This window comes from Gouania willdenowi, chromosome 16 (assembly GCF_900634775.1).
Source record: "Gouania willdenowi chromosome 16, fGouWil2.1, whole genome shotgun sequence".
In the NCBI taxonomy this organism is placed as follows: Eukaryota; Metazoa; Chordata; class Actinopteri; order Blenniiformes; family Gobiesocidae; genus Gouania; species Gouania willdenowi.
Window position 1 is genome coordinate 14,076,514 of NC_041059.1, and position 72,089 is coordinate 14,148,602.

Consider the following 72,089-nt stretch of genomic DNA (forward strand, 5'->3'; position numbering starts at 1 on the left):
ATCAATTGAAATAAAATACTGGAGATTTTTATTGTATATTGCCATTTTGAGAAAAAATTGGTCCATATCGCCCAGACCGAGGCTGTACACTGTGTGTGTATATATATAAATATATATGCTTCTGCATGCTCACAGCAAGAAAAGACTTACTCATGGTCTTATTTTATGTTAACCCTTGCATTGAACACAAAATAAATTAAAAATAAATAATATGTCAAATCAAATTGTAGCTGTTGACTTGCATCCCATGCTGTCCATGCTGAGCTGCACCTTTTCACAGACTCAATACTTTGAAAAGCAGAATAAATAATAAACTCAAAGTCTGAATCTTGTTTTCTTATCAGTTTTCACGGTAAATCCTGTGCCTTCCTCTCACACCAGTGGGCGCACCTCTCCAAGGTTTGAACCTTGCGCACGAGCCTCCTACATAACCACACCCTTGTGTCCTGATTGGTGTAAAGTTTCCTAGGCCCCGCCCCCAGCCCGGTGTGTCCACCCTGACAGCGCCCTGCAGCCTGGAGCTGCCAAACCAGGACTGACACTTTAAATAAATGACTTATCTGCGCCTTCAATAGTCTGTAGCTTAAAGAACATGAAATCATTATTTTGGACGCTTTACATTGAGAAGAATTAAAGCCAACATGTGGAATAAAGACAAACTATCAGGAACTTTTCACCTTCAACTTTGCAGTCAGTGACTGGGAGTCTGGTGTTGTTGGTGTCCTTTGGTGCATTATGCAAAGCTGCAGCAGTGGATGACACCAGGGTCTGTTGTATTCATCATCATCATCATCTGGTGACTCTTGCTCAGCTGTCCCAGCCGGTGCAGGATGGGCTCCCTGAGGTGGATCCATGGAGCTCTGCCTGCATGGGAAGCCACGATCTTCCTCTTCAGTGTGATTTCAGCCATGGAAGCCAAAAGACACGCAGTTTACTGGAACTCCACCAACACAAGGTGAGGGGCCACACTCACTCCATCATCATGTGTCTCTGCAGGGCCACAGCAGAACAAATGCTGATGGTCAATGGAAAGGCCCAGGTTCATGTTAAAGGTCGAACAGAAACTAATAATTATTCCTCAGTGAGTCAGGCTTTAGTTAGTTGGAAGAATTTCAGCTATGCAGCAGATCTAGTCCTTGGGTGTTTAATGGGTGAAGGGTGCAGAGCAGGTATGTCCTCCTACAGTGTCAGGCCTTTGTTTATTCGTTTAGGAGCCAGACTTGAAAGATCCTATCATGATCACCAGATAACTAGTTTATTAAATGCACACATCCTGGAAATGCTTTACTTAGACTTCAGCCATGCAAATTGGTATATAATAATAAAAGTTCTGTTTTACTCCTTTTTGCAATGTTCTTTGACCCTAATGATCAAAAACATTTATTTTTCCAACATAAACCACTTTAACATTTTCAGAATTACTTGACCAAAAGATGTCAAATACTTTGTTTTTAATGCATATGTTTAAAAGTAGGCCTGAAACTAGAGCTGGTCAAAATGGACCAAAACTCATCTCAGTATTTTTTCCCAAAATGGTGCTGTACAATATCAGTCTTGATAATATTAATCTTACCAGAAAGGCAATTCTGGGTTACATTTGCTGATGCAAAATGCCACACAGGCACATTTATTTATTAATAAACAGCTGCACAATATGTGCCACTTTTGGCTTTTTTTTGTGTGTGTGTGGCTCCTCTAGGGGACAGCACGTGTGAGTGAATTCTGTAGTGTGGTCTGGGTTAGGACGCGCTCAACAATGCATTTAACTGAGCTTTTCCTGCTGTTCTGAGAAGTAGAGAAAGCAGCGACTCCTAAAACGAGTGTTTTGATACAAAATAAGATGTAAATAAAATCGGCCATATTTTAGTTTTCTATATTGCCAAAATAGAAAACATGATATAGCTTGAATCTTGACATATTGCCCAGCTCTACCTGAAAGACATTTGTGAAGTGACATATCTTTGTCCTTTAATGGGTTTTTATGTGGTTAGTTAAATCCTTAAAATGCTGTATCAGCATCCCTAATACCAGGTTAGTGTTTAATATGAATTACACCTGCCCGTTGGTACATTACACTCCCCAAAAGTTGAAGAATGGAGTGTGAATATGGTCAATTTTGTGCCATTGAACCAGACGCTCAGTAATTTCAGGCATTATTGGAAAATGAAAAAGTGTGTTTAAATGCAGCTCTTTCATTAAAACATATTCTATAGATTTTTAGACCGTGAGATCATGAAGTTGTTTAGAATAATATTATTATAATGTGGGATAGAGTTTTCTAAGGCCTTTTCCTATTGGTCAAACCAGGTTTAAATTCAGTTGCTCACCCACACCATGAAGCTCCTTGATGTTCTTTGTGTTTCCTATTGTTCTTGAGCTCATGTGATAATATTAGTAGGTCTCTATAGCTTTTGACTTCAGGCTACCACATTGTGGCAGATCTGTTGTTTTTGCTGCTCCGGAATAAGCTTATTAACACTGAAACACAATGTGTGACTCACCTGATGTCACTTCCCTCTTTTAACAAGCTGCTTTTATCCTAATGGCCACCTTATAAACCTGGCTTTCACACGTCTGCCTCATTTTGGAGTTAGCGATTATGTCTCTGTGTAGAGCCAGAGGTAAGTGTTCCTTCCAGCCAAATGTGCTACTCTCATGACACAGGTGATATTACGGTCTAAACGGCTGCAGTACACTACTGTGCGTGCACGTGTGTGTGTAATGGTTAGATGGCTGCCATTAGCAGAGCACAGTGTAGCTCACCTGCTGATCCAGGTGTTCCAGTGCAGGCTAATTAAAGGGTTGAGGTGGGAGAGCTGCAGGCTGCAGCTCAAACAACACAGCAGCCATTCTCTCATGCTTATTTACACACTCTTTACCGTCCTAAAGGTCGGGTTCCCAAAACACTCGTTCAGGCAAATTGCCTTTCTTGCTAAATAGATAGTGACCACAGAGGTCACTCTGTCAGTCACCGTTTAGTTTCTTATTATTGTGGACGCACAATGTTACGTGGTGCAACACACCCATAGTAGAGCTGGGCGATATATCCAGATTCAAGATATATTGAGTTTTCTATTTTGGCGATACAGTAGTCCCTCGTTTATTCGCGGGGGTTACGTTCTAAAAATAACCCGCAATAGGCAAAAACCGCGCTGACTGCTTCGCGATCATAAATATAAACCTGTTTTCAAACATACAGCACTTCAGAGTCACACTGCTAGCGATCAGACATTGATGCCGAACGCATTCAGAGTCTTTGTTGACGATGACATCACGTCAACACGGACACCGGTCTGTTCACCCATTCAACCATGGAGTAGAAGCTGTGTGTGACCACCTGGAGCTGTATGACATGGACTTTATAACCGGGGCCGGACTAGGAAGAATTAGGCGTGGAGGAGAATCAGCGAGGAGGTGGTAGTAGCAGGTAAAAGTCCTCTCTGTAGCACTGAGCGAGGTTAGCATTAGCCGCTAATCACACCAGCTTTTTTCACTGGTGGTTTATGTTTGTGAGAGGAGAAAAAGGAGCGCAGCTCCTCGCTTCAGCAGGCAGTGAAACTCACCCAGTTGGATGTGTCGCTGGTGGGTGAACGCAGCATTAGCCAATCAGGATGCAGGACACAATGTGCGTTCATACGCTGTAAAAAAAAATGCATCCAAAATTGCACTGTTAAAAAAATCAGCAAAACACAGAGGCCGCGAAAGGTGAATCGCGTTATAGCGAGGGACTACTGTATTGAAAATTACATATAGATATACTGTACAAATTATAGGTTATTTTGTATCAAAATACTTGTTTTAGGAGTCGCTGCATTCACTACTTCTCATAACAGCATAAAAAGCACAGTTAGATGGATTGTTGAGTGCATCTTAATCCAGACACAGGGTCCCCACGGTCATGAAATTCCTGGTAAAGTTATGGAATTTGGAAAAACCGATTTTATTGTAATGTTTAAAGTATATGAAACCCTAAAGATGTTAAGCGTTATCTGAAAGTGAAAGTGCTGCATACCGGCAGCATCAATAGCTGGGTTCCATCATCCTTGGAAATGAGCAAAATCTAAAAAACTGGTGATGGAAAAAAACAACTCAAATATCAAAAAGTTTTGACGCTTTCATGAGGAGGTATTTTCAATATTGAAATGTATCGCAACAGCGCTATGGAAACACTTTTTCCGCAAATACACGTCACAGACCGTGATGTACCTGTTCACTAGACCACTGCTCTTCGAGAGAACATGACGCGGTACTTGTAGACGGAAGAGGAGACCGGAACATTTCTTAGCATTATATTTTTGAATTATTACTGCCACATTAGACGTGAAACAGTAAAGGAAAATAGAGTTTTATAAGGAGGTTTTGAGCGTCCATCTTCTTGCAGTGAAGTCTCGCGGGATGAGATTTCACGGGCGTTACGAGGCTCCTGCTCAATGAAAACACGTTTATAGCGCAATTGTACTTTCTCAACATTTAGAAATATCGCTTTTATTTTTGCAAAAATGAAAACCCAGCTATTGTGTGGGAATCACGAGATCTCACAAGTTCACGCGAATTCCCTCTCCAGGTAAGTTAGTTACCTCTGTTGCACTAGAGCACTGGAAAGGTCCGCTCATTTTTGAACTCTAATGGTCTTGAATAAATCTTAGCGGTTCAGAACTAAGTCATGGAAATTTGGTAAAATATTTTGAGAAAATGTTGGAAAGGTTTTAAACAATCATTGTGTGGGAACCTTGCAGACATTTCACTAAACAAGCCACACAAGAACTCACTCACACATGCTGTCCTTTAGAGGAGAAAAAGCCAAAAGTGGCACACATTGTGCAGCTGTTTGTTAATAAATGTGCTTGTGTGGCATTTTACATCAGCAAATTTAACCCTGAATTGTCTTTCTGGTCAGACTTCATTTGATTTAAAATTATCAAAATGTATGTCGTATATCGCCATTTTGAGAAAAAATATAAATTTGAGTTTTGGTCCATATCGCCCAGTCATAACCCACAGTTAAGACCAGCGGGTAAAGCCACGCTCAGTGTTTTGGAGCACTGTGAGGATTAGGAAGCACCTTTTTTGTTCCCCAGAGATTCATGTGGATGAATGTTGAGCGTGGCTGTGGCCGGACCACACAGTCTGCTGCAAAAACCCACAATCACACTGCCATCAACATCAGGGATGGAGGGCGACCCACTGTGGGAGAGAATCACTCTCATCAGCAGCACCACCCAATCTCAAATCTATCAGTGGAGCTGTGTGACACTAAACCCAGTGCTAAATCCCGTGGGTTTTACTCTCCTCATCATTCTTCATTACCTCACTTGTTACATCCTGCTCTCCTTTTTCATTTTTTGGTCTGCACTCGTCCCCCGTCTCCTCCTTTGTCCCTTTTATCTCTCACAGCTCCCTCCTGGCCGTTGATAGATATTGGCAGTGTGATTAGTTGAGCTTCACTCATTTTCCCATACCATATTTTCTATTAGCTTCCAGCCAGCCGGTCAGGTTGTCCTGAGGCTTGTAAACGTGGCAAGTAGAGGAGCTCCGGCACAGGATGGCTGGGCTGTTGTTGGCTCATGGCTGCACTGCAGGGTGAGAGGCACAATCCCAAGCTTCTTCCATAAACATAAATCTATCAAACTTTTGTGAAAATGCTAACCAAATATTAGGAATACAATTATTTTACAATAACAATTTCACCTTGGTAAAGGCCCAAGTATACTTTCTTTGTCAGGGTAAAATAAAGCATGTCATTCATGACACAAAGGTCCAGTGTTGCAGTTCTCTGCAGGCTTTTGGTTTTGTTTTTATGATCTTTTACCTCCTTGTTTTGGCCGCACAACCTGTTTTGTTTGTCAAAAAGCCCTAAAAAAAGCCTTCTGTATGCCATCTGACCATCATAAATCATCAGAAGGACAAAGTTAATGACAAAGGGTAGACCTAGCAGCTAAAAAGTCTTATTTCCCCCAAGAGTTGATGAAGATTGAAAAAAAAAGGGCAAATATCGACTTGGAAGAGAGTAAGTTTTGAATTTAAATTCAACACAAATGCAAAACCTGTGCTTGTTTTGAATGCTAATCATGTTGTGTATAGGCTGCCTATAAAAAGTTTACAAATTGCATGAATTGACAATATTTAGGTTATATGTTTGAGATGAAATTGTTATTTTTTTATATCAAATTTATTTTTCTTTTTTTTTTGCATTATGCATCTTTGTTGCCAGTTTGGTTAAAACACTTTATTTTTAGTTGGTTAAGTTTATTATTTTATAGCAATTATATAAAACCTGGTAATACATGAACTAAGTGTAACCCGGTGAAAAAACAGGACCTTTAATTATGAACAAAATGCAATGATTTCTGGATGACATCTTTACCACCACTTGTAAGATTTATGGTTTTAATGAAGCAAAGCCAGTAAAGTGAAAACAATGGGGCCTGGTTGTTCATTTGTGCTCAGGGAAACACTATAACTGGCACACATTTAGCACCCTCCAGATTAAAAAAAAAAAAAAAATGAAGCTCTCCAATGGAGGTGATAGACACGGTGCAGGAGGGTCAGTGTTGAACGTTGCTGAATCAGACAGCCTGCGCTCTTATTTTGTAGGGCTCAAGTGGTTCAATTGCCCTATTTTATGATTTTATGAACAGAGTTTACGATGGCTCTCAAGTTTATAACTGCGTATTTCTCAGAGCAATACTTCCTTATTACAAAATAAAAAAACTGTACTTACTGGAGCTGTTAAAGGTTAGTAAAATATTAAAACGTTTGACTGTGATCATAACTTACCTGAGTCATCCTCTGTATGTCATGGTTTCTGTTTCACCTGTGTGACGCCCACAGGTTAAACCAGATATGGGCCACTGGCGGCCCAGGGTAAAAACGTACAAAATGACAGAAAAATACACCAAACAAAAGCATAAAAAAGTACAAAGATTTACAACATTGCAGTACAATACAGTAAAAACACAGAAAATACTCCCAAAAGACACAAAACCACAACAGTAATACACAAAATTACTCCAAATAACACAAAATTACTCCAAATAACACAAAATGACAAGGTAAATACACAGAATAACTCAAAACAATATACAACATTTCAGAAAATGAGAACAAAAGTACACAAAAAACAAGAAAAACACAAAAAATTGCTCCGCAAACCCACAATATTAACAGACAAGCCAAACGACAACAGAATTACACAATGACTCCAAAAAAGCACAAATTTGACAGGAAAAACACACAAAAGGACAACAGAAATGCGCAAAATTCAATCACAACAACAAACATACAAAGAATGACAGAAAAACTCACAAAACTACAATTATTTGTTATTTCCTGTGTTAATGCTCAGATTAGTCATTATTCTAAACGCTGACATGATATGTTGATAATGTGGCCCTTTGATCAAACACTTTTTTTGGCCCCGCTGTCATAGAAGTTGCCTACCTCTGGGTTAAACTGTAGTTTGTACTGTACATGTATTTGAGGATCGTGCTTCATTAAACCAGGGCTGTCAGGATGGTTTTTAACTACACACACTATTGCTCAAAAGTGTTAGAACACCACAGTCTTGGTCTGGTACCACAGTGTGTTCTGCTTTAATGCAGACAGAGGGGGTTGGAAGAAACCAAGAACACCTGTAGGAATTAGTAGCACCAGCTTTCAAGGCTGATTCAACCTTCTTTGAGTTTTAAATTGTTAACCCTCTTCATGTTCCCTGAAAAAGGCCTATTTCTATAATTCTGAAATGTACATTATTTTTCAGTTTTGGGTAACTAAATCTTTTTTTAACCTCTGGCTGTTCACAACTTAACTTTGTACCATTTCAAGCTATTCATTGTACTTGAATTGCAATAATCACACTTTAAGTTTCAGATTCAGCAAAGGGCATTGTTGTAGGCTTTGTCTTACCTGCTCCTCTACCTGTTCACACTGGACATTGCTCTCTCACCCTCTCCTCCTCTCTCCTTCGGCCTATCTCTGTGTCTCTCTTTGCCTCCTCCAACAAAGACAGACGGTGCACTCGGCGCCAATGAAGCATGTTTACAGTATATGAGTGTAAGGAGATGGATATGTGTATTAGTTGTCTGCATCTTTATTGAAAGCGGCCCTCATGAGACTTCCGTGTAATCTCTTCTCTGTTTATGCATCGTTTCCCTCACGGATAATGGAGCTTAAATACCAAATAAATCATATTTTGCATAGCACACCTTCACGCACGCACACAAATAGCTTTGATCTGAGGAGGGATTGTGGAAGCCGATGTGTGCAAGGATACAGTTATAAGTGAAAGCAGGCGTTTTTGTCATTTTGACTTTACGGTGGGGAAGATGCTCGCACTTTGAGAGTAATTTGTTTGTTTGAGGTTTTAATTTTCTGTATGCGTGTGTGTGTGTGTGTGTGTGTGTGTGTGTGTGTGTGTGTGTGTGTGTGTGTGTGTGTGTGTGTGTGTGTGTGTGTGTGTGTGTGTGTGTGTGTGTGTGTGTGTGTGTGTGTGTGTGTGTGTGTGTGTGTGTGTGTGTGTCGGCTCCTCGTCTGCAATAAGTGCCTGCTTGTAAAAAATGGTTTCCGACATTGTCAGGTATCTCTCTCCTCGCTGTGTCTGTATCAGCACTAATCTCTGTCTTCCTCTTGTAAATGATTAACATGGAGAACCTGGCGGAGCTGTAATCAACAAACCCACAGTGATACCACTTTATTTCCTCTCCTCAAAGCGATTTGTTTCTCTCTCTCAACCCTCTCTCTCTCTCTCTCTCTCTCTCTCGTGCGCACGCTCTTCATCTGTCATTTTAGTCTGACACTGTCTCTCCATTTTCTCTCCATGTCACGGCTGATTCTCTCCCCTGCTTCTGTACTGTGTGTGTGTGTGTGTGTGTGTGTGTGTACGTCTGGTGTTTGCGACTGCTTGTACATGTGCTTTGTCTGTTTGTTTAGGGTATTAGAGGTTTTTATTTGGAGGTAAACTGCAGAGCTGTTACGTTGTGTATACTCAGGTGTATTCACCTCTATCAAATAGCAATAGTAGGGAGTGATTTTAGCGGTTTGCATTCCCAAGAGTTGCTATTAGGTGCCATTGTTGTTGAAGTTGGTTGTGATTCTATCAGTGTGTGTGTGTGTGTGTGTGTGTGACAGGCTTTTAGGTGTGACCCGCTGCTTTGTTTCCTGAAAGAGTGTGAATATTTGACATGAGGAAAAAGAAAACCTGTAATGTAACAGGATGCTTAGCTCCATACTTGAACACTCATGGTTTTGATTTAGTTTTTGATCTTCGATTATTTTTCCGGGTTTTCCGCTCACAGCGAGTAGTCAAAGTGGCCACGACTGGGAAAATCTACTGTTTTTGTTAGCGGCGTGATGCTGTGGGAACATTTACCAACCACTGTGCTGGCCTCTTATTTGAATAGGTCATTGTTTTTCTTCTTCTTGCTACTTGTACTTGATTTCAAGTGTGACTAAAGAGTTTAAACTGAAAGGTGTAGTTTGGACTTTGGATGCTTTAAAAAAAAAATATTTAAAAAAACAATATATATATATATATATATGTATATATTTTTTTTTTTTTAATTTTGGTAACACTTTTTGTGTGTGTGTGGAACATGTGGATAATGTGTTAATGCTACAAAAAAGGCAATAATTATCATTAAAAGACCTCTTGCAACCAATGGGCTCTTTCGCTTTCTCAGTTTCCAAAGTTTCTTGGTACCTATTTGATCGCTGTACAATTAAATTTCACTATTTTGTTTAAAATTTGAAATGGCTTTTTTTTTTTTTTTTTAAATGTCATTTTGTTGTCAACATTACCAGTGACACGGTACAAAACCAAAAATTACAAATTGCTACTGTTGTTTTGTTGTTGCTGTTGACCTTTTTAGTGCAGTCTGTTAAAAACTGAGAAATAAAAACAAACAATTCGATTGGTAATGGGATCCCAAAGGAGAAAATGGTCAAAACTATTGCCATGGAGACTTAAATGTGTCCTGTATTATTCAAGTGTCTTCTGACATCAGTTGGTTTTCCCATTTAAAAGGTGAAAGATGTGCAGCCATTGCCGACCTCCTTGGTTTGGACGTTAGAGCATAAAAATTGATGATAAAATGAAAAGACGCAGACGAAAAATAGTTACCAAACAGGCCAGAACTTTTTCTAAATAGATGCATGATGGATGCTAATTTTAGGTGTCAAAAATCTAAATGTCTTGCACCAACGAGTCAATGTCAGCTAGTATTACTATTATTCTTTTTTTTATTATTAAGTTATTAATTTAAATTTTTGAATTTTGTGGTGGAATACCAACAAGTATGCCACATTTGATACAATACAATAGACATGAATTGGCAAACGATAATGATGGGATATTTTTCTGAAAGGACAAAAAGTTAAAAAAAAAAAAAAAAAAAAAATGCAATTTGACATGCACATTCCTCAGTATGGCCTTTTCAAGTTAATTTGAATATTTAAAAAATAAAACAAGCCATAACAATCTGGTGTATAGTATATTGTGTAGATTTTCTTTTTTAACTGACCTCTTGAGGATACATCTAGTGATGGTTTAATATTATGACATGTTGTCGGATGATATGTCGTCACAGCATTTGGTATATAAGTCTAGCAAAAGTTAAGAAAAATGTTTTGGGATATCCATCAACACGAACTGTTTAAATTCAAGTCAACTTTATTTATATATCGCTAATTACAACAAAGCATCCCATGAATACAGTAATAAAGTTATGTTATAATGGGGAGAAAAACTATTTTCACTGAAGCAAGCATCTCTGTAATGGGTTTAGTGTACAATAAAAGGTAATTTGCTTTTAGTAAAAGCTTATTTCTGTAATGTCTCCTAAATAGAACTGCTCTCTTCTGCATCAAAAGACTTCTTAACAGCATAAGTGAGAGAAAAGTTCCAGCTCACTGCGTTTAAAATGAGGTTTGGGTAAAAGTCTGGGAGTGAGCATGTAAAAAAAAAAAAAAAAAAAAAAAAACAGTTCAGTCACAGTTGCACCTTGGAGCTGTTGAAGCAGACATCGTATATACAGCCATGAAAGGAGGCTTAATGTCTCTGCTTGGTCTAAATATTCAGTCAATCGATACCAATTTACCACTGAGATATTATCACTAGACTGTTTACGGAGCCGTCTCTTTCCCAATTTCTCACCTTGCACTATCCTGGTTTTAATGTGCACACATACATCTACGTTAGTTTGCATTAAACGGTAATAAGTGTTGTAGAGGTGGATGTGCTGTGCAATGGAATGAGTTTTCAGGATGTCTGCTGCTCAGTTGGTACAACAGAGCCTAGATTTGGCTCCAAATGGTTACTGTGCCATATGTGTGTGTGAAGAGGCTGGTTAGGCTGCTTAAGGGCTGTTGGCGTGCACTGACCAACGACAGTATCTATTGATTCTTACACACAATGAGCCAGGTTTGTTGTAGGGATGAGGCCAACTGTATTTGCCCTTCACATTCACAACACCAATTAAACGGACCAATAGGAATTCGCGAACTGTGGGAAAACACCGTCTAAAACAAAACGGCTTGTTTGTTGTTCACCCAATGTGTAGATTTCAGAGTTTTTACACATTTCTATTCAGGCAGAAACAGGCCGCCACACATTCCTATGTACCAATAACCTCACACAATGCTTCTTTGCTCAGCTTAGAAATCCTGCTAAGAGGCAACCAGGGAATTCCCGGAGACTGAAATTGAATTAGTATTGACCCAAGCGGTGCAAAAAAAGCTGGAGCAGGAACCACGATATTGTACTGGACAAGGTTTTGCGCTGCCAGGAGGAGATGCAGTGCGTTTGGTACCAAACCAAACCTGTGCTATAAATGTGCTCGGGAGAAATTCTAATAATGTAAATTCAGATATATCATTTATCAGGTTTTTTTTTTTCCTCTCCGTATTCACAAACGGGAATAAAAAAATGAATTGACAAGCTATTGATCTGCTACACATCACTCACCCTGGCTTTGTTAATACATTATTTGGTGCATGTTTTAATTCTATTCATTTATTTAAGAAAAAAAAACTGTTTTCACACAAAACGCAGTAGAAAAGCTATTTTTATGTCATCATTAAAGATAAATACCATGACGGTGCTATAGATTTTCCCACAATTTAAAATGTACGGTATGTTAAATGCACCTTTATAATAACAATAATGATGAGAAAAATGCTTCTACAATGGAAAAGTGTAGTTATAGGTACACAAACTGCTTTATTAAACTGCCAACAGTAATTAATATTACTGATCAGAAGAGGTTTTGTGTTGACAGCTTTCTCCACATCTTGGTAAACGTTAAGGACTTAAAAACCTATTGGAAAATACAACTCTTCTAATCATCAGTTAGACAACAAAGAAACACTTTAAATAAAAACTATGGTTAGGACCGTTTGTGTGTGTGTGAATTAAGGTTTAAACTCTCGAAAGCTGCACCTTAAGGCGGCTTTTCTATTATCCTCTGAAGTTCAATGAAAAAAGCTCCATGATGATTAATAATACAGTTCTTTTTGATGCTGAAACACTGATTTCTTTTCTTTTCTTTACTTTAAATTTTCCAAAGAAGACAGACAATACATTTTGCGCGGCATATAGATTTTCATTATTGTCGTGTTTAGGAGTAACTAACATTATACTGCCGTAGCCTCCCAGAAGTTATTGGTAATACAGCCTGCTTTCCAGACCACAATGATGAGAAACACATACAGTGTGCCTCTGTTTCTTTGTGCAGTGACGCACACACACACACACACATACACAGTATTCACACACTGCACAAATGAATACACACAGAACCTCGCTGCTTCATCTTTTTTTTCACCGGGCCCCAGAGAAAGTAGAAAACATTAGACCTGCATTGGAGGGAGTGAAAGGTGAAGAATTCGCTAAGGAGACGATGGATGGGAGGAAGTCAACAGATTTCAACTCCCAAAACAGCCCAGGAAGGCCCCGAGGGATGGAGTGATGAGGAGGGAGAGAGCGGAGAGGAAGAAAGGGTGTCAGCAGGTATTACTATCACTGTCAGAGAGAGAGAGAGAGGCGGGAGGAGCTCACCCTACTGTACCACCACCACCACTGGTCCAACACTCACACAACAGGGCTCAGTGTGACATACAAACACACACTGTGATACAACCTGTGTACAGGTGTCATAAAAACACCACAGCACCATGACCGTGACTGTTTACACTGTCACACATGGCTGCTCGGACTCTGAGGGAAAGGAAAAGCCTGGCTATGAAGTAGAGCTGGGCGATGTATCGAGATTCAAGATATATCAAGTTTTCTATTTTGGGGATATAGAAAAATACAATATCGCCTAAATAAGATCAGTAAGTAAGTTAGTACATTTTATTTCTACAGTGCTTTTCACAGATAAAAAGTGCTGTACGGGCAAAAATGAAATTAAAACGACAGCAGCAACATCACAAAAGGTTAATAAAACACAAGATCATTTAAAACAACAGTAGGAACATCATAAAAGGTTGATAAGAATTCAAAGCAATTTAACAAAAAACCTTTTTGAAAAGCCACACAGACAAGATCACGGAGGGACTGGTGTAGACTATTCAGGAGTCTTGGCGCGACCGCCTGGAACGCCAGGTCACCCCAGGTTTTAAAATGCACTTTTGGGGTCATGAGGAGACCCTGGCCTGATGACCGAAGGGTGCGCCCTGAAGTGTAGGGGCACAACAAGTCAGTAATGTATTGAGGGGCCTGACCATGCAGCGCACGGACAGTAAGGACTAGGTACTCAATACGAAAATTAACTGGAAGGCAATGAAGACCAGAAAGAATGGGGGTAATGTGGGCTGTTCTGGGAGCACTGGTCAGAAGTCTGGCAGCAGCATTCTGTACAGTCTGAAGTCTCTTTAGAGTCCACTTGTTAAAACTGGAGAAAACCGAATTACACTAATCAATGTGTGATGAAATGAACGCGTGTATGATTATTTTGAGATCTGGTTTGGACAGCAGATTCCTCACTTTGGAGATATTTCTCAGACGATAAAAACAGTTTTTAGTCAGTTGACGACAGTGACCCCCCCAAAGACATTGATTTATCAATGTATATATATTTTTATATAGCTTATTTTGTTTTAAAATACTTGTTTTAAGATAGAAAAAGTAGTAAAAAGGGTTCAAAGTGTCAATATTGGAACAATTAGTTTAAACTGGTAAATAATGGCCATGACAAATCGTGAATGTGGTTAAATTGGCAAAAAGAAGCATGAAATATGGTGAAAAGAGTGACAAAAAAGGTTCAACATATGTGACATTAGGTGGTAAAAGTGGTGGAAAGGGTTTATAAGTGACGAAAATGTCTCGAAAGTGGAAAAAATGTGCAGAAAAGGCATTGAAATTTGATTGAAATCGGAGCAATATAGCAAAAATTTATTAAAAGGAGCAAAAAAATGGAAAGAAAAAGTGATGAATGGGTTCAAATCTGGAAAGTTTGGTGTAGTTGCAGAAAAAGCGTAAAAAATACGCAAAAATGGGCTCAAATTGTTCAAAAAATGTTCTTAGGTTCTTGAAGGCATCTGGTGACCCGCTCCCAATGTCTCACGACCCAAAGGTTGAGAACCACTGTACTAAACAATCCACACTACAGAACTCACTCACACATGGAACATATTAATTAGCTATTTGTTATTAAATGAGCCTGTGTGACATTTTGCATCAGCAAATTTAACCCAGAATTGTTTTTCTGGTCTGATATCGAGATTTATATCGTATGTCGCCATTTTGAGAAAAAAAAATACCAACATATGAATTTTGGTCCATATCGTCCAGCTCTACTATGAAGAATCATCATAATCGATCTATGACTAAAACGGATTCCTGGTTCCTCCTACAATGAGGTGTTGTTTTTTAAGTTTGGGGGAAAAAGAGGGAAAAAGAACAAAACTTGGAAGATATCATACTTTGAACGTGTGTGATTCTTTGACGCTTACACAGAGATGAAATACATTTTGGATTCATGTGTATAGTATACGTGTGCGCTGTCATACTTGGATGTCATCATCTTGTTGCAATACAAAGTATCACTTGATTTTTGGGTGTTCAGAAACACACTGCTGCTTGATCTGTCTTCTGCTGCCGTGACGGTCTTTATCTCTCTTTTTTCTCTCCCTCTTTGCTCTCTTACTCTTTCTGTTCTTTGCTAACACATTATTCCTGTCAGAGCTCTTATTTAGATGTTTAAAAATGGAAACTTTTCACAGAATTAGTTCTTTGATCAACAACTGCTGCTGCCTAACCTCTGCCACAACTCCTATCATTAAACATGCATTCATGCCAGCTATAGTCGATGTTGGGATATTTCAAGCAGCTTATACTGGCTGTGGGATTTATACGTAATTAAAAAGAGTCGGGCTCTCTGGGAAACATAACACAGCTTTTAAATGTTTTTTCTATTTATCTAACAGTAATTTGTACTCATAATCGGGAAGCATTACAGCCCTAGATCTAAGGTGGATAAATTCAAACCCTGTGCATATTTTACAACCCTATAAATCTGCTGTAGTCTTAAAACACAACCTAAATGACCAAGTTTGTTTTAATTACATAAGTGTTTTACCTCATAAGAGCTGTCGCGTGTTAGATTAATCGGTCCCTATCACTGTCCCACAGAGTTGGTAATTAAATCCATCACAAACGATCAGATTTACACTGGAATGGCAGCTCGAGCACCACTTTTATTTTGTGCTGAATTTAAGAAGGAGAAATAGCCTTGTCCCAAATCAACCTAGCTGTGGCCTTCGAGCAGGAGAACTCATGAATCTCATTGCTCTCCCTATTCAGCTGGAAATGGAGTTCGTGGACGCAGTGCGCCTCTCAAAACACGGGGAGCAGATGCTCATTGTTTATGATTGTAAGATAAATCTGTGTGCTCTCGTGAAGCACACTTGGTGACAAATGCCCCGTCGTTGAAACTCACCAAAATTCCTTACCCTTGACTTTATTTTTCAAAGGAAAAAAAAATGTCCCGATGGATTTCATTAGAGAAGAGAAAATGGCTTTGAGCGCTATGTGGTTGATTACGTCCTGTGTGTATTTATTTATTACACTGAGCAGGTGGTTATTTGGACTTGATTTGAGTTCCAATACCAGTGGACCATGTGTTGTTATGATAAACTAAGCAGTCACTCCGTGTCCCACACAAAGCACCTGCTGTGTGTTAATCTTGTCATTTTGTTTTATTACTTTAAGCAGTGACCAGTCGTCTTTAATCCCAAATTAATCAGATAATCCCAGTACTGTGTCAGGCTGTGGTTAGCGCTATGTGCTACTGGTGTCTGCTGCTCTCCTTTGACCCTCGCCACTTCCTTCTTTCCTTCCTTCCTTCCTTTTTAAATACCCCCCCCCACCACCACCCACCCCTTCATCCCTCTCCGGCCTTATTGTGTGTGAACCTTTCATCCGTGTTGTGAAACTTCAATCCTAAAGATATATAAGAGCACCCAACTTTAAGGCAAGCAAGTCCAAAAGTCCTAATGTGTTCAATTTCATGAAAGTTTCGTACTCATTTCAGTTTTGTCAAAAATAAACTTCATTTGTGTGTTTTTTTTGGTAATATAGCGTTAGACGTCCCCGTGCTCCACTACCTCTGGAGGGAAGCTGTGTGTATAAAGGGGGGAGTGGGGGGGGGGCTGGTGGCTGTTGCGTGACTAGAACAGGACAACAAAGCCGGACGCCTCGAGAGGGAATAAAGGGGACCTTCCATACCCTCAACGCATAGAGCGATATGAATCTTAACCGTTGTGACGGAGAAAGATGGAGATGGAGAGAGAGTGAGGGGGGGGCATGGATCGGCTGTGCGTGAGGGCGGGAGAGCTAAGGGGCCAGTTTAGACTCCTGGGATTCCAAAGCAGTGACCGTGAAAGTTCTTAGATAAACAGAGAGAAAAGACGAAGATGCGGCAAAGGGAGGGCAAAGTATGGGCAAAATGATGGAGGGAGGAGAGGATGAGAAGGTACAGACAACACGAACTAGGGGAATAGAACGTGACCTTTAGAATACGAGGTGAAAGTCTGCAAATAGGAGCAAAACCAAGTATTGGAAGTTTGTTTTTTGTTTTTTTAAATAAATTCGGCAGCAGCCAGGAAACACGCCTCCCTGATATTTTCCTCTACGCCTCCTGCTAACATTTGTCTAAATATCACAGGTCAGTTGGCTGTAGTGTGGAAAGTTTCTGGACACAATGAACCATTTCTCACTACTTGTTCAGCTCATCAAACACTCAGTGGAGTGAAGCAAGCAGAGCTGCTCACCTGAGGTAAATAACTGATGTTGTCTATCCAGGCCTGACCTTTACCATGGCAAAAAAAACCCAAAACAAAACAAAAAAAAACAATCAGCATTGTGCAAAGAACGAGTATGTACAGCATCAGAAGTGTGACCTACTTAGTAAATGATAGATTCCTTAAGCCAAGCCTGATTTATTGGCTGTGTATATTTGCTTTGTGGGCGCCCTTTTCACCGTAGTTAGCAGTGTGTCCAAGTGTATGTGCTTTTTCAGTGGTTTGCTTTTACCTTCCCACTCACCCACCTACACACGTGAGTGGAAAGACCAGGGGCACAGTAAAGTGCAGATAAGTATAATTATTAGAAATTAAGTGGAGACTCTGAATTAAATAATAAGACATGAGGAGCAAAAATATAAGAAATGTTGTCCAAAATGGACATTTTTGCAAAATAATAATAGTAATGAAACACTAGAGACGTTAAACATCTCCATTCACATCCTACTGATTTGCTAATTAATTATTTTAAGTAAAGTGGAATTAATTCTATCACACCTAAACAAGTCATATTGTTTTTTGTTCTAATCCTTTAGATTCTTGTTATGCCGTGTTAAGAGGGAAAAAATATATGGTGTAACATTGTTGTCTTTACAAAAATAATACGGGAATAACAGAAATAATCATTCTGTCCAGCATAAAATACTAAATAAAAAAAAAAAATTACAATAAATATTGTGATATTTGTATGAATAATAACTTTTAAAATAATATATGAAATAATTATTAGTATATGTATTTAGGATTTTCTAGTTAAAAAAAATCAGTTACATTTTTTTTAAAGCCATAATATTTTTTATTTGTTTAATTTCATTTCATAATTTGGTGTTGGTGTGCTATCAGAGATAATTTACCCACTGTCTTCCATCATAAATGTATTTATCCTTTCTGGAGGTCTATAAATCCTATAGTTTCAAACAGCAGCAGCTGCGCATAAACATAAAAAAATGACATTCACATTGCTCTCGTTTCAGACCAGTTCACTTTGATTGGCAATAAAAAAAACAAAAGTTAAATCAAGAGTTTCTATAATTACTCATTGTAGGTGTCACTCGTGCATTGCTAGCTCTCTCTTGTTTGTCAAACTGAACATTGAGGCCCTGCTGACGTATATTCCTAAGTTTATGTACGTGAGCAATGGACGTGAACAAATCAGCCCTGTATTTACACTGCAGCTCAAATTAGCCTGTTGAAGGAGCACTCCATACTCTGAGGTTTAGGCTCTCCGACAAAGGGATGCAGGAAAAAGATGGATTGAATGGAGGATAGATGGATAGGTGGAGCTTTGGCTTGGCCAAAATCCCAGTTCAAGCTTCATTGTTGTCTTGGAAACGGCACATCTGACCTTAAATACCCCCTTTTTGCAAACCACTTACCGAATGTGCACGCCACACTTGCCCGTGTGCATTTCTTTTGCCCCACATTCTGGTTAATTCCTTCTGCACTATAGTCAAATTTCTTGATCTTTAACTTTTTTATTTCCTCACATTATCTATAATTATGTCAACAAAGGTAAGAGTTGCTGCAATGCTGGTGGGCATACGTGAGGCAACATTTTGACAACCCCAGTTTTGGTCAAACCAGTCACAGACTGCCAGACAGGACTTTTGTCCATTTCTGCTGTGGATAGTAATTTCATAGCTCCCGGAAAAGTCACTGGAAAGCTTATTTTAGGATCAGACTCGACCACACATGGAGAGCGGTGCCTATGCATGAGAGAGCTCCGCCACAGAGGGAGATGATGGTTTCTGCAGACCTGCAGCCATATCAAAATTGCTCCAATGAATTGGTTTCCATACTGATGGGTCCTGTGGACTTGAATTGCGCAATTCTCTTCAGCTCTGCTGGTCATAGGTTTAGATCCTCTTTTGCTGCCGAGTCCAAAAGAAAGGACACGAATACTGACGACTACCTGCTTCATAACAGGCAGAAAATAGCTTTGTCTTTGTGTGTGGATAAGAATCGTATTGGAGTGAAGCTGTGTGTGCGTCTGTGTGTATTCTTTGTGCCTTCGGGTTATTTAATGGAGCCTTCAGGGCAAGAAAGTGCAATCACCTGATTTTATATACACAGACGGCCAACAGAGCCTTAGTGACCATTGCTTCTGCAGCAGATTCCCATTCTTACATGTAATGCAGTGTATTGTGTAATCATCCAGTATTTAACAGGGAAAAGATGTTTGGTATCAATGATGGTACAGATGTTCCCTGAGGAAATTTGTTAGCCGAGGTGGTGAGCCTTCCAGATCCTAATGCATATTGATGAAAGTGAGTGCATGTAAAGAAAAGACTGGAAAAGACTGCAGGAAATTCCTCATGCATTCCTCATTTGGTCATTAGGAGTCATAGAAAAGGAAGTAAAAGGTCTCATGTAGATGAAAGATGCTTTTCTGTCTGACCTTGAGAGGGATACATGCAGACACGCACACACACACACACGTCTCTGCTCATGGACGGGCATACCAAACAGGAAGACGTAGATAAGCACAACCGCATGTTCCTCTTATGGCCGTTGTTGATTGTCGTCTTTATTTAGAGTTCGATGACGTTGAAACTCTCTAATGACAGTGTCTGAGAGGGTATCAAGCTGCTGCGGGAGCTTTGGTGTAAGATATTTCAGCCAGCTGGGCTGTCCGGGTGGTGGGGGGGACCCAGATGGTCAGAAGTAGGGGGTAACATCCTTATTTGTGCACGTTGTGGGAAGTAAGCACCAGGTTAGACACAACACTGATGTTTTGGCTGTGGACATAGCGCGGCTTAATGTGGGTGTGGAGTGGGGCACAGCGAGGTTGTCCTAAATCTCTTCTCTTCTATTCTATAAGTATGCAGAGATACTGTAGATGGTAAGACGAAAAAAAATGCACGAGGACCTGAGCCTTGGAAAGTTAAAGGACATGAAATGATGTTCTTGTGGTTCTGTTCTCTAACTCTCAAATCACAATGGCACTACAGGGGGTACTTGAGAGAGAGAAATTGGAAGCATTAAAAAATATGGGGTTTTATCATGTTTATTTTTAGTTAAAATTGATGATCATAATATTGATGATGAAACTGACATTTTGATTAGAACTTGAACTGAAAATACAAAGGTCAGTGTTGGTCTCACAAAAGGCGGGAGATTCCTGGAAATGATAAAAAACTACAGAAATAAATCCCTTCAAGAGGCACTAAATCAGTGGTCAGTATATAGAATATGGTTGTTTAGTATTGTGTGTGATGTTTATATTTGAAAAAGAATAATCATTAAAAAGATAAAAAAATGAACTTTTATTTTATTTTTTTATCATTATTCTTAATTACTAGACATTTTAGGCGACCCCACATGGGGTCACAACCCCAAGGTTGAAAAACTCTGTACTAAATACTAATTTATAATGACATTCTTTAAAATGTGTGTTATCACTCCTTCATTTTATCATGATGCATATTTTTTTATAGTATTCTGAGGTACTGGGGTACTGTACTTGAGCCAAACAAGTTTGAGAACCACTGCTCTAACTCATGGTTGTGAGATTCTACTTTTATTTTAGCTTATTGAAATTAGCAGAGAAATAAGGGGTCTGTGAGACTTTTAAGATCTTGAGAAGAAAAAACCCTCATTCCCACTTTTTCTTCACAGCACAAGTCTTCTCTTATTTGTAATCACTTATAGTTCCCCTCAATGTTTCTCAACTCTACACTGTTGCTACCCACGGTCGATACTGCTTTGTTTAGCTTCCCTTCTTTTTTTTTTCTTTTTTCTCATGGGAAGTATTCCTTTGTTTTGACTCTCCTTCCACTACAAGCATCCTGCCACACGCACGATGTTGGTTTTAAGCTTTCTAACTGACTGAAAGTGCTGCAGAGGAATGTCGTGATTCTTCAAAGTAGCAACAACTGTATTTATTCCAACATTGTCAGACTAATAGAATATTGTTGCCAGGGAATTTAAACCGTAATATCTATCATCAGGTACAGTTGTCTCGACCTTAAGTATTGTTTGTCGCTAATTTCGCTTGATAATCACCACTCCACCAATGCTCCTTTGTTCTTCATTGATAGACTCTACGCTTTAATAGGTGCGGGATGATACACTGAGTTTACGATGTGATCCAACAAGCGATAATGGGTTTGTGAGATATTTGAAAGGAAACAAGGAACAACTCAATCGGAATATAAAAATAATGAACAAACTAATGTAATTACAATCTATCCTTGAAAAAGGCCTCACGTCAAACACTAAATCTGCTCCAGAGTTCACCGCCTTCCAGCCTGATATCCACTTCTCCACCATTGACCCCTGCCGAGTGAGAACACGCTAACTCAGCTAAGGGAGAGCGGTTTGTTCAGAGATAATGTTGCTAACTGCGTGACAACCTCGGTAGAATTATACTAAAGCGCCCACTATAGAAATTTTCGTTTTAGTGCTACACCCTACACAGTGAGGGTTTAGCACACAGGGCTCAATTAGCTCTGAACCCAGAGTAATTAGTTACCTGTTTGACACAGAAGTACAGTGACTCACCCGGTATTTATTGCCTCCCATCGTCAGGAACCAATAGGATTTTTACTGTCAGTTTATTAGTTTTGCCATATCAGCCACGAGTGTTGTTAAAACAAAATTACACTACACCCCCCACACAAATTCAAAATGGTGCATCCATGTTGTTGATGTTCATTTAGTTTTTATATTGCAGTAGAAACATTTTATCCCCAGTATTGGTGTGCTGTGTTCTCGTAAAGTGTTACATTGTATTCATGATGCATGGCCTGTTAAGGTGGTACAGGATCGAGGGTCTGTTCTGTATTCCCAAAGCTCTGCTTCAAGATTGTTGCTTCTTTAATTATTCTCTCATATTAAAGGATCAAAGGTCCCTGCCTAAGTCTGCTCTGTGTGTTTTCATTACACACACACACACTGTATGTGCACCAGTTACATGGGCACAGCTGCGGGATATCATCCATGCTCATTTATTGAATTTTAATTGCGATTTCCTGGAATTGTTTAAAGCAGACATGGGCAACAGGCGGCCTGGGAGCCACATGTGGCCCTCAGTCAAATTTTTTTGTGGCCCCCAAAGCAAATCCCTAAAAATTGTAATTCAAGAAAATGGAATGAATATAAAGCCCAACATAATACACAAAATAACTCCCAAAACACACGAAACGACAGCAAAATGCACAAAAACACAAAAAACATTCCATAAATACACAAATTGACTCATAAAACACAGCAAAGACAGACACAGCAACCACTTAAACAAATAAAAACATCAACATATGACAGAATAGCTCAAAAGACACACAAACTGTCAACAAAATGACCGGAAAATAAAGAAAAAACAACAAAAATACAGAAAGTGACCACAAAAACACACAAATTGACAACAAAATTGCAGAAAATGACAGAAAAATACAACAAGAACACAAAAAATTACAAAAAACACACATAATGACTAAAAACTGACAAAATCTCAAAGGCAACAGAAAAAAGTATACGCGTTAATGCTCAGATTGATCATTATTCTGAATGCTGACATGAATGTTAATCATTTGGCCCTTGGATCATATACCATCACATTTTTGTGGCCTCCGAAGAGTTGCCCATCCCTGATTTAAAGGATAGCTGTTTGTACCTTTCATTTTCCAGTTGAAGAGCCCAGTATGCAACTTGGACTATGTTAGACTATTACAGCAGGACTCAGAAATCTGTCATTGATTGATCAGCCTACGCAATGAATCATATTTTGTTCTCTTAAAGGACTCTCATGTGTGTGTGAACATGCAGTACACAGTAGGAATATTCCTATTCCTGTGTGCGTGTGTGTGTTGCTCTGTGGATTAGCCCTCTCTCTCCAGCCAATCATTTCTCCTCCATGAGAGCACTCCTGCCGATAGGCTGCTTCTGTTCCCTGTTCCCCAATACATCCACAGCTCTTCAGCGCTCCCATGATGCTCTGTGCTGTCATTATTCTACCGCGCAGTGGATGGCAAGGAGAGAATGATGCCGAGTGTAATTAGGAAGTACCCAAACCTACCAGGGCCAGGGAGGGGGAGGGGGTGGGGTTGCAAGCAAGGGAAGAGGCTGACAGTTTGACATCGGCACAGCACACAGACTCTGTAATTGCTGCCGTGCAAATGGCGTAGGCTTGTGTTGGAGGCTTGCGGCAGGTAGGGAGGTGGCATTAAAAAAGAGAGGCAGAAATAGAGTGAGAAGAAAGGAAAAAGTGGTCTCTGAAGCTTTAGACGGGGAATAAGTGCATTTCATCCAAAAACGAGGCAGAAGATAAAGTCAAAGACAGAGGTTTGTGCAGGAATGCAGGTGGAATCAGGGTGGGGAGAACATGGCCGGAGCAGAGAACAAGAAGCCTCAGGTGAATGACGCGTGGGGTGGGGGGGGAGGGGGGGGGGGGGGGGGCGCGGTATGTTGACACAGCACACGTCTGTTATTACATGCTCATAGACGCCTACGCCTGCACACGCTCCAACAGCTTGTGCACCTAGGTAAACATCTTTCTGCCACAGAGGGGTCTTTGAAACTTCTACGGCAAGTGTATAATGTAAACATCATGGTGAGTGTGTGTGTGTATTATGTGCGTGTACTTTCTTGTAGCTTGACATCAGCAGCTTGTGTTTGGCTGTAATTAGTGCACACAGATAATGGAGCTATTGGACAATGCACACAATTAAAAAAAAAAGAGGTTATTGACTCTGTGTGCGTGTGCGTGTGTGCTCGCGTCTTGAGCATGTGATCCTGATCGATCACCGACTTTTTTTTTTCAGTAGCTAAAATGGCTTTGTATCATCCTATCATAACACACACACACACACACACACACACACACACACACTTTGCTGGATCATCTCAGTGTTTCCAGAGAAGTGCTCACGTTACTGTAATTGAGTTGCTTTTATTGGGTATAAGTTTGTGTGAAGCAGAAATAAATTTGTGTTATGAGTTTGTCACACCACAGAAACATGTCATCGACCACATGAGCCAAATTTAAAAGATGAAAAAAATCACTAAGTATTTAAAGTTAGGTCTCAAAGTCATTAATAAAAAAACAAGCACTTCTCTCTGCTCTAAAACGTTGGAGGCGTGTCAGTAAGAGGCGCTGGAACCACGACCCATGCTCCGCCTCCGTGCACACTGTGGCATCCAGGAAAGATGCATGAGCGACGTGAAGGAGACATGACTGGTTAGCTGACTGGTTGACTGGTTAACTAGCTGCAAACTATCAGAAAACCACCAAAGCCAATGTGTTGAATGTATTTAAATGCTTCAGCAGCAGGGTCGGGTTTATGCTAATGATGGCTCTGCTACGTAACGCGGCTATGATTTCTGACCATTAAATCCTGAACACAGAAATTAAAATTAAATTCTAAATGGATGAATGGCTTTTTACATGTTTTAAGGAAATGCATTTATGACCTATTTAATGTGTTTGCTTTACACGGACTTTAAGTACATTTTGACACAAGTAAAGTAATTAATTCCTTTACTACATCAAACCATTACTAAGTAAATAATTATTTTTGGCTTAAAATAAAAAAAAAAAAAAAGAACAATCATCACATCATAGCCGACCAATCAGATTAAACGAAATACACGGCGCCAAAACAGCATTGAATGGAGGTTGTTTTGTCAGTTTTAGAGTTCATACATATAGCTATACTCAGAGCCTGATAATGATTTTTTAGTTTGAATTGAATTAATTGATGTTATTTTATTAAATAAAGAATTGTACATTTTACCAAACCTTTTATTTTCTACAGATGCCTTTGTGGAAAATAAATGAAGTTCCAATTGTGCAAGATTTTGTCTCTATCTTTTTAAGTTTATTCATGAGATATTTTACTGTATGCAAGGGAACCATACCAAGATTTATTACCGAAAAATAAACATTGGGGGTGAAAGTATTTTTACTTTGAGTACAATTGAATTGAGCTACTTTTTACTTGTACTTGAGTATTTTATGTATGACTTACTTGTACTTGTATTTGAGTACAATTTCAATCAACTAACAGTACTTCTACTTGAGTAGGATCTATCAGTACTCTTTACACCTCTGAGTGTTTCTGTCTGTACCTTCTTCAGTTTATGTTCTCTTCTCTCCAACACTGTATAGTTCTCGTCTCCACCTATTGCTCCATCCATCTTTGACAACAGTGACCATTAGCTGGACCACGTCTGCCTCCGGGTTCCCATCACCTCACACGGTTTCACTCCCATTCTTATTAATATTTATCCATGTTTCTGTAGCTATTCTTTGGCTTTCCCATCATCCCCGTCCCCATCCTCCTCCTCCTGAGTGCTGCACCCCACCAACCATCAGCACCCATAACCACTGTTTTTCCCTCCTATGTTCCCCCTCACTGACTCTCAGCACTCCCTTCCTCTCTCCTCCGCTCTGTCACCCTTCTATAAAGACTCCTCCTGATGAACGTGAACCTTCTGCACAAGCCACATTCTACCCGTTGTGATTTTTTTCTGTCTCCGCTCCATGCAAAGAGTAGACCAATTAAAGTTCACTTCTTCTCAGTGTCTGCACTCAGGCTTTCTAAGGTCGCTAATTAAAACACTTTACTTTGGTTAGTCCTTTTTCCACTTTTTTCCCGCCCGGTTATCCAACATTTCTCCTGTCCATCACTACTCCAACTCTTTTCAACCCTTCTCTTTCTTTCTCTTCAACTTTCACACATGTGCTTTTCTTTACTCACTAATTTTGTATTGGGAATTCTTGGGATTGCACTCCATCAGTTTGTACACATGTTAGTCTTTAAACTTTAGCAGACAGGCACCGTCCTCAGGCTCAAAGACATTATGCATCTTCTCTCTTCTAATGATGCTGTCTTGTCCGGGGTTGTTGTTGTGCCAAAAGCCAGCCAACCCTGACGGACATGGTTACTCATGCACATGCACGTCTGCCTAGGTTTACACACAAACACACACACACACACACACACTTGTTTGGGTCTCTGCTGTGCAGTGAGGGAGTGAAAAGCTGAGGTAGTCGACTTTATTTTACTCCGAACTCCCCTCAGAAGTGTTAATTAGCATATGAGGAATTGTTGCTCTCTCTCTCTGACACTTAGCTGCTCTCCCTTGTTGGTCTGGAAGTAAAATTGAGTTGTACCATTGTGATGTCTAAAACTCCAAACAATATTAAAGACCGACAGTAGTTTATTTTATTACCCACCGTATTGTTCCTTGTTGTATTGATAGCTCATCCGTCTTGTTCCAGATAATCAGTATTACAGATTGTTCCCATTTTACAATAGTCAACATGAGTTCATGTTAAACTTTTGCTTCTGTAATAAAAGCTGAAATTCCACATGTAATACATTTAATATGATTTTTTTTTTTATTTGGCAGCAAAGTGGTGTGTGGTAGTGAAGACATTGGCTCCGTTGGTGGAGTTTGTCGGCTTCAAATCCAAAAGTTGGTGGTTCAATCCCAGGCTATTCCTGTACACGTGCCTAAGTGTCTTTGAGCAAGAACAACAAGTTGCTCCTCAACTCATGAATGCGACTATCAGTGTAGAGCGCTTTAAGACTACATGTGTGGTATCAAGTAGGTGTGTCCCAATACAACTTTTTATTTCCAATATGAGTCCAATATCCATATTCCATATCACTCCAAGACAATATCAACACAGATCATACATACTTTTAATACTTATTTGGTGGAGTGGAATGGGTTTGATCAAGTGATATTATTCAAAATGAACATGAGTCAGTAACAGTAGGTATGAGAAAAAAAAAACTAGGGAAGCACCGATCCGCTTTTTTTCACCACCGATACCAATATCTGGTGTTTCTTATTGACCGATACCGATCCCGATACATAATAAAGCACTGAATTACCCAACAAATGGTATGTCTCATTGTGTGGAAAAGACTGGGGTCGTTCTTTCACGCATCAGACTTATTATTAACCAATGGGTGACATTAATTTTACCCTTAAATATAAGAACACTCAACAATTAAATACAATAAAGGAAATATAAATTAATCTGGAATTGATTGCTTATATATAACTTGGTTTTTTTTCTATCGGACCCATATCCAATTCCAACATCAAATCAGGACACCATTAGTCCCAAGCGTTGTAAAGTCCATTTACCATTTATAGCACAAACCAACCCAACTCTGTCAGGTTTTTTTTAACTTTTCTATTGGGTATAGAACCTGTAGTCCAGTACCAATATTTTTATTACCCACTTGCTTATTGTTGCCCAAATGTAGCCAAAACCCACACATTATTGCAATAAAACTAAATCCATGACAGTGAAAAGCCTCATATTAATATGCCTAGGGCTAATGAACCATCAATTATTGTCTTCTTCTTTTGTATGACCTCATATTGCGCATCAATCTGTAAAAAAAATCTAAAAGCTATTTTTTCTTCTTTCCAGGTTAGCACAAGGAGATCTGTCCATCCAGATGAATCTTAATGATTACTTGGACATTTATTGCCCCCACTACCCCAGCAAGGAGACCCTGGGTGGCAGGCAACCAGAGTCACTGGCTCTCTACTTGATTGGAGAGAAGAATTTCCAAGGCTGTAAGGAGACCAGGGGGGCCATCAAGAGGTGGGAGTGCAACAGTCCATTTGCTCCGTTTGGACCAGTGCGCTTCTCTGAAAAGATCCAAAGGTTCACACCCTTCTCACTGGGGTTTGAGTTTCTGCCAGGAAAACATTACTACTACAGCTGTGAGTAGAGTTTCTCATGCATCCTGAAAGTAGTTTTTTATGTCTTTCACCAGAAGTCGACTAATGTTTGTCTCAGAGTCTAAACCACTGGTATTCAGGGAGTGTAAAGTGGATTGAAATACAAATTACAGTTTTTTATTCATTACACTTTAGCTAACCATCATAAGATTGGTATTATTGTACCGTACAGTGAAATAATGTGTTTGATGCTAGATTACAAGCTGAGTCTGTGAAACCCAAAAAAAATTCATTTTGAAAATTAAAAAGTGGCTGTGTTTAATTTTAGGAAGCAAAGTTTAGGCAACATATAATTCAGCACACTGATGTTTTTTGCAATAACAACTGGAATGTTGCGGTGCTTTCTTCATTAAACCATCTCATTCACTTTAGTCACAGGGAAAATAAAAGTAGAAAGTAAAGAGATGACTTAGTACAGTGGGTCTCTTCTGAATCCAAGTACTGTACCCCCTTTAGTCCGATTACAACATTTTGCTCAGAATTCTATGAAAAAACAATTATAGAGCGTAATTATGGAATGAATGAGCGTTAACACACATTTTAATAACTGTCATTTTGTTACTAAGAGGAATGAAACAGTATTTAGTGCCTCCTGAATAGATTTATTCCTATAGTTTTTATCGTTTCCAGTCATCTCCCACCACACCTCTTGTATTTTCAGTTCATGTTCTAATCAAGAACTTTTTGATTATCATTTTTAACTAAAATAAACATGATATAAACCCCATATTTGTACTCCCTGTAGTGCCATCACGTACCCCTGAGAAACAAGGGCTTAGTAGTCGTAAAGAACAGAGCATGATTTTCCCGAAGTTTAGAAAAGAAATGCCCCCTACACATGGGCAAAACTCTACCTGCTCAAAAAGGGAACGCCTACGTGTGCGAGAGAGCGTGCACGAGTCCAGTTTTCCTCGTGCACAGCTCTGTTTACAAGACGGAGTCGGCATCGCTCATACATGCTTACCTTCCAAAAGAGGATTTGCAATTTTCCCACTATGTCAGACTTGCCACCAGTAAGTGAAAATCCATTTTCAAAGGACCCGATACGCACCAAGCACGAGCACGTACGACGTCCTTACATAAACATATCATCAGAATGATTGACAACTAGGAGGACCAATGGTTAAGATGATCCACCCCGAAGTTGAAGCCAAAATAACATTGTCCACAATAGTTTTTAAAAGTCTAATGCAATCAAGTTCATTATCAGTTTGGACAACTTATGTGTTAAGTCCAAGAGAAGGAAGAGATTTAGATTTTTTTTACAATTCGAAATACTTTTATTAATAACTGAAGGGAAATTACATTGCACTCTGTTATTTTAGGGAAAAGCTTCTCACACACAGAGGCCCAAATCACTCATATGCACAAACGGGACCTGTGGACATGCAATAAAGGTGCAGTCCGCAACTCTCAGATCCCTCTCTCTTCCTCCCTCCCCGCAGCTCTCTTGCCCTGCCTCCAAACTTTCCAAAGTCCCTCCCTCAGAGGAGCAAACAAGCTAACGTTAGCCAGACAGAAACATCACAGTAATATAACATGCTCTGTTAAAAGCACAATACTGCAGCGCTTCTCTCTCTCTATATGCACACACCTCAGCAGCAGCAACAACTCAGTGTCACTTACAGCAGCCCACACGGAAGCTGCTGCGCGCACATGAACAACACATGCACCACAGAGTTCTAGTGTAATAATTACAAATCAAACATAATGCAAATCAAGCAGCAGTAATTACCTTTCAAGCAGAAAAGTCGCCAATTCCATCTTCTACTCCTCCAGACCATACACTATAAAAAAGACAGCAACAGCTGTCAGGCAGCCCATCAAACACAATCCTGTCTCTGATTGGTTCTTTTTGCTCGGTTGCGGTGCATTCTGGCAATCTGCCAAAGGCTGCAGGAGCAGCAGGAGGGGCTTAATGAGTCTGTTTTTTTCACATCTAGTAGTTTGATGTAAAGCTGTCCTTACATAGTGACAGCTTTAGCAAATATGACAAAAAAGTCACTTTTATAAGAGTTGCAGACTGCACCTTTAATAGAGAGATCGGGCTGCTTTTACAATGAAGGGAGCGCACCAGAGCAGTGTTGGGGTTTGGTGCCTTGCTCAAGGGCAGCTGGGCAGTGCTCAAGACGTGCCCTGGCACCTCTCCAGCTACCAGAACAACTTCCGTATTTTGGTCCGCCAACCCATGTCTCTACGGACTGAGCTCGAGATGAGACAATTGTAAAACAATCATGTGAATGCACAACATGAAAGGTACAGAAAATGGTTAAAGTAACAGCAGATCGTGATCAATACAGTAATTGAGAAGGAGAATAGACAGGCAGAAGTGGAGAAGCATAGAACGGTGAGGTGAGACGAGGAGGGCAGGAACTAAAGATGGACAGTCTGATGGGGGGGGGGAATGGACGACTGAGATCCACAATGGAGAGAAAAGCAATAACGACAAAAGCAAAATGAAGAAAAAGAAAGAATCTTAACATAAATTACTGTTAGGGATGGAGGGACAATGAAGCATTGTGTGGACATGAGAGAACAGTTTCACAAAGTCACACACTCACACACGCACACACATCTACACTAAGCTATTGTTGTCGCTCATGCCAGTTCACAGGGACACAACAATAGGTCCCCCCCCCTCCTCCTCCTCTGGGCTCAGAGCGACCCTGTGTGTTTTGTCCACATCAAAGATAAGGCGTAAAGTTGGTCCAAATGTCTGGCTCCAGGGCCAGTGGACTGAATGGCCTGCAGCACCAGAGACCCATAATGGCATTAGCCTGTGCGAACAATACAATAGTATTAGAAACGCTAATGGCATTAGTTAGCTTTAGTGTGAACTGGACCCAGCTCGTCTCTCCCATTAACTACCACCACTGACATTCCACTGTCTGTTGGCGGGCTCACTGACCCTCACCCACTGTCTGGATAGACACAAACAGGAAACACCTTGACATTCTCTCAGAGAGAATGTTTTTCTAGAAGTTTGAGATAAGATAATTAGCATTCTCTCTGTTCTATAAGAATTTAAAGTTAACTGCGAGGTAAATAGATTATGACACACACACGCACACACGCACACACACAGTTTGAAAGACTATTTTTCCAATAAACAAAAAAATGAAACCCAGTTATATGCAGAAGTGAAACTAATGGATTAAGTACTTACCTTACTGTCATTGAGTTGCCTTTATGGGTACTTGTACGTTTTTTCATTCAGTAATTTTAATTGTACTTAAGTATGTTTTAAAAGAAGTAAATTAATTCGTTACATTTCTACACCCAACCGTTACTGAGTAAATGATTATTGTTTTGTTTGAAAATGATCAACGGACAATGTGAAACTACAAAAAAATTCATTAGTGTTATTTTCTTTCTTTAAAAGAATTGTACATTTTAACAAACCTTTTATTTTATACAGATGCCTTTGTGGTAAATGAATTAGGATTTGGTCTCTTTCTTTTTAAGTTTATACTTAATTTATAAATAATAATATTGAGTGGCCCGTTCAATATTATTTATTACCAAAAATAAACGTTCGGGGGGTGAAAGTAACTAATGAAGGAAGGGTTACCCTTCTACCTGAATAGGATATACTGTATCAGTACTCTTTACACCAGTCTGGTTATATGTGTATAAGCTTGTTGGTTTGAATCCCCCGCAGTGGAGCTTATCGCCCCATGTGTGTTATCAGGTGTTCATGAACATGCTTTTATATACTGCATCATATGTTGGTGCTGTTGGACACAGGTCAGCTGCAGCGTATGACTTCATTTAAATGAGATGTTTCGTGCTGACGGTTGTAATCAATTACGTCCTGTCACTTGAATGAATGCATGATTGCATGCAACTGCATTGTGATGCACTGCTTCAGCGGTGTACATTATTTACCACAATAGTGAAGACAGGTTTGGTTTAAAGTTGCACACAGCACAGGCCCTGTTTTTATTGAAAGCTTCAGTAAACTGAAACGCTAAAATATTCACAGCAAATCACGATGGAGATGATGTAAGTGTTTGGATACTTCTTCTACTAAACCTTGACATGTCGTAGCATGTACTGGAATAAGTTAGTGGTAAAGAGAGCTTTGTTGTCAGGGTAAGAAATCCTGACTTGAGGATAATTGATTAAATTGCCTGTGAAATCCTTTGGCTGCCTTAGTATCAGGTTCTGCTGGCTCATCGTCAGCATTTTTAAAGTTATCACTATGTACTGTGTGTGTTGGATTTATTTATTTTAAATAAATGTTTCTATTTTTTCCAGATGGGTAAAGAGCATAGTTGTATGTTAGACACTATTTATTGAACTGGCCACTCATTCTGCTAGGGAGGGATAGATACCAAGGGTGTAAATCACCTGTTTCATTCCGATACGATACGATAACGATTATCGGAGCGATTCGATATTTGCAGATGTCACAAAGCCTGATTTCGATTTGATACAATTTAGACGCCTGCGATTGATATCAGACAATAATCTGGGGTTTTTTTTCACATTAAAGAATAAAAACACAATATTGATACATTTTCAGAATTTTACTGCCTGACTGTTACATGAAAAACATTCTTTGAAAAACTATTTTTCTCACCAACATGTGACGTTATAACAAAAAAATAAAAGCGGAAGGCAAAATGGCAATCGATATCAATGTTTATGCTTTAGACTAAAAGCTGGGGTACATTGTGCAATGTTTTCAATCTTTGTACTCAGCTCCAGCTCAAACTGTGCGATTCATGTTCTCACACTGTACGGCCCGACACTGACACGATCTGACTGCTCACACTATACGTCCATACACGACACGTTGGCGTCTTGTTTCCGGAAATGTAACGTACAAATTAGAAGAAGATGAAGCGTTGCCATTCAAACAGAAGAAGAAGAACCCGAAGTGTAGAGACACGCAAATCTCAGCAAAAAAAGCTTCAAAAAGAAAAGGCGGTAGCATTGTGATGGACCAGGAACTGACTGGACAGTACGGTCCGTCAATCCTACAGTGGACCTACGGTGTTTGCGTGTGCGCAGTGTGAGAGTTAGAGGTAGGCCGGTCCGTGGCACTGCTTTAACAGTGCGATACCCTCACAAGGAGCGACTGCATTTCAAACATGTTTGATTTTCTTACAACCATACAATTGCTGATTGGTCGCTGGTCATGAGGCGTTAATCACTTCTCGTGACCCCATGTATACTACACGATGCATGACATGCGATTTAGCAGAGACTCGGCCCGATCCCAAAAATAGAGACACAAGTCAAAAACCTGCTCAAAGTGGGCCAAAAATTGCATGGTGTGTGCCTGCCTTAAATCTTTGATCAAACAATCTATTAGAGCTCGGCAAAAATGTATTTAATCGATTTATGAAATTTGTAGATAGAAACAATTTTTATTTTGCAAATTCGAGTTTTGAAAAAAAAATATATATATATATTTTTTTTTAATTTTCTTCCTTACCACACTTTTTTTTTTTTTTTTAACTTTTTCACGTTCCATCCTTGTGGGTAGTGCAATGTGAGCCAGCCCCCTCTTTATTTCCATTTGTTTACCCTTTGAATAGGCTATATGTGTGCTACAGTCATGTTTCAGTTTTTATTCACACTACGCTGAGATGCTAAAGGAAGAGTTTATTATTTTTTAATTGTAATGTTATATGTTATAAAATATGTAGTTATCTGATTTCTTGATCAGAAAATTGAAGTTGCTGTTGCACTTTTGCTTAAACCTGGGTTAAAGCTTGAAATAGTTGAATGACAGAGCTTATTTACTTTTTATTTTGGGATTGTTCTATGCATTTTAACTCTTGAGGACAATCACAGCAATAAAGTTGCATTTTTGAAAATATGTTTGTTGTCTGCAGTCATTTTTAAGTGCATTGGGGAAAAAAAACAAGAGATGATTACCTTGATTTAACTCTAATCTACTTTAGGAATGGCCTTTTAATGTCAGAGGTGTCGGAATTAAGTGTCTCCAATCATTATTAAAACAGCAGAGAGATGTGGCTTGAACTTGAGGGGGGCGTTTTTGACATTTTCGTACTAGAGTTAAAAAACAAAACGTCTCCATTTAAAAGGAGTCATTCATTGACAGCTTGTGCATGCCTTTGTGTTATGTGGTAATCTGGAAACTTGTTCAGGGTGTTACCTCCGTGGGATGAGATTGATGGATGGCATGATTGATGGCAAGAAGGAAGTACTGTGTGTATATAGCAATGTTAGAATATTACCTTTGAGTATATAATGCTGTAAGTAAATGTTAATCAAAATGTTGCCAGATCACATTTTGCTTCGTTCTAATTCGACATTTTAAACATCTGTACCAAAAATTGAGGCAATGTATAACTTTTTCACAATTTTTATTGCTCATCCGAAGAACGCCTAACTTTCAGAGATATATAATAGTAAGTATGGTCATTAATAGTCTCTCCCTGTAGTTATATGAAATGAGTAAGAACAGTATAACAGTTCAAACACTATTCCTGAAAATAGAAAAAAAAAACATCAACCTTATGGAAAAGCATGCCAACCATAAATGTGCAGCAACTGACTCCATTGTTGGTACAGGTGCTTACATGGTGACGCTGTTTTTAGTTGTTATGCTGCAAAGAAGTGGAACAAACTGCCAGCAGAGCTGAAGTCAGCATCCAATGTGAACATTTTGAAATCAAAGTTAAAGGCACTCTTTTTCTCTATGTGTATCACTGAGAGGGAGGTTTTTGGTCATGTTGTTGATGTCATGTGTTTGCTGCTAGTTTTAAATGTTTTTATTGATGATTTTAAATGTTTTTGCTGCTGATCTTAATGTTCTTATGGATTTTTAAGCTGTTGAATGTTTTCTGTTGTCATGTAAAGCAGTTGCCCTGTGTATGAAATGCACTATACAAGTAAATTTGCCTTGTCTTGCCTACAATATCAATTAGAACAAGGCAAAAAGCGATCTGGCTAAATTTGGTGACGACTACGGTACAAAAAGGCAATTTTACAAATCACTTGTGTTAATTTTATGTTTTTGTAGATAGAGTTTTTTTTTTGGTGATATTTTTTCTCTGATTTTTCCAAGCAAACCAAGTTATTCGATAAGAAACGTGCAGATTACAGTGTTAAAATTACAACGAGAAACACAAATAGATCCGATAGCTTTGCATGGCTGTGTGTTAGTCTTTGCCGCACCATAGAAGTTGAAATGGTGAACGCCAATTTGAATACATAAATATACATTAAAAAATAAAACCCTGGACTGTCATTGTCACATTGAAATAGTTGGAGATCCGATTGTCTGTTAATGTGGTCAAGTTATTTAAACACAGTGCTATTTTTTTGTGGATAATCTAATGAGAAGCTGCAGCCCTTTGATCAGATTCAGTTCTCCATCAACATCTCTTTTCTTTCTTCGTCACGTTAGCCTTTTCAACCATGTTTGCTGATTTGAACACATTTACAGACTGTTAATGCTATCTTCTTTTTTTTTGCTTCGTTTTTTCAGCTCTACCCACAGATGAAGGTCCCCCTCTGCCATGTATGAAGTTGCGTGTCACAGTGTGCTGTGAGCCTAGTGAGTACACCCCTCCTTTTATCTCCTCTCTCTTTTATCCTTCTTCTATGTACCAGAGGACTCTTTTTGTGTGCTCTCTACTATCAGAGCTGTAATGCAACAGATTTAGAAACCAAGGATTTCCAGCAACTATGCCCTATTTTATTTGTATTTTTTCTACCTTATTCTACCTTTACTTTAGTTGATCTTTGACTAGATGCTGACCTAGATTAAATATAAAGGAAATATCAACATTTGATTTCAGTGTGCGTCATCACAAGGATTTACTACATCATACTAACCTGATTAACATAGCAGTCCTAACAAACAGATGTGATGCTGTTCAACTGCATGGCAAAGCCCAACTCTAAGCATTTCTAACATTCCAGAGTGAAGTGAAAAGCCAGCGTCATTGCTGCAGCTCCAGTTTAGAGCAGGGAAGAGTAAATAAGCTGCTGAGCGCTGGATAAAACTCTAATGGTTAGCAACCAGCAGGCTGCAGGCCAGAACAGGGACATTGGGACCCTTGTAGAGGCCCAAAAACAGGACAAATAATGACAAAAAGAAGGGAAAATAAGACAGAAATAGGAATGCCAAGCTGTAGTATAATATTCCAATGGTCGTCGGAGTTTGGTTTTGTTTCTGATTTTGTGGACTGTTTTCCTGTGGTTTTCTTCATTTTAAGTTTGATTGAATTAATAAACAATTTTGTATAGACGATGCACTTTCATTATTATTATTAATGCCATAGTTAATATTCGCTGGCACTCGTCCGCAATGGTAGATCTTGACACTGCTGTTGATGTTGTGCATGTGTATTAGTTGGGCTTAGAATAGTTTAAAGCACTTTCCAATGAAGGCACGTCTGTCAGCCGCAGCAATTTAGAAAGAAACTATTCTATGAATTCTATAAATATTGACATTATTTTTATTTATTTATTTATTTATTTATTTATTTATTTATTTATTTATTTATTTATTTATTTATTTATTTATTTATTTATTTATTTTATTTATTTATTTATTTATTTATTTATTTATTTATTTTATTTATTTATTTATTTGTGACAAGAGACAATGTACGTTAATAGACAAATATGTAACAGACAACTTCAAAATCAGACAGCATGGACAGTACAATAAAATACAAAGACTCAAATATAACAATATTTAGCTTAGGGCATATAGATAAGAAATAAAGTGACCATTGCTGCTAAAGTGCAAACGTGCTAATGTTTTGTCTTAAATAAGAAAATGCACATCGCCCTTAGCCTGGTTGATTAGTGCTAAAATCATTGCACACTGGTTAGTTGTTAGTTAAAGTGCTGATATTTTTGCACATAGACCTATTGCACATGGTTATCATTAATAGCAATATAAAGTGTTCGTTATTATGTGTCCAGTCCAACTTAATATTTTAGACTTGTCATCTTAACATTACACGTGGTATTAGTATTATACATGAATATTATCTTACAAACACATTCTAGCATTTTAAAAGGACATAATCTGTAAAAGGCTTCCCAAAACGAACGGTCGCAGTTTGGGCCAATACTTTCCCACCCCCCGTACCACCTCTTTTAACCTCCTGTCATTCCCATTCTGCCTCTCTCCATCCACATATCCCAGTGTGAAATTCCCAGAGTTGATCTAATCCAGAGCCCGCCTGGAGTAATGTTAGTCTTCCAGCCCAATGACCTGCCATTTCCAGTTGGGAATGTTTCCCAATCACTGTGGGAATCCCTGTACAGTTGTCAGTTTATGTGCATGTTTCAGAGCACTCGTGACTATTGTTGTATATTAATGATTGCGTGCACGCGATTGAAGTTTTTCTGGGCATTCTTGTGTGTGCGCGTGTGGGCATTTGTGTGTCTGAGAAATCTGTCCCAGTTCCCATCCCAGTGTTAACCGCAGGGGGGCTTGTTGTGCTGTTCCACGGCTGACGCAACACACACTTTTTCCTTGAAAACCAGTAGCAAGGTTGTTAATAGGAAACCTTTTGGTTTTTTGCGACTTTAATTAAATTGCCCAGTTTTTTACATAGAGGTCTCAAACAAAAAAAAAAAAATCTTAAATGTCGTCTCTCTTCTCGTGCGAGACAGGGAATAATTTGCTGCGCTATTACCAGAGTGAAGGCTGATGACTTTTTTTATATGCTAATTATCCTGCTGTCATTAATTAGAAATACCACAGATAGCGTGTTCACTGTGAAAATGCTAATGTAGTCTTGACTTTTTGACAGTGTCGCCTATTTGAGCTAAAAATAATCAAAATATTTGCAATCGCCTTAATGTGAAGACGGACGCACACGCACACACACACACACACACACACACACACACACACACACACACACACACACACACACACAGAGGTGTGAAGAGTACTGATATATCCTACTCAAGTCAAACTACTGGTATTTGATTGAAATTGTACTCAAGTACAAGTTAGTCATACATAAAATATTCAAGTTCAAGTAAAGTGTAGCTCAATTAAATAATACTCAAAGTAAAAGTTACTCGTTACTTTCACCCCCTGTTTATTTTTGGTAATAAATCTTGCCACGGTTCCCTTGCATACAGTAAACATCTCATGTATAAAGTTAAAAACAAAGAGATTCATTTAATTTTAATAATCTCATTTATTTTCCACAAAGGCGTCTGTATAAAATAAAATTATTTGAAAATAAATAACACAAAAAAAATGATCAGGCTTTAAGTATAGCTTATTTTATGAACTCTAAAACTGAGAAAATAACCAGCATTCAATGATGTTTTGGTGCTATGCATTACGTTTAATCTGATTGGTCAGCTATGATGTGATGCATTTGATTGTTGTCTGGACATTTAATTTTTCTGTAGTTTCACAATGTTCATTGATCATTTTAAAACAAAAAACTAAAATATTTACTCAGTAACGTTTGGTTGTAGAGATCTAACAAATTACTTTACTTCTTGTAAAACATACTTAGGTGCACGTAAAATTACTGATTTAGAAATATACTATATTTCTATTCTATAAAAATACAAGTACCCATAAAGGCAACTCAATTACAGTAACGTGAGTACTAATTCATTGCTTTCACCTCTGCTACCTGCTCTATCCTACAAAAGTACACGAGTTCTGCATGCTTGATAATTCAGCAGGCCCAGTACACTACTTTAGAGAGACTACCAGTAGTTGTAATTCGTTACTTTCACCTCTGTGCGCATGTACACACACACACACACACACACACACACACACACACACACACACACACACACACACACACTGTAAAAAAACCTCTGGAAAAGCACAAAGCCGTTTAAGGATCCCACTCTTTGGTTTCATCCCTCCAGCTCTCGTCCTGTTCTTTAACCAAAACTAATCCCAACTAAATTTCAGGATCTCTGTCTACTTGCTTTAAACCCACTCTCTTGTCTTCCACCTCCCGCTCTTTCTGTCCTCAGTCTTCTGTCATTCCTGAAGTGGCACTAATCCCCTCTTCTCCCTGTCTTTTTAGCTCTCTACACCCTTCCTTCCTTTTTTCTTCTTCTTTTTTTTTTGACGATCTTTCACTACTGGAGCAAAACTAATCTTAGCTTCATCCTCCACCCCTCCCTCCATCCTCTTTCTCCACCTATTTTTTCCCTCTTCTTTCTATCTCTTTGTTGTATCTCTATATCTTCTACTGAGCAGTTACTCACTGGCTGCTCTCCCCCTGCTTTGCTTCGCTCTATCTCTGTTGAGGCCATGCTGTGTTGCGAGTACAGTGGGATGAACGTAGGAGGCCGGGGAGAAGAAGTGTGAATGAGATGGATGAGAGCGAAAATAAAGGAGAGTTAGGGGATCTCTCTCTCTCTCTTTGGCTGCCCATTAGTGGTGGTTTACCACAGATGTTGTTGTGTTGTCCCCTTTGGGTAACAACTCTTGCGCACTCTGGTTCCTTCCTCTCAGGTTGCTTTTTATCTGACAGCACCTCGCCCGTGTCCTCTCTAACTGTTTCTATGTGTGCGTGTGGCCCCCCCCCCCCCCCACCCCCCCCCATCCACCCTTCACAGAGCACATAGTTGATTAAAAGGCAGCTCCAGGTAGAGACGCCCTGTTGTAGGTGTTTGAATGAATTATCAGCACAGCCACTGCCTCACTTTGGTCTGAAGGACAGAGGAGTGACAGTGACCAAAGTCCATCAGGTACGCTGTCATTGTTCCAAGGTCGGCTACCACTTACCAGTCCCTTAATCACCTCTCTGGTGTGTGTGTGTGAACGTGTGTTTATCACCTTTAATTTATCCGAAAGAAGACGACGATCGAGGGAATAAACAGATCCCAGTCACGGGAGGCTGATAATGACATCCTGTTCCCTTCATTGTTCCTGCTTGGTGCCTCTGACAAATGTCTCTGCTCTGTATTTGGATGTGATGTAGGGCTGCACGTTTATGGCCAAAATGATTATCACGATCATTTGGATCAATATTTTAATCACGATTATTTATCATTTTAGGGGAAAACGTCTGTATTGTTACTTAAAGGTCCAGTATTATGCTATTCTTCACACATCTCCAATTGTTTTAAGAACTCCAAAAACATAGTATTTGAGGTTTATTTTTCCTAAAAACGGCTGAGTGGACGTGTGTGTTTATCACAGCAGCAGCAGCACTAAACCATTAACAGTCTTCCTTCTCCTCCTCCAACCACAGAAATAGTCAATTTAAGACGATAGTCCATTGTTTGTTCCGGCCACTGCGTCGCATTAAAGGTGATACAAAGCGGTATAACAGCTACTAAAAATGGAACTGATTGTGACTGCTGGGCTGTGCTGCACGGAAGTACTCTCAACTATCAGCTGAGTCAGCTGTTTCAGACACTCGCATGAGCTGCAACGCCGCTTTCTCTTCATCCGCACCTCTTCTTGTCACTGGGATAGTCCCTTTAAGACGATAGTATCCATTGTTTCTTCCTAACGCTGCGTCGCATTAAGTCACAAACAAATCAGATCATCCCAAAAAGGCGATAGAAGGAGGTATAACGGCTACTAAAAGTGAAACTGATTGTGAGCGCTCTTCTGTTAATCTATATACTGGATAATCTACATACTGAACGTAAAGATATTAACTTTAATATCGACCTGCCGTCGCTATGTTTGTTTTAGCTGTGAGGTAGTTTGAGAGGGAGGAGCTCACATTCTTATGGGTAGGAGGAGCCAGGATTGTCAGGATGAGTTTCCGTGTTGTGATGTCACAACGCGAGAAATATCCAACTTGCCCGTTTGAAGCTGACTTTTTACAAAATGTTGAATAACAATGGCGGGAGGTAACAGAACTTTTTCAACTTTGGCTCTCTTGAATGACGCCAAAGGGATGTATATCACTGTAGCAAAATCATTATAAAGTGATTTTTTTTCATAATGCCGCACCTTTAAGTACTTTTTAACAAACAATATATGAACAGTTTAGAGTGCAAAAGAAATGCTTTAAATGAGAATATTGATAAGTATTAGAATTTACCTATGGGTTAACTATAAATCCGCTGTTACAGAGTGCACTTCTTTAAAAACAATTACAGCGTTTAAAGAAAAGTTAAGAACATTAGGCTTAAGCCTACAGGTTTTGAGCAAGAAACACCAGCCTATCAACATTATCTGGGTTGAGTGTCCGATAGATCAATTCATTCATTCATTCATACTAAATAATTAGGTCAATCCACTCATGGGGGCTTGACCTAACACAAGCACCCCACTGAAAAAAAACCCCGAAACTCCAGTTTTATATCCAACAGAGGTTGTATTTTAAACGTAAAAATCGCCGAAGATCAGTGCCCATATTCACAAAGCATCTTAAGGCTAAAACGCGATGTCACTCTTAGAAAAATCTTCTCAAATTTTAAGATTTTTCTTTGAATTTTTCCTTGTTAAGTTAAAAGTAATTCACAAAGCATTCACTCACTCCTCCTAAAAACTGTTAGGAGGAGTGAGGAGGACTTTTGAGAAGCCTAAAAGTGTCTTAAACAGACAGAAACAGAGAGGATGGCAAGATATTCTCTATATGTTTAATGACAGTGATTTAATAGGATGCTACCAGCTTATATTATTATTATTATTATTATTATTATTATTATTATTATTATTATTATTATTACTGTGTTTCTTGTTTGTTTTATTTTTTTCACACCATCCACCAAGTTGTATTGTTTTAAACTCTAACTGGCAATAAAGCTATTCTGATTCTGACTTTTCTCACACAGCGTAACATAATAGCCTTGTATTGCTGCGTGATTTGTTCACTCCCTTCTCTCTGTGCTGTAACCTCTGCCCACGCTTTGATTGCAGCAGGTAACAGAGATTCATACTCGTATCTTGTGCTACACAGGAGAGGGAACGATACATTGATTAGCAGGACCAGTAATCACAGTAATCACTGACAGCTGTGTCTGCTCCACCATTAATATCAAATACATAAAGCGGTAAAATTACCAACGTGGACAGTTAGATAGATTTCCTTTATTGTCATTCAACATAACATCAGGAATGCATTTAAACGAAATGACGTTGCATTAGCCACAACAAAAACAGTTGAATAAGCAGCGAGAATACAAGAGTAAAAAGAATAAAAAGGAAATAAAAAGGATAAAAACCAGGTCAGGTCAGAGAGGGATTCTGTATAAATATATAAATATATCAGTGCAAAGTGTATGTGCAACAAGAGTTAACAACAATAAGTAAATAAATATAATAATTGGCATGTTGAACGACGTTTAAACATTTTAAGCTGCATACAGATAAATGTAATTTTGCTGAATTAAATTAATTTCATGATTACACGTTTCTTAATGCAGCCCAAATATGATCCGTTGATTTTATTCTCCATTCATTACTAGGAGCACAGAACGCTTTTTTTTTCCCTGTCTCTAACAACCAATCACAGATTTTAGCAGACTGCATCATACCCAGCAACAGGATCAACCACACCTCCTCACTAGGATTAAAATGTCTGTCAACTTCTTGCTTAGAGTTGATCTCAGAAACTTCCTGAATAACTTTTAAGCTAAGATTTCTTGCTAGGAATTTTTAGGCTAAGTTCGGAGCTCTCTGAGAGGACTCTGAGAAGCTTTGTGAATACGGGCACTGGTTCATTTAATCGTGGAGGCCAAAATCATAAGTGGACAAACTGGTGTCATGTGGAACCTGCAGCATCTTGCAGCCCTCCATCGCATCTTTCCTTTTTTTTTTTTTTTTATCACACTCCCACTTCTTCCGAAAGTCCTCCTGTTGTGTTTATCTCTCTTTCTCTCTTTGTCGTTTTGCCTTATGCCTTTCTCTTCTCAGCTAACCCACTGTGAGAAACCATTACAGACCAACTTTGCTCTCTCTAATTGATCCCTTTTCTCTCTCTGTCTCTCTTCCCTTTCTTCCGCCGCTCTCCCGCTGTGAGCGGTCCATTACATTCATTTCAGTTTGTGGAGCGTCACCACTTTCCCTCATGTTGTCTCCTTTTTGTCAGGTTTTTTTTTTTTTCTCCATTTCTTACCTCACAGTCCTCCTTAAGCCCCTTTGCTCTCACCCAAATACCTTTGTACCCTCTGAACTTGACTCACACAAGGGCTGAACTCAGTCGCCGACTTGCACGCGCGGTCCGCCCAAGCCGAGCTCTCACAGATCATCGAAATCGAGACACCACGCTTGACTGCCATCGTTTGCGACGTTTAGCGATGAATTTTAACTTTTTTGTTTTCCTGACTTTTCGCAAAGCATTACCCCTCGGCTTTTTTCGTTAAAACGCTACCATGCAGCAATGGTTAGCACTAGCTGCTGCATGTGTAAAATGACGGCGACTGTATCTGCAGTGGGGCGTTCTGCAGGCTGAACACACACCCACCCACACACACACACACACACACACACCTAACTCTAGTGCATGTACAGTTACACGTGCAGCACTGTTCTGACTGCAGTGCAGCACTGGTCCACCTTGGGCACCATTTTGTGTTGAGCTCATGTCAACACACAAATGTTAACATTTACTATTTGATAAAGGATGCAAAGATTAAAACACAATGATCACACAGGCGGAAATTAAAAGATATTACAGTTGCATGCATGCTGGTACTGTTAGCATTCCGTTCAACAGGAAAATACATAATTTCAACAAGAAATAATATTTAAAATGATAAAAAATTTGCTTTTATCTTTAAATTTGTTTATATTATTCTTTGGTTTTATTTGATCTAATTCTGTTTGATTGCATTCATTTCCTTTTTTAATCAAACAATTCAAAATTATTGATTAAATTGCATTTATTTTTCATTCTGATACAAAATGTAAAGCTGTTGATCATTTTGTCAAACAAATCTCTCCTAGACTTGAGCTCGGGGACCCTCTGCTCTCCTGCTGTGTTATTTAATGCTTCGTTATCCCCTTTGCGGTCTTTATTCGTACACAACCTGGAGGTAGACTTAGCAGTTCATGTTTTCCCATCTTTGGGGTTGAATACCTGGAATTGTCAACACACACTTTGTTTGTGTTTTGTACAAGATTAATGTGTGTGTGAGTTGCGTTCCACACCTGTGCAACCACCTCATCCTCATTTACTGATTCTTTGGTTCTCCTCCATCGCCGTTATGTGCGGCTCTTTCTTTAGAAAGGAAATGTTTCAGGCCCACTACCTGTTTTTAAGTCTTTTTTTCTGCTCACCCCTCCTTACTCCTGCATAATACCATCCATCCATTCTTTTCCCCATTATTTCCTTTTAGTCCCCCCCTTGCTGAGAAAGAAGTGACGCCCAGACACAGACACCCCTCGTCCCGTCGCTCTCGGCCTCCCTCCCTTCCTTCCGTGTCTGACCTTGTTTCAGTCTTTTTTCCACTTTCTCTCCATACTTTCTCACTGCAGTCCTCACCATTTTCCCTTTCATCTTCTGTCCACTTCTTGGTTTCGCTCTGTCATTTATAAATCTCTCCCCTATTTTACCCCCTGTTTTTCATTTCCTGTATTCGCTTCAGTATAATCTTGATCATTCTTTCTCCAAATAATTTACATAACACCATCTTTTCCTGTTGGCGTGATTCTGAAGCGCTTTTTTCTTTTTTTTACTTTTTTTTTCCACCCGACCTTTAAAAGAATTTGCATAGAGGACATATTTAGGGTTGCACAGTCAGTCACGACTCAGTTTTCATGCTTTGAGTAATTGTAAGTCCTTTTTTGTGCTCATTTGTCTGTTTCTTGCTCCCTTCTGTTTTGCAGTGCAGCATCTTTGTTGAGAAACTAAGAAAAGACTAAATAGCATCTTGTTTCTTCTCTCTATCCTCCCTCATTTAACAGCATCAGAAGGTTCAAAGCAAACACAAGGTGAGACGCAACAAGTCAACACTCGTCCTAAACCATGTCTGCATGCGTCTGTATGTTGGAGAAAAAGCACGTGTGACATACATTGAGTGTCTTACTTTCTACTTTTGAAAAAAATGGAAAGTCGGAAAAAGAAAATGAATCCATTTTCTTTGTCATGAAGCATCTTAACCTTGTTTTTTTTTATTATTACTAACACTAATGATCAGGTGTCTAGTTCAGACTAAGGAAAGTTGACTTTGAAGTTCCCAACTTGGTACTGGTATTGTTGAATGGCAGGCTCTGGTTTAGCACTGGTCAGTTCCCCTATGCAGCTGAACTTCAACCCACTGAATTTCAAAGACTTCTCTCTAGGGCTGCTATCAATTCCAGGGGCTTTTCTTTTCTAAGTTGAGTTTTTACTGCGTAAATGTAGAGTTTTCTTTTATTTGAAGCTTTTTAATAAAATGTGAACAACTTCACCAAACCAGACACCTATTATTATGGTTGACTGGGCAATCGGAAGTAATATGAAAAATGAAAGTCTTAACAAATAATTTAAAACGTGTCTTTGTGGGGCTTTTTTGTATTTTCAACCATGCAGTATTCACTCGTCGTGTGTTTTTTGTTACACCAATGGGTAGTGACGAATTCACTTGATTTTGCTCGAAATGGGTGATATTATCAGCCGACATTTGCCATCAAATGTATTATTGGTTGGTATCAGTATTCCACCAATATTTAAAATAAAAATAAAAATCATATGTTGTCGATTGAGACATGTGAAAAACAAATATGGCACTTTTTCCATTACTAAAGAACGAATGGGGAATTTTTATTTTTCACAGATTATGTTTGTTTGTGGAAATCATCCAATGAGGTATCACATTAAAAGTAGGCTAAACCTGTTATTCCTATGGAGATAAAAATGTGACCTAAAAACCCGTTGGCGGGAGGGGGCTTAATGTATACTGTATATCAGTATTGGTAATATCAAAAATGGACAATATTTGCAAAACGCGAATATCAAACAACGTATTAAAATATAGTGTCAGTAAACATCCATTAGTGAGACAAATGATGCTCACCCTGCAATTTCCTGTGTTTAATGTCAAACAGTCGGTTCAAGGTTTAATCTTACCATGTCATGTTTCAGTGAACTATTTAGCAGAGTGGAACCCAGACACCATGGGAAAATTCTGCTTTATGATGAACTGAAAAAAAAAAAAAAGAGCATCAAATCGGTACATATTTAGTTTCTTATTAAGAAAGTAATGGGTAGAAAACCTAAAAAAATTCCATGTTCTGTTACCTGTAGCTCTATGCAACCCAGTGAGACAAGTGTTTGTGCTAATTTAATAAAAAGTTGAACAAAAACAAAGACAGACTGGCTTAAAACTATTCAATAACTGCACAATGCAATAAATGTCACTGTAGTTGCAGTTAAAATACTGTTTTCTCTCCCAACAGTTACAGAATCATTTGAAAAATCTCAGCTTGAATATTAATATCTATAAAAATAATACTGTTACCTCTGTATAAACACTTTTAAACAGTTTGTTTGTTTTTTTGCTTGTATCATATGTAGGTTAAGATTAGATCAAATTTAGAATTACAAATGTTCTTCTTTTGTGAATTAATTTTAATGTATACTACCTGGGGCTGGATCAAAACTCGTATCTGTATTTCTTCTCAAAATGCCGATATACGATACAAATCTTGATCATTTCAATTCAAATGAAGTCTTACCAGAAAGACAGTTCAGAGTTAAATTTGCAAATGATGCAAAATGCCACACAGACATAATTATTAACAAACAGTTGCACAATATGTGCCACGTTTGGCTTTTTCTCCTCTAAGGGACAGTACGTGTGAGTGAGTTTTTTGGTGTGAATGTTTAGGGGAAGGTCTGGGTTAGGAAGCACTCAGAAATCTACCTAACTGTGTTTTTCATGCTGTTCAGAGCAGTAGTGAAAGCAGTGACTCCTAAAACAAGTATTTTATTACAAAATAAGCTATAAAAATATATATATATATATATATATATATATATATATATATATAATACATCAATATATCAATAATGGTGATGTTGTAATTTTCTATATCGTCAAAAGAGAAATCTTGATATATCTTGAATCTCGATATATCGCCCAGCCCTAATACTAACTGCATGTGAATATACAATGGTGTAACCACAATCACAAGACATGACAATGATGCCTTTGCAGCTGCATAAATAATAGCAAACTTAAAGCAAGCTTTAACATTTTCCTCTATCGTTGTTTCAGAGAGTGACCATCTGAGCAGTGGTGCATCACAGAGGTCGGATTCACTACTCCTCCTCCTCTTCCTCCTCTCCTCCATCCTTCTACTGCTGACCTGACCGTCCACCTCGCCGACCTCGCTCTTGTTCTCCAAGGGCTCGGGACTCATTAACCTGACGTTCACGTACAACAAAGCAATCTGTGCCCAGACAATGATCAAGGCAACACAATCTTTGTTAAACTATCACAAATGACATGTTGCCTTGAGTGAGGAATTCAATCAGGAACAGAGTGTTGCCTCTGAATGGGGCCACAGGGAGGACCTGCTCATTCAAAGTGGTTACCGTACTTTCTTATGTTCCTGTTCACTGTGGTGGGTAATTACAGGAGAGAATATTATGTACACGGCTCTCTGTCTGCTCATATCCCATACTCTATTGCCAGGAAAACATTGAGTTTTGTCAGGACTTGTTCTAATAAGCTTGTTTTACATTTATCAATTCAGTTTCCTCATTTTTCTGCAGCTGTTTCACTTCATTTAGTGGATACCTGCGTTTAAAAATTGCCAAAACTAAACGCACACCTATGTATTGTAGGTCATAGATCGTGTCGTTAACACAGAGTCATCCTTAGCTGCCTCATTTGGATCCAAGTCAGATAACCGTGTGGTACTTTGGAGGGGGAATAAGCAGGATATTGGGGTTTATAGTGGAAATCCTGGACCTGGACTGCTACGCCCCCTGCTGGGCTTGAAACAAACTGGTTAAACTGGAAGTTGAACTGGGATGGTCAGCACTGCCGTGATCCCACAGTGGGTTCTGGAGAGGAGAATCTCCATCGTTTTTCTCTGGATAAAGTGCGGGACAAGGTTTGTATGCAACTGGACACCAGATGTGCAGCTACCAGATGTGCTGCCGTAAACAGGTTACTACCCCCCCCACACACACACACACACACACACACACACATTGATCACATGATCCAAACTACTTTCACTACAGAGAGTGGGTAGGGTTATTATTATTGTTGTTTTGAACACTTTGCTATTTTTGGATGTGTGTTTCTATTATTTGTATGTTTTCCACAATTTCTGATCCAACGTTATCACAAAGTAAAAGAATGAATCATTGCTTATTCACTTTCTTCCCACTAAAAATAAAAAATGTATTTCAGAGGGTTTGGATTAGAAAATATCTGTATTTATTCTGAAAATTTTTCCCACAGTAGAAAAAAAGAGATTGGGAATTGTACAATAAATGTTAGCTTTGAAACCCCCCCCAAAAAAAATAACTGGGTGTGAAACGCTGTGAGTTGCATTGTTCCTGTGCTTTTTTTTGTTTACGTATTGTTTTATAAAAACCATTGATTGCCGGTTTGTTTATCGTTTCTGTTCAGTGCCATAGAAGTCGACAGCCAGCTGTGTTTCAAAGTTGTGTTGTGATGGTTGTTTTTTGTTTGTATAAAATGTCCTGTTTTCACATTTTAGTGAAGATCGAAGCTTCTTCTGTGAAGAGCCGACTGCAATCTGAGCCTTTCTTTTTCTTTTTTTACGTGGCACGACGGCAAAAATAAAATTAACGATTGCAACTCTGATTCGCGTCTATGATTATAATCGTTTTTCTATGTATTGATGTTGTGTGGAACCCCAATCCTTGCATGCACATATAATCTATTTTATTTTGTTGAACACACACATGTGTAATACACTGGAGTATAGAGATAAGCAGACTTCAGGGACTTAAAGTGACCTTGTGGTGTAAAAGGCCATTGTAATGTGAGAAACCTTGTGGTTTATTGAGCCGAGTTTTTATCTAGTGCTCGCTAAAGCCTGATAAGACTCAGGTACCCAATAGACTCTTGGTATTAATAGACTCTGAAGCATCATTTCCAATGCATGGACTTCAGACTAGTTTCTTCTGTCAACACGCGACGGTGGCCGAATGCTGAGCAGAAAGAGATGTTTTTATTTTGTCTTTTTTTAAAATAGATCTAAATAAGCTGTAAATGCATTTCCATTTATATAGGCTGTAATGTAGAATGTCTTGTGAAGCCACAGAGGCAATTTCCTGGATAATAAGGCTAATGTTTCTATTTCATGGTTTCTGATCTCTTCTGATGACATGTTTGTCAGTGCTGAGGCATGTTGCTGTGAAGTGGCTTCAATTTTGACCTTCAAATATGAATTTTCAAAGCCTGTGTCTTCATTCTTTTGCCATTATGAAATGATGAAGGGGTGAAATCGACAGACTGGGACGAACTTGGACTTTGGTGAAAGCGGCGGTCGTCGTTTTCCATCTCACACAAAATGCGTAACATAGAGGTTTTTGATACACAAATGTTGTTTTATGTCCTTTTTCAGGCATTAAACTTTGGAAGAGCCATTAAAGAAATGACATTTCTGATAGTTCCAGTATGTTTACACTGTTGTGTGGCCATGTCCGCAAAGGAATAACTACCACTTGATGCAAGTTTTATGAATGTAGACCATGTTATTTACCATGTATTTTTAGGTTGACAAGAATCCCAACTCAAAGGTTTCACTGATGTTTTTACTCTGCTGTGCAGATTTGGTTTTTAAGAGTCTGGCATTTAAAATCATTATTTCAACATAGCTTATTTTTTTTACATGCCTCCTCCAAACAACCATGTAATTACAGTTTGTCAAATTTCAGCACTGGAAACTCTACTATTACCAGTGAGTTCATATTTGATTGCACATCAGTGCTGATTACATTTTCAGAAGAAGGAAACGATGACTTTTAAAAGAAACAAACAATGGTGTTTTTGTAGTTTGATGGTCACTCACCTGGACAACAAATCCAGTGCTATTGTTTCCCTTTTTATTCCATTTTATTATTATTATTGTACAACTTTATATTGTATTAGAATCTCTATCGATTGTGAATTGGAAAAGTTTAAAAGTAATGGTTAGAATAAGCCATATAGAAATAAATATATATTTACTGTAACAATGATGCTTAGATTAATGTAGTTACTCCATGCAGGCATGGGGATTATCATCTTTAAGCAACAATAACCACAATAATGAATAGGTTTATGGTTGTCAGCCTAAGCTGTACGTGTCAAACTTAAGGCCCAGGGGCCAAACACGGTTCTCAACTGGTCTCACCCTGGGACTCACATTTTGCCATTGTCATTTTAACTCGCAACCTACTTTTTTTTTTTAATTCAACCAACCAAATTTAGTTTTTCAAAAATAGCTGTTAAAATAACACACACACACGCGTTTTAAAAAAAACATAAATCTATATATTTTCCTGTGCAACATGCATTTCACATGCCCGTCAAAAGAAAAGTTTCTTTCAAAATAAAAGACAAGTCCAACATGAGAGACATTGTGTTTTTTTTTTTGACCGGCTGTCTGCGACCCACTCAGTAGGTCCGTGACCCACTTTTGGGTCCTGACCCACCAGTTGAGAATCGCGGCTCTAGAACATCCAAATTGGCCAGCAGGAAGGAAAGAAAAATGACAGAGAAAGCGTGAATCAAATTGAATAAATGACCAATACCAATTACCAGGTAATTCAGTTGTAGATACTGTATCTCAGCTCCTCCAAATACACAAATTCAATGAAACTCCACAATGTTTGCAGGAACCCACAGCTTTCCCATGCTTATTTCTCATGATGGCAATCATTTTAAAGCTCAAACTTGTCTTCTTTTTCAGAAGCCTTGGATTTTTGTTTAAAATGGCCTTTTTGTATTTATCTTATGTAATATTCAAATTTTCCGAGACACTGAACTTTGGGTTTTCATTATCTGTAAGTTACAATCATCAAAATTTCAAGAAATAAAGGCTTGAAATATTTCACTCTAAGTGTCATGAGCCTATATCATGTATGGGTTTGAATTTCTGAAATGAGTGACAAAAAATATTGAACATTTTCATAATGTTCTAATTTTTTTAGATGTACCTGTACATATTTATCATCAGCGAAAGTGATATGGTATTATCTCGCCACTCGTAAGACAATAAAGACTCCTTCCACGAGGCTATATTCTACAGCATTGCTCCATGGTGCAGGTTTGTTATTCATATGCAGAAGCTGGCTTGTACCTGGAGGGTGACAGGTTCTAATCTGCTGTGACCATAACTGTAGGCCCATGAGCAACTAGGCCCTTAACCCCAAGTGCTCCCACACTGTGACAATCCACTGTGCCTCAGTTGAAGTACTCATCCCTGATGATGACACGCTTATCCTCAGGGATGGGTGTCAGTATGTGTATTCTGAGACCTTTTTATTTGAATCAGTAGTACAACATTAATGTCTGTTTTTAAAGTGTTTCTATTAAAACACAATCCTTTCATGCATGTTGTGTTTTGTGTTTGTTTTTTTTTTTGCGTAATAAATGTAGATCACGTGTCATTCACTTCACCTAACATTGGACTCCGCCTCCATTTAATGTTTTTGAACTGCACTAATCTTTACCTTATGGTTTAGAAGCAATAAACACTTTATCTTCTACCTAATAAAGCCATCATTTGGTATGTTTCTGACTAACAGAAATTCTTTTGTGCTAAAGGTTTATTTTTAAGTCCTGTAGAAATGCTGCTTTGGTCAAAGTATTTTTCTTTTTTGGAGGTTTGATTTTTACTGCAGGGAGTGATGAATGTTCACAGTTTAACACTAACACGCTGCCGTCAAATTCCTCTGCGGTAAGTGGAAATTTTTGTCGACCTCATTTAGAGTTTAAGGTGTGTACCTGTGGACAAGATTTGACACATCGCAACTCGCACGTTGGTCTTGATCTCGCAGGCACTGCATGGTGTGGCTTAGAAACCTGAGACCGCTGTTGCACAAACTAACAATGATTCATGCAAAGTAAGTATGATTCTGATGTAATCTGGCATTGCTGTAAACAGGGTTTTCTCAGGTTAGAGAATAATATATTTCAAATGTAGATTCAAGCAGAACTGATTCACATTTGCAATGATGACCAAGCCAAGAGGCAAAACTCCTGAAAGTCACCCAAAAAACTATTTTTCTTTTGTAAACTCAAATATTAGCTCCTCTGAAATGGTCTTTCCAGATTATCCTGTCAGGGTCAGGGAGATTACAAAGATTTCTAATCTGTTAATTGGTTCATGAACAGTTAGAGTAACAGTTATTAATGCCTGTCGGCTGACGTCACTCGCAGCACTATGGAGTCCAAATATTTTAATTGCACCTCAAATAAACAAGCTATGGCTTACGATAACGATATAGTTTATTCTTTAAGCATAATACGGATTAACATACGTCAATATCGTTCCACTCAGATGAGCCCAAGGACTTTGAGGACCCCTAGAGGCGAATGCTGCCACATGCGATTGCATAGTCCGCCTATAGCTAGAAACATCTATAAATGAATCCAACCACAAAAAGTCCATCTTTACAGCACAATAATAAATGTAAGAGATTTAATTTAATTCAATTCAATTAAACTTTATTTACATTACATGCAAATTACAACAATAGTCATCTCAAAGCGCTTATTAAAATATATAAATGTCAGGTTCTGTTTGTTATTTAGCCCTTGGGGTCCTTTTTAAGTTATTCTTTGTCTTTGTTTATTCAGTTTGAGTCTGGTCACGTGTTTAACTCTTGTCTGTGTTCCTGCTTGTGGCTCCACCCCCCAGTGACGTCTGTGTGCTTGGTTGGTGACTGATTAGCTCCCTCATGTTTCCACCCAGGTGTGGCCCATTCCTAATCAATCCTGCCTCCTTCTTTTTCTGCATTCGGACCCACACCGGACCGTAACATATAAAAACCCAACAAATCCACATGAACATGCATCAGCTACAGTGGTGAGGAAAAAAAACTCCCTTTTAACGAAAATAAATGTCCAACAGAACCGGGCTCAGAGATGTTTCCACAAACTATTTCAGTGCTCCTGTTGGTCTGTAGACACATTCATGTTTGCTGCAATTGGAAAAGGATCCCACACAATACAACTCAAAGTAAAACAAGCTTTCATATAGCAAGAGGCCTCCACCTGTGCAAAGTGAAACATTGCATAGGGGTCTTGCATTGTTGTTTGCAGGTCCTAATCTTGCTAAAAAAAAGTTAATTTAAATAGGGAATGAAAATGGGTCATCAAATTAAAAAAGGAACGAGCAGTGTTGTGCGAGAGGAATGAGTTACATTTAAAGGAATACCCTAATGGCACAGAGAATCTTTGCTCAAACACAGCCCAGCCTAAAAATTAGACACTTGGTTATTTAATGACTTTTTCTTAAAAACATGGGCTCCATTGTTCGAACGGCCTAGCTTACCGAGCATTTTGTCCAAAATACTTTTCACTGTGTGGACAGAAAATATACAATTATGCTTACACTATCACTATCTGTTGATCAAAGTTTTCATTTCAGTATTTTTTCTTTGCATGTTAAACTGTTAATGACATAATTTATTTTTATGAATAAATTTGAATATATTCTTACTGTTGCAGGTGTTTTGAAAGGATTCATGAAGATCATCCAATAAATGCATTTTGTTGACATTTCAAATCATTCAACTTCGCTGATCTTTCCAGTTCACCAGCTTGTAATAATCTGCAGACGTCAACTCTGTCCACATGTGCCATCCACAGAGCAGGAAATAAGACTGAATCACAGCATGAAATCTTACAACCTCTGAATCTTTCCCTTCTGGTACAAAGCTCTTCGTCTTTCAGCAATCTAAGCTTTATTTGCATGAGGAAGCAGAAATTGTGAGAAGAAAACAAAACAAAACAAAAAACCACACAATTAAAGATTTCTCAATTTACGAGATAAAGTTGTGTTCCTTAACAAGCTTGTAACCATTTCACGATCATTAACACATTACAGAAATATTTTTTCTGTATAAATATTGGACCGTTTATGCAATAGAAAAGAAAACTAACACACTTTCCCCCAGTGGTTTTACATGATTCCAAAACAGACTTAAGTGTCTTCTTAGAGGGCATTAGAGCTGATCAATAATATCATAAATTTCATCATATGACAAAGTTTGAACTCTAGCCTCTAAATCTTGTTTTTGTTTTCAAAATGAAAGTAAATTGATGTAAAATTGGGAAGAAGATTATAGCAAGATGGTCCTGGGTTCAAACCCCTGGGTGAACACTTACTGTGGGTCCTTCCTGTGTGGAGTTTACATGTTCTCCCCGTGCTTGAATGGGTTTTCTCCAGGCACTACGGCTTCCTCCCACAGTCCAAAAACCAGGGGTGGAAGTGACAAATTACAAATGCTCACGTTACTGTAATTAAGTAGATTTTTTTGGGGTAGTTGTATTTTTATGAGTAGTTTTTTTAAGTGTGTCATTTTACTCATATTTGAGTACAATTTATAACATGTAATCTACTACGCTACTTTTAAAATCAAAAGTCGCTACTAAGTATGCCCACAAATTGATTTCATCAATCTTTTCTAAAATGTACATTTGTTTGGCACCTCCCGGCCACCATACAGGCCGTATAATCTATGACGTCACTAAAAGACAACTCCACTGCAGCAGCAGGTACAGGTTTCTGGAGGTAGCATATCTACACAGCGGAGTAGGACGGAAGATTTTGAGACAATGAAGCCAAAATGGAAACAGAAGACAACACTTTCAACACTGAAAAAGAGGAAGAGCAGACAGAGGACGAGTGGAATGCCCGTGGCCATACCTGGAGGATTTTTTCATGTACAGAGGGAGAAAAGGAGACAGCGTCCAGATGCAGTGCAAACTTTGTTTGACCCCTCTGGTGATATCAGTTTACAAGACTTCAGCATCTAATCACAAGACACATTGCGGTAAGAGGTTTTACAGCTATACTTGTATGACATTGCTTTTTTTATTTCTCACGTGTGTAAAACGCACTCAGTGCCATTGACGAGAAAACTCGTCAATTGCGTTTTTTCTGTGACGGAGTTCTACTGTGAATGCAAGGCTTCTCTGCTGATGTAGTGACCACCTGGTGCCCTGAAGGTGGCAGCAGTGCACCTTTGGACGGTAGATTAGCAAGTGATGCTACAATAGCTAAAGAGGGAGAAGCAGGGACGAGGGAGATTATTGAACAATGAAGCGATATTGTTAAGTATTCAGCAGCTCACAGCACCACAAACTAACACAGAACGTGTGGACCTGAGTGGATTATTGATAATGTTGCGATCATGAGATGAAACCATCAACTAACTGGGCTAAAGGGCCATCTTTGCGTGTCGGTAGGAAGCGACGTCTGTGTGATTGACGGGGGGAGGAGATACAAAATACAGTCAGCAAAACATTTAACTGTGAGCCAGATAGCAAAATAATAATACATTTGCCTTCAAAAGCCTTGTCTCAGTGTTGTTTTATTTATTTATTTATTTTTAGAAGGAAACTAATATTCAGATGTTATAGTTTTCAATAAAGCAAAAACTAAAATTGCTTCAAAGTCACAGAGAATTTATTTTTTTTTAGAAAAAAGCCTGTTTTCTCAGCTTTTTGTTCTGAAACTGGCGATTTGTGTAAAACTTGCTCTATTCAACTGCTGCTTACGGAAGAATGAAACAAGCTACAAACAATTTTTTTTTCTGATATAAGTAGAGACTTTAATCTTTAAGAATCTGGTGTCAGATTTCAGATTGTCATAGTACAAAATATTCTGTGGGTCTTTAAAATCAGTCAAAATGCTCTAAAAAGGCTGGCACTGAGGGGGGGTAGAAAATCTGAAAATGGCTGGCACATTATTCAAACAATTATTAAACCAAAAAGTTTTTTTTTTGTTGTACAAAACAAACATAAAATATATTCTTTAAACCTAAATAAAATCCTTCAATCACTAAAATCAAGTATGTTCACTTTTGCACAAAACACTTCTTGCACGTGATGTCTTTGCTCTAGGTCTTCATCATCAAACCCAAAGTGTTCCCGTATCAGAGAATTTGACTTGCCACTTGTTAACCAAGCATTTTTGCCACATCTCTCCTGTCATGATTCAAGACCACTAGCAACAACTTTCGTGATGTTGGCCTGCAGGCTAGCCTTGGCTTTCAAAGGGGTGGGGTGCAGGGGAGGAGCTTGCATGTGCGTGGATTAAACAAGTTAGTATTAATAACATGTGTGTGCCAAGCTTTATTATTTGTAGATGTCCAAAATAGTGGGTTTGATTTATTTAGCGAATAAAACATGTAAAATAATATATACATATATGTATATATGTAAATACTTTTTTTTAAATAATAATTTTATTGCAATTGTTATTTTTGTAATTGTTGGGTGCATTAATTAAAATTTCAGCAATGTAACAGTACTTGTACTTGAGTACACATTTTCAGTACTCTTTCCACTTCTGCCAAAAACATGGGAGTGAGAGTGGTTGTTTGTCTGTGTGTGTGTTGCCCTGCAATGGACTGGCACCCTATCCAGGGTGTACCCCCGCCTAGCGCCTGAAGAAGCTTTATCAGCAGAGCCCCTCAACCCTGAAAAGGAGGAAGCGTGTTGTAAAATGGAAGGATCAGGAAAACTAGTTCTCACACCATTGTTGTTGTGAAGCCATTTGTCTTTTTATCTTCAATCAGAATCAGAATCAGAATCAGAAATGTTTTATTTGCCATGTACAGTTTTGAGGACAGTACAAGGAATTTGACTTGGTGGTTGGTGCACAAAACAAGCAACAAAAAGAAACAAAAGAAATAAAAACAACACAACATAGAACAACCCAGCAACAATAATAATAATAATAATGATAAATATAAAGGATGAGGGATAAATAAAGGATAGATAGAGAATAAATGATAAATAGGATAAATATAAATATATATATACAGTGCAGCAGGTATCAAGCTGGCGGAGGTGGTGATCGGGTGGGGGGGGGGTTCAGTGGGTGACTTGGGGTGTGTTCATGTGGATGGTGGCAGAGGGAAAGAAGCTGTTTTTGTGTCTGGAGGTTCTGGTCCTGATGGACCGAAACCTCCTACCAGAAGGGAGAGATTGAAACAGTTTATGACCGGGGTGGGAGGGGTCGGCCACAATCTTTCCTGCACGCCTCAAAATCCTGGAGGCGTACAGGTCCTGGAGGGAGGGCAGATTGCAGCCGATGACCTTCTCTGCAGAGTGGATGATACGCTGCAGTCTGGCCTTGTCCTTGGCCGTAGCTGCAGCGTACCAGATGGTGATGGAGGAGCAGAGGATGGACTGGATGATGGAGCTGTAGAAGTTCACCATCATCTTTGTTGGCAGACTGAACTTCTTCAGCTGCCGCAGAAAGTACATCCTCTGCTGAGCTTTTTTGATAAGGGAGCTGATGTTCAGCTCCCACTTGAGGTCCTGAGTGATGATGGTCCCCAGGAAGCAGAAGTACTCTACAGAGCTCACTGTAGAGTCTCCCAGGGTGAGGAGGGTGAGGGGGGCTGGGTTCTTCCTGAAGTCTGCTATCATCTCCACTGTCTTTAAAGCATTGAGCTCCAGGTTGTTCTGGCTGCACCAGGACACCAGCCGGTCTGTCTCCCACCTGTAGTCGGACTCGTCTCCATCAGCGATGAGACCGATGATGGTCGTGTCGTCTGCAAACTTCAGGAGTTTGACCGACTGGTGAGAGGAGGTGCAGCTGTTGGTGTACAGGGAGAAGAGCAGAGGAGAAAGAACACAGCCCTGAGGAGATCCAGTGCTGATGGTCCGGGGAGCAGAGATGGTTTTTCCCAGCTTCACGTGCTGCTTCCTGTCAGACAGGAAGTCTGTGATCCACCTGCAGGTGGAGTCTGGCACGTTCAGCTGGGAAAGCTTGTCCTAGGAATGTCCCCGTTACAACTTTTTCACTTCCGATACGATACCGATATTGCTGCCTTGCATAATGGCCGATACCGATCCGATGCGATATCAGCACGAATCATACATACTTTTATTACTTATTTTGTAGTGTGGAATGTTAGAAAAGGCTTGATCAAGTGATGTTACTCAAACAGAGAACCATAGTCAACAATTCCAGATTACTTCAGTTATTTTATACTGGTGGGAACAACTGAGGGCGGGGACAAAAACTTATCAGAGGGCTTATATCGGAGATTTTAGATGCAGTCCGATAAAATCTGATATTCGTTTTCTGACTGATATCCGATATCAATATCGGATTGGGACACCCCTATTCAATACCATCTTATCCTGGTGAGGATCATTCAGTTAATGTAGAACCCATGCACACACACACACACACCAAGTGACACACTAACATTCTTCCAATTCAAAGTTCATGCCGCAAAATCCCAATAAACACTTCTTGATAAACTTTAATTCCCTAAATAGAACTGATATGGTCTTGTAACAACATGCCTAAAACCACTGATACATTTTCTGTATTTTCAACATAGACAAGAAAGGTGTAAAGCTTCAAAGATGATCATCTTCACAAATCATCCTGGCGAACAACAAAATCTGATCTGATAGTGACCCTGAGTTTCTAGGGTTAGGGTTTGACCAGTTTCTGATTCTTCCCACCGTTCCAAACATGAGCCAATCTGGGCAGAATGAAACAGCATTTAGTCAATTCCTTAGTCTTTAAATCTACATTATACGTAAAGAGTAGCTTACAGAAATTGGGTGGAGAAAAATGAGAGCCTGTGTAACAAAATATAATATGTAAGATGTTGTAACAGAATTAACAGGAAAAACTAAAGATGTGCTTCTTTTGATAGGCTAATAAAGACTTGCACATGCAGTGTACAGATTCACGCTCTGATATTTCACTGCTGAGGAAAGGTGATTATTGAATTCTTGTCTTATTGAAAACGCATACGTCGATGACCTACATTTACTGTCTTTTTCCCCCCGCAATCATGTATCAAATTATGAATTCAAAATGTCAAGTGAAAAGCACTGACAAATGGCTAATTGGAAATAAATGAGGATCCATTCAAAATAACACATTTGCATTTACTTGCTCATTATTGAAGATGTGCAGAGTAACTCCCACACACTTTGGTGATAGTTGCTTTTTCAAATGCCATTTCCCTTTTTTTCAACTTGACATTTCCTTTCATTCACTTTATTATTTTTTTCCCATAACCTAAATGGTTCCTGGCTGTCTAACCTTACTTGTTGATGGTTTGATATTATGGATATATTTTTTTGTGTCAGACTGTGAACAATTGATGAATAATTTCAGTAGCTTTGATAAGTCGGTGATATTTGATTTCCAGGTGTTGATTGATGGCCACGGTTTCTGTTTCCTCTGTGGCTGAAAACAGCTTGTTTACTCTGAGTCCCATCGCTAATAAGCATGTCTGCTCGTGGCGTACTTGTTCACATTCTGCATCGTGTCAGGTTGGCATCTACAGTGTAATTATTTCTGCCATGTGCTAAAAAAAAAAAAAGTCCTTCAAGTTTGGCAGACGGTGACAAATGTGGATGAACCGGATTGTCTGAAGAAAAACATGAGCTGTTGTAGTGTCGAAAACAAGACGTAGCACTCATTAACACATGCGGTCATGTTCAAGGAACAAAAAACAAGAAGAGTCGCTTTGGAAGAGCCTTTGAAATCCATAAACAATGCATATATCAAGTTGCACCAAAATTTGAGCTTTACTTTCATCAGTTGATCATTTTCAAACAATTTAAATGCCAATGGAGGCAAATATAACAAAGACTGTGACAAAATGAATGGATACTGTCAACAAAATAAAAACTAAATATAATAAAAATGTTCTCGAAAAGAGGATAATTAATCAGAACTGATTCTGTCTAATGAGTTAATAAATTTGATGTATGAGCACGTTAATGTGAACGGGCAAGACATGATGTTAAATGAGCTGATTAAAGAAAATCTGTGTGTGGGAAGTTTGAAAAAAAAAAAAAGGCTTTGAGGATGAAGATCTCTGCTGATGACATGAGGGTAATGACAGCGAACGAATGTAAATAGAATTTTTTTTTTTTTTTTTTACTAAATCTTCTTGATTAAGTCTCCCCTGCATATATAAAGTAATGTAAACACTCTTTGACATTGTCGGAAAGGCTTTGCGCATTGCATTGTGGGGTATGGAGTCCTGTAGATGAATGCAGATAACTGTTTTTACTTCATTCTTTCTGTGATTTCTTGTGTTTGACCCAAAAACTCTTCCAAAGTGACTTCCCAACACATTTCTGGCGTTTTCATGGACTGAAAGTTGCGGAAAAACTTGGCAGATGTTTATTTTGGGGCTTACATAAAAAAATTTGAATCAATTGAAAATTGAATGTCTCACCGAGTGCGGTGATATCACAAGGAATACTGGGAACAAACTAAGGCAGAGTAACGTACTATACATTACACACTCAATTAGTATACACTGTCTACTATTTACTATTAGTAGGATTAGGATGGTGACCATTCCCACTGACCTATACTTCCAAGTTTCCCAAGATGCATTTCGAACCTACACCGACAAAAACCTGAATCGCACTGAGGCTAAATATCTCCATTGATTCGCCACCTTTGAAAGTTCTGAAAACATTTTAAGTGATAAAGTGATGAAGTAGAATATCAACATGTAGTCATTTGATCCATCGAACTTGCAGAAATGCATTTCATGTCAACATTTCGGAAATTTTCGGTGAGATGCTTTTGTTTTGAAACGGGGATGTTTGGCTTTTAGCTTGAAGCCTGTCCCAGTACTATTTCCACTCGCAATGCATCATGGGGTGGTTGAGTATGCATACTTCAAAAATGTCCCGATATAGTATTAATCACGGTATTTCTTGCATATTCAATCATTCCATACTATCTATTTGGAACACACTATATACTCATTTTGACATCAGACTTAGTATGAGTAATACATTATTATGCGATTTCAAACACAGCCTAACAGTGCAGAAAATCAGTTTAGCTAGTATTGGCATACTTGATTTGAGGAAAGGCACACTTTCCATGTTGTCTATAATGTCTTTTTATTGGATGATCTTGTTTTTACACTATAATAGTAACAGTCATGAAGTCTTTTCAAGGTAAACCGATCTGAAAAGGGATATTTAAAGGCTCTCGGTCAGATTCAGGCTGATTTTGAGTGAGGAATAAAAATCTACCTTCGGAAACTTGTGCAAGGACCATGTTTAGGATCAACTTCTACCTGGAATCATTTAGTCAATACTTTGGGAAGTTGTAGCAGCAAGGTGTATATATATATATACTGTATATTTAGCTTTGACCATGCTGGAGGACCAAGCTTGACAGACTGGGGCTTTACATGAACACATATACTGTATAAACGCAGCCCTTGTCTGAGTACCAGAGCACGTAGTCTTGGTTCTTAAAGTTAGGATTATGAGAACGCCTTTTTTTTTTTTTTTTTTTTTAATAAACCAAATCCAGCCACAAAAAGGCTGAGTAAGTCACGCTTCACAAAATAGGCTTCCTTCTCTTCCTCTCCACCCAGTTCCTCCCTTTCCTTTCTTTCCCACTTACTTTCATTCACTTTTATTGTGCGATGCTTTTGATTCAGAACATCCTATTTCCAGTGTTCTGGTCGGTTAGCTTTACATGCAGATGGGCTTGTAATTTGCATAGACTCAAAGGTCTCTCTTCTCTTCTGATGCTCACTGACAACGGAGTGTCTATTCATCCTCCGTGTTAAGCATCTCTCTGAGGACATCGCCTGAATGCTGTCTCATGGTACTTCAAGTCTCGTTTTACACTGCAGGAAGTGCTGAAGAATTGGATTAGAAACGTATTCCTACAAAGAAAGGCATTTCAGCCGCCAAGGCGTTCTCACATCAAAGCTTTGGATGGATTGTTCACTTCAATGTCAAAGCTTGTCACATAGTTTTGTAGAAAGTCACGCCAAGCAGGATTTTAAGTCATGCTGAGTCCGTATCACAAACCCCATTAGGGCTGTAAGCTGTGTTATAAATCAGTCTCACCTGGGACATAAAGCATTATTAGGGTGTGTTGAGAGCCAGGCAGGATTAGCTTCCTATCCTTATATCACCCAAAACACTCCCATCAAACCTCCAACCAAACAATTCAAAATCTTCCTCTGAAGGACCTGCTGTGCCATTTCTAACCTTTCCAGGGCTGATTCTGGAACCAAGCCTGTTTTAATCACAGCAAAGTGGAAAATTTAGCAATCATAAAAATGCATGTTTAAGCCAGAAATACATGTTTGGACTTGATCACCAACGTCAATTTCCTCCTACTGTTTCACCCCCCAAGGGGCTTTTGTGACTCTGATGTTTGGCCCTGAACCAAAACGTCTGATTGAAATTTATAAGAACTGAACAAATATCCAGTGTCACGAACCACATGAAAGGCTGCCAGAAGGAGACTTTACTCAAAGAGAGAAGGACAGTAGCAAATGTCAAGGTTCAATCAGGTCTTTGAAAATGATGTGATAAACAGTTTGAGTGAGAATTACAGATTTAACAGCAATAATTAAATTTAGAAACAGGTTTACAAATCTATAAATATGCTTTCTAGACGGTGGTGTATCCCTACTATTATCACTGGGGTGACCAAGGTTGAAATAGTCATTAAGAGGTGTTAACTATACTGTATTCGGATACGTAATGATCTCTCAAGCACAATGCACAAAATGCATTATCTTCTATCTGAAAACTAGGGCTGTCCTGACTTTTTCACTTCCAATACGATACCGATATCTCGGCCATGCTTACTGTATTTGTCGAAACCGATATAAATACGATATCACAATCAAACTTACTTTTATTACTTTTCATATAGTGTGGAATTTACAAAAGGTTTGATAAAGTGATATTACGCAAACAGAAAACAATTGTGACCCATTTATTAACCAATGGGTGAAATAAATGTTCATTTTAAAGCTGCTACGCCAATAATAGGCCTCATAGATCAATTAATCGAACATCAATTACTCCAAAAATAAAGGAAAAAGGTTGAAATTCCCTCTTGAGTTTGTTTTCATCACCACTCTACTGTGTTTGTTGACATTTTCTCACATTACAAGTTTTGTCTTCGTTTTTACTATGATTTCTTGTGTTTTATTTTTTATTTTTTGCTTAACAAAGAGGACCGAGATTCACTCGACATTGTTTTTGCTGTAGTTCGTTCCCAATATTCATTGTAATATCAGAAGGAAAAAAACTTCTAAACACTCGTCTAAGCGACTTCACAACCCACAATGCAATGTGTGAAAATTTCAACAAACTGAATGTTTACGGTGATTAAAACAAACTTTCAATTGGCAATTTTAATCTTCTTTTTGGAGTAAATGATGTTTGATTCATTGATCTTTGAGGCATGCACTTTGATTTTACCTAATAAAAAACGATTAGGGGTAGCATCTTTAAGCATGAATATTCTTCAATGGAATAAATAAAAAATGAAATAGAAGAACCGGAAAAATAACCTAATAAATCAAATATAAACAAAAAATATTATATCAGAGATTTTTGATGCAGAATGATGTAATTTGTTACTATTTTTTGTTTGTTTTTTTTGGCTGATATTGGACTAATATTCAATATCAATATCGGATCAGGAAACCCTTAGTAAAAATTGATTGTTTATTCTGAGATCAATGTACATTACATATACATGACTCTTTTCGAATTAACATACTTTCATATATATATATATATATAAATTCGAAAAGGAGTGGGAGGAAGTAAACTTATAAATTCCCACCCCTGTAATTGTCATAATTCATATCAGTGGTTGCTTCCTTTCACAAAACTGTTAACATAACAGATAAACAGTTTACATGCAAGAAACATACATATGCATCTACACATAATTATATATACTGTACACATATAAATATACAAAAGCTTACATTTTTGTATACACAATTGAAATGTCAAGAAGATAGCATACTATATGTTATACTGGACTTAATTTATCCTGAGTCTGAACCTTTAGAGCCCAGCTCGGTTTGGATTTCCCCCTGCAGATGGTGGGTGGGGGTCTGCTGCTGATCCCTTTCCAAAATCAAACCATAGTCAATTGACTTTTAGATATGTCATTGTGGATCCTGCTCAATTATAGTATATGTTTAATGACTAGTCAGTCCAACTATAGAAACACCAATGCACACAATGTTAGTGTGCAATTTGTAATCACTGTGAACCAAAATTAGACATAAACATTAAATAAAAGCCCCACTTATTATTTTTTACAAATAAATAAATAAATAAAAAAATACTGTAAAGGAATAAATTCATATTGGAGCACTTGGGAAACCTATAAAAATGCAAAAGCAGAAATTAGTTCCAATTAAAAGTTTGTATTTCTTATCAGTCCTTAATAACCTGTAATACTATGAAGGTTGGAGTCATAATAACAAGCACAGAGTGAGTGACTGTCATCATTTACCTCCACAAACACGGTTCCAGACAATGTCCCGGTGCGTTTATCTCAGCACCAAAACACGCACTTCATCATATTTCTGCACTGATTCTAAGGCCTATAATCATCATCTTTTTTTTTTTTTATTATTACTTTTATTAGTAATAAATCAAGCAAGCCGTGACCCTGGCCATAGATAAGTTAGGTGGTGGTGGTGGTGGTAGGGGCTGGATGGAGGTGGTAATTGTCGGTGTAACAGTGTGTGCAGCCCCGCGGTGGCCTCGTAAGCGACCCGCTTTATTAGATCGGCCCGTATCGATCGTCTCTCCCCGGCTTTGACTAATCTCCAAGCGGGAGTGAGGGACAGGAGGGGAGGGGGGATGGGGATCGATGGGCCTGGATTCAATCATGTCTGGAAACGGAGAAGGTAATTCATTGTAATCATAGACGCTGAATGGAAAACGTGAGAACAGCGCCCCCGTGAGGTGAACACGGAGAACTGCACCATGTGGATAGAGGACCAAAAACATATTTTATCACAATGAAAACACCAAAACTGCAGCATCTTTAACAAAATCCTATCTGCGACACTAAACACATGTGGCACAATGTTTCAGTGAAAATTAACATTTAAAGATTTTAAGTTAATTTAATACAAAATTGTATCAAGTGCAGCAGTAACTCTACATCTGTCATCTGTTTATCACAATTATACATTAGGTTTCTTTTCTTTAGAGTGAACATAAACAAACACACTTGCTGATTATGGAGGACCAAACCTGCCAAAATTTTAAATTAAATGAATAAATAAACGTGGAAAAAAAAGGAAAATTGAAAATGAAATACAAATAAATAAATATAAGTGGGAAATACAAAAAAGTGGGGGAAAAATATGAATACTAAAACATCATTTAATAAATAAATGCAAAAAAAGTGTCCAAAATTAAATTTGGATTGATAAATAAAAGTGGAATTAAAAAAGTAAATGCAAATATAATTTATTTTAATTACATTATGACTATTTTATTTTATTTTTGTTTCGTTTTCAGTTTCACTTTATTATTTTATTAATTTAAAATTTTGATAGGATTGGCTATAGCTTCATAGCAGATTCTTCCAACAATATGGTTGGCAAGGGGAAAATGGCTAAAATGGCTAAAATTTCATATTTCTTTATTTTTGTAGGTCACTGTGATTGATAAGAGATGCTACAAAAATATGAAAAAAGAGAAAATAAGGTTCAATTAATTTAAAAGTATTTTCTCAGTATTGTGTAATAAATGTGATTTTAAAAAGCTGTTTTCGTGCTTAGTACATTTTTTTATTTTTTTTAAAAGGGAGAAAGCAAAGTACAGTTCATTCACAGTGCTTCATTTTTTTCACATTATGGCCTTGGATTTGGAAAGGCACACGTCTGTCTATATAGGGTCCCACAGTTGACAGTGCATGTTAAGAGTGTTTGCACTACAGCCTAACCCTAAAACTGTTACTGATTCAATGTTAGACCAGCTCCAAGAAAGAAAAAAAAATAACTAAATAATCTCGTACAATTTGATCATTGGTGAATTGATTGATTTATATAGTGCTTTAATTACCACCAGTGCTTTACAATGAATCACATTCATTGTCTGTTCTTTGAAACAGATTTATATGTTGCTTAACTATGTTTTTTGCTCTATGCAAAATCAACCGGCCCCTGAGTTCAGTGCTAACTAGCCAGAAAAAATAAGTATAATAAGAAAATGATTCAGTATTTGATCAGTTGTACTCCATTGGGAACCCTCAGTATAAAATCTCTCATAATGATCTGCAAAGATCTAGGAAAATACACTGTTTGCTTCGTAATTGTTATGGGACCCAAAATAAGGCAATATGAACCATATTTTTTTCAGGGAGGGGCCAGAAAAAGACAGCGAAGGACCGGATGCTGTGCAGACTGAGAGAACCCACTTACAGTAACATGACCCCAAGAAAATACACTATAGTGATGTTTTATTTAACAGCACAGAGAGCTGTAATATACCCACAAGGACAAACACACAACCATTAAACATGTTGAGTCTATTGTAAGTCAAAAAAAAACATAAAAACATGGTCTTTGTAACGGGTTTTAATGTGTCTAATGTGTGACTGGATCAGACATTTTAAAAACTGTGCAACAGGTGAGACGGTTAAAGCAGCGCTGACATCAGGCCCGGGAGTTTCGTTCTTCTTCTTCATTCTCCAGGAGGTAAGCTGGCTTGTATCGGGTCACACCGCGTCCATCCACCCTCTGCAGGGCTGCATTTCGATTAGTGTTGTCCATACTGCCCAGTGAAGTGTACCTGCAGACCCACAGAGACATTAGAGGCTCCAGCTTCTAATGAGCCACTGGTCACATCTGTCTGAGACAGAAATGCTTAAACAGGAAAGAAGGAATCTTTACCCTTTATCGTAGAGAATACAGTAGGGGACATACAACGTCCTCAAAAATGACCAGATGTCATGATACGTCCAGTCCTGTGGGAATAAACACATAACATTATATTTAAATCATTTGAAAACAAACCTAATTTAACCACATTTTAAGTCACTGAAATCAACTACAGTACAGTGATTTTAGATGCATTCATGATACCGGTGAAGAAAAAACAAGCAAGATCACTTCTAATAATTTCTCTAAGCTTTTTAATCCATGTCCATATTAGTCCAATGTTTCACCATTTTTATTTATCATTCCCTCCAGGAATTTGCTGGCCAATTTTTGTGATTGTTGCATGCTCAAATGCCTAATTTTGTCACAGTTTTTTTTTTTTAAAAATGCAGCAAAAGTTGTGAATTTTAAGGATTTTTTATTTGCATAAACTGGTCAGTTTGCAAAAAAAAAAAAACTAACTGCCTTTGAATTACTTCATAATATTACAGAAAAGAGCACAGATTCACAACAATTTAACAAGATAAGGATCATTTCTCACATTTTACATGTTTTCAGTGCAAAATAAACCAGGTGCAGCGGACTTCAGCTCTCGCTCTGATTTCCCCGTAAATATCAAAATATAGAAACAAATTTAAAAAAAAAACAACAGAAAAACACTGCTATCTGGTTTTTGGTTTTTTTGTATTTCTGTTTTGGTTATAAGTCAGTAAAACAAAATAACCACACTGTTTGTTATTTTGATTTGATTTTAATACGGAATAACTAAAGAATGAACAATACACAGATTAATTTACTTCCACTTTCTTGTAACTGATTTGCTCAATGTTCAGCCGTAATATTCCGTGGTAAATGGGAGTGTTTTGTCAACTAAGAAGCAAGTGTGTAGATGTACATGATGATGTAGCAGGGTGGAAGGATCTGGGCTTCGTCAGATTTGTCAAAATAGCAGAAATGTTACTGTGATTGGACTTCATTCAGCCATGTAGAATTCACAAGAACTGGCTGAAATACATTAGTAGTTTGAATTGTAACATTGCAAATTTTTAGAGGATCTGTTCACATTATGAGAAGCTGCGTGCACAACTTGCTGTAAAGCATTACAGAAGAAGAAAATTCAACATTACTACAAGAATTCTGGCTGAAATGCTGGTTTGAAGCAAATAAAAAGATGAGAAATGTCACAATTAGGTTTCCATTGCAGACTTATTTTTAATTTAACAGACATGTTAATTTCTAGAAAATAAATGATGTATGACAGTTGGTATTAAAACATGTGTGATGGATGGAAATGTTTTTGTGCGTCTCACCAGCAGCGGATTGACTCTCATGTAATCTGGCCAGCCGGGGTCAGTGGGACACATGGGTGTGAGTGTGTGTGAGTAGGGGTCACTCCTCCTGGTCCCCATCAGGACGGCTTTCAGCTCGGGTCTCCTCTCCTGCACTTCGCTCAGTGCCTGCCTGATGTTTCCCTCCACTGAGATCAGCTCCAGGTCATATCTACGGGGGGACACATGGAAAAATAATCCCCTTCAAAACCATCAAATATTTACTTTCAAGGACAAAAGACATACTACAGATTATTAATAATATCAGAAGATAAGAGCGTTGGCGTGAATTACAATTTTCAGCTACAATTATGTCTTCAATTGCAACTTAACAATTACAGTGACCAGCTTTTTTTTTCAAATTAAAATTAAATTTCTCAATTACTATAGTTAGATTACAATTAATCACAATTACTAAGCCTGAAATAAAGAACCTAATAAAAGTTAACCTTCCTCTTGTGTTAAATATCTATCATCTAAATTATTTCCTATCTCTTGGTGACCTTGTTATTCTTCCTAATCAATTAAAATATAGGTTTTAATATTTTTGGTGTGGGAGTCTGAGCTTTTGTGTCATTATACCGCTAGATTTCTATTTTTTTTTTTAATGGTAAAATGTGGGAAAGCTTGATATGGAGCATATTATGATTATTTTTAATTACATATGTGTAGATCTGTATATAGAACTGTAACATGGTTCCCCAGTTTTGCGTTAGATCATAATTGACAATTTTTATAGAATTTTCATGGCGATTATAATTACAGAGGCAAATTATAATTATGCCATAAATTACAATTGACCCCAACCCTGGTTGTGACGAGGAGTGAATATTGGCAAGGATGTTGCAATGCTATTATATATATATATGTATTATGACAAAATATTGCAATATTCTACCCAGTTAATATCAGAATTAAACATATGAAAAATCAAGTTGCTGTATATGTTCATCAGAAGATATTGATCATTCAGAGGACAAACTGAGTCAAAACTATTTGCTTCAAAACATCCTATTTATTATTTATTATTAGTGTTTTTGCACATTTTCACTGACATCATAAAATAAAGTGCAATAAGTTTCTTTTCACTGAAACTACTGTGTACAAGTCGCAAAGTAATTATTTATTAAATATCAGAGAAAAACAAAATCTATTTCAAATCGGCACCCAAAAAAATTGCGATATATCGTGAAATCAATTTTTTTCACACCTCTGGTTGTGACTATATCTCTCAAAGTTCAATAGGAATTATTCTCTCACCTCTTTATTGTGTCCTGGAGAAACCTTTCCATTTCTGGGAATGGAGACACGATGCGAATATACAAGGCTTTCACCTTGTCTTTGCCATCTGGATGTCGTCTGGCAGAGCGACAGAACAAGGGCATTAAAACTAAATCATTACCACAAGCAGAAAGAAAGATTAGATAAACTTTGTAAACTCCCCTCACTCTGCCCAGTAACAGTCTAAAACTAAAAGTCCCACGGCTATTGAGTCCCGCTCAGATTTTTCCTCCGTCTCGTTACTGCTGGCACACTTTCGATTTTACACTCGTTCCTTGCTGAGAGATGTCACCCCATTGTGCCCAAACGGTATCATTATGATTTTTATTTAATTCTCTTCCTTCACCTGGTGTCTCGCAGGTCATTTGTTTAGTCCTGATGAACAGATTCCTCCCAGTCCCCCACCCCCACCCCCACCCCTCACCGATTCAGGGCAGCGTAGTAGAGATGGAGCAGCGCTGTGCAGTCTTTGCCCCCGTTGAAGCCAACACAGATCTCCTCTGTGGAATACTGATCCAGGGCGACTTCTACGGTTTTCAGCGCGGACCGAACTTTTTCACCCAAAGTCGTGCCTGTGGGAAAACATTCACAGCGAGAGATGCGTTTGTTTTACTGCAGAAGAAATAGCCATTTTTTTACTTTTTGGCATCATAAACATAATTGATTTGATTTAATTTTGAACATGAACACATCAGCAGTGTATCTACCACAATGAAAAAAAATAATGATAATAATTTTAAAAAATGAAAATAAATCAAACAAAGCATGAAGACTAGAAATGGTACAAAATCCTGCTCGTGTTCGAAAAGAAGTAGGAGGAAGTATAAACTTATATGATCCTACCCATTGTAATATCTACTATACAAATAATCTTATAATATACACCTATTTACACTATAAATATACATATAATTATACATATCATGCGATCCACTATACATTCATATGTCCACACACACAAGTATATACTAGAGCTGGGCAATTTATCGAGTTTTCAATTTTGGCAATATAGAAAATGACAATATCTATATCGAGATAGATCTTGCTTTGTTTTTTTACTTGTTTTGATCTATACAATCACAGTACAAATCACGTCATACAAGTATTTAATATGATTCATATAGTACAGTTAAACAGTGTCCTTTGTTATTTTTACATATTTCTAAGATATATATTTTATAGCTTTTTTTGTTTTAAAATACTCGTTTTAGGAGTCGCTGCTTTCACTACTTTTCAGAACAACATGAAAAGCTCAGTTTGATGGATTACTGGGTTCATCCTAACCCAGCCCTTCACCTAAACAAGCCACACTACGGAACTCACTCACACGTCCTGTCCCATAGGAGAAAAAGCCAAAAGTGGCACATATTGTGCACAGCTTTGTTAACAAATGTGCCTATGTGGCATTTATTTAATCAGAAAATTTAGCCCAGAATTGTCTTTCTGGTAAGACTTTATTTGAATTAAGATTATCGAGATTTATATCATATATCAACATTTTGAGAAAAAAATATTGAGATATGAGTTTTGGTCCATATCGCCCAGCCCTAGTATACAGTATACACACCTATTTACAATTTGATCCCTTTAACACTTACGATTTGAGAAGACACAAACTTACTGACAGAAACAAGCTTTTTTTGTGTAGTGACCAAAAGTTACATTTGTCTCTTAAGTTCTAAGTCTCAGCTTTTTCAATAAATACTTGTGCTTTAAATGCTGTTTTACTTGTTTGAAAAGCTACAGTTTCTGCTTAATGCAAGTTATTTTGATTTATTGAATGGTCGGTGGGGTATTATGAACGTAACATATTGCTTGTTTTTGAAGTGAAGCTAATGGTTGTAATCTTGTAGTTATTTCCCCAAACTTCTACACAGCATGTGAGATATGGTAATACTATTGAACCATAAGGTATAAATAATTGCTCGTCTCGGTTAAATTAAAATGTGTTTGTTATTCAGCCTATACTACTTATTGCTGCTCTTTTTTAACCCTCCTTTGGCACTCAGTTTTTAATAAGCAAACATAATTAAACTGTACTCATCCTCACCTCCGTTGGCCAGTGTGTACACCTCAGCTGTGGCGATGGACACTGGGTCTTTGACTAAAGGCACCACGCTACCCTTTGGAAGGTCATCAATCAGCTGTGATCGAGCTTTATCAATCTCCTCCTGGCTGTCGGAGTCCAGGACCAGCCGGACTCTGTGATAATTGCTCAGCCAGTCGGGGTAGGAGCCCAGAGCCACCCGTCGACCCCAACCAGCCTGTAGTTTGGTGAGCACAGGTGCAATCTCTGTCTCATCTGCATCCACAAACACCTACAAAAAAGAGCCATTTATTAGCTGCTTTGGAAATACAGCAGGGGCTCAGATTTGATTTATTATCAATGGTTACTGTGATTCATTTTATTTACCTCACGAGAGTGAAAAGTGGTCCCCGACCCAGCGAACAGGTGCTCCAGCCCACTGAAAGCTCTCTCCAACAAAGATGGGATTCCAGGGAAGATGTAGACATTGCGGACACTGACCTGGGAGAGAATGGGAGGGACATCACAAAGTTATAGATCAGGGGTCACCAACAGGGTGCCTGTGGGCACCATGTGAGTGGCCTCGCCGCCCCTAGGATCTTTAGTAACCAATGAGCTCCATCTAAAATCTGAGTTACTTTCAACGATTCAAACTCACAAAGATCAATACATAAAGACAGATGTAGTTAGTACTTAGTAGAG

General features: G+C 38.4%; 2 protein-coding genes across 3 annotated transcripts in view; one reads left to right on the plus strand and one right to left on the minus strand.

Moving 5' to 3' along the window:
- The first annotated feature begins 510 nt into the window (after positions 1–510).
- On the plus strand, positions 511–48,684 carry efna4 (ephrin A4). 2 transcript variants are annotated; one of them, XM_028471539.1, is made up of 5 exons: positions 511–955; positions 27,695–27,993; positions 35,483–35,551; positions 44,828–44,854; positions 47,122–48,684. In XM_028471539.1, exons 1-5 carry the CDS (start codon positions 831–833, stop codon positions 47,214–47,216), a joined length of 615 nt encoding a protein of 204 aa, XP_028327340.1. In that variant the 5' UTR covers positions 511–830; the 3' UTR covers positions 47,217–48,684. The 2 variants fall into 2 exon arrangements, with proteins under 2 accessions (XP_028327340.1, XP_028327341.1); XM_028471540.1 differs by lacking the exon at positions 44,828–44,854.
- A 17,747-nt stretch (positions 48,685–66,431) lies between these two features.
- The window catches only part of flad1 (flavin adenine dinucleotide synthetase 1), a 13,770-nt gene continuing 8,112 nt past the window's right edge, over positions 66,432–72,089 (minus strand). Inside the window, exons 5-11 of the mRNA XM_028471785.1 lie at positions 71,775–71,888; positions 71,412–71,679; positions 69,786–69,933; positions 69,341–69,439; positions 68,063–68,252; positions 66,765–66,838; positions 66,432–66,663 (exon numbers count right to left, since the gene is read on the minus strand). Of these exons, the coding sequence (XP_028327586.1) occupies positions 66,528–66,663; positions 66,765–66,838; positions 68,063–68,252; positions 69,341–69,439; positions 69,786–69,933; positions 71,412–71,679; positions 71,775–71,888 (1,029 nt within the window). The 3' untranslated portion in view covers positions 66,432–66,527. The remainder of the gene's footprint in view (positions 66,664–66,764; positions 66,839–68,062; positions 68,253–69,340; positions 69,440–69,785; positions 69,934–71,411; positions 71,680–71,774; positions 71,889–72,089) is intronic.

What these genes read in the sequence shown, in the direction of transcription:
- efna4 (XM_028471539.1), top strand. Translation starts at nt 831, where the DNA reads ATGGGCTCCCTGAGGTGGATCCATGGAGCTCTGCCTGCATGGGAAGCC. An exon ending in CACAGTGTGCTGTGAGCCTA is followed by an intron (nt 35,552 to 44,827) that starts GTGAGTACACCC and finishes CTCATTTAACAG; the next exon opens with CATCAGAAGGTTCAAAGCAA. An exon ending in AGGTTCAAAGCAAACACAAG is followed by an intron (nt 44,855 to 47,121) that starts GTGAGACGCAAC and finishes TCGTTGTTTCAG; the next exon opens with AGAGTGACCATCTGAGCAGT.